This window comes from Durio zibethinus, chromosome 4 (assembly GCF_047325235.1).
Source record: "Durio zibethinus cultivar Kanyao isolate XHJ-2024 chromosome 4, ASM4732523v1, whole genome shotgun sequence".
NCBI lineage: Eukaryota > Viridiplantae > Streptophyta > Magnoliopsida > Malvales > Malvaceae > Durio > Durio zibethinus.
In genome coordinates, this window is record NC_143165.1 from 4,517,218 (window position 1) to 4,589,306 (window position 72,089).

The 72,089-nt window shown below is 31.3% G+C and overlaps 3 protein-coding genes across 5 annotated transcripts; 2 read left to right on the plus strand and 1 right to left on the minus strand.

Annotated features, from left to right (window-relative positions):
* Nucleotides 1-17,535: 17,535 nt before the first annotated feature.
* Nucleotides 17,536-26,305, plus strand: LOC111287932 (uncharacterized). Its single transcript, XM_022878629.2, has 9 exons — nucleotides 17,536-17,836; nucleotides 22,178-22,298; nucleotides 22,449-22,549; nucleotides 22,829-22,954; nucleotides 23,039-23,159; nucleotides 23,255-23,339; nucleotides 24,370-24,483; nucleotides 24,595-24,634; nucleotides 25,852-26,305. Exons 1-9 carry the CDS (start codon nucleotides 17,660-17,662, stop codon nucleotides 26,002-26,004), a joined length of 1,038 nt encoding a protein of 345 aa, XP_022734364.2. The 5' UTR covers nucleotides 17,536-17,659; the 3' UTR covers nucleotides 26,005-26,305.
* A 279-nt stretch (nucleotides 26,306-26,584) lies between these two features.
* On the minus strand, nucleotides 26,585-27,872 carry LOC111288120 (non-specific lipid transfer protein GPI-anchored 14-like). Its single transcript, XM_022878885.2, has 3 exons — nucleotides 27,450-27,872; nucleotides 27,181-27,261; nucleotides 26,585-26,878 (listed from the first exon to the last, which is right to left on the minus strand). The coding sequence occupies exons 1-3, from the start codon at nucleotides 27,784-27,786 to the stop codon at nucleotides 26,748-26,750; spliced, it is 549 nt and encodes a 182-aa protein (XP_022734620.2). The 5' UTR covers nucleotides 27,787-27,872; the 3' UTR covers nucleotides 26,585-26,747.
* A 16,744-nt stretch (nucleotides 27,873-44,616) lies between these two features.
* LOC111288690 (isoprenylcysteine alpha-carbonyl methylesterase ICME-like) lies at nucleotides 44,617-56,566 on the plus strand. 3 transcript variants are annotated; one of them, XM_022879673.2, is made up of 11 exons: nucleotides 44,617-45,049; nucleotides 46,711-46,787; nucleotides 52,313-52,382; nucleotides 52,482-52,562; nucleotides 52,726-52,800; nucleotides 53,070-53,171; nucleotides 53,255-53,392; nucleotides 54,538-54,603; nucleotides 54,697-54,840; nucleotides 55,314-55,404; nucleotides 56,086-56,566. In XM_022879673.2, the coding sequence occupies exons 1-11, from the start codon at nucleotides 44,799-44,801 to the stop codon at nucleotides 56,245-56,247; spliced, it is 1,257 nt and encodes a 418-aa protein (XP_022735408.2). In that variant the 5' UTR covers nucleotides 44,617-44,798; the 3' UTR covers nucleotides 56,248-56,566. The 3 variants fall into 3 exon arrangements, with proteins under 3 accessions (XP_022735408.2, XP_022735409.2, XP_089615282.1); XM_089759156.1 differs by having other exon boundaries at nucleotides 44,666-45,049; nucleotides 46,716-46,787; XM_022879674.2 differs by lacking the exon at nucleotides 53,255-53,392 and having other exon boundaries at nucleotides 44,620-45,049.
* The last annotated feature ends 15,523 nt before the right edge of the window (nucleotides 56,567-72,089 follow it).

The following is a 72,089-nucleotide window of genomic DNA, read 5'->3' on the forward strand; positions in this document are numbered from 1 at the left end:
CAACAAGTTGGATTGAAAATGCTTATTTATTGAAGCCAAATTTGATGCCATAGCTTCTTTTTTAAATTCAATCTTTCCATCATTGTGGGTTTTAAGTACTTCTCCAATGGATGACTAACCATGTGAAGATACTTACAATAGTTAGAGTCATTTACCATATCAGCTTTCTCGAGTTACGTTATTTTTGGTAACTAAATCAACTTGGACTTCAATAGTTCTTTTTCTTAAGAATGGGTAGATTTTGCTTTTTGAGACTTATTTGAATTAGAGGATATCTTATGAGATTGTTTGCTTTTTTCTTTAGTTTTAAAAGTTTTGCCCTCTTTATGAGTATTTTACTTTTGTTTGCCTTTATTTAGCTATTGCACTGAAGGTCATTGATTGCTAATAGCTATCACACTTAGCTTCATATCATGTGTGGGGTAGTTAGTTTTTCAAAAATCTTAAGCTTGATGCCTTAGAGAATATAGCATAATCCCCGATGCATGCCTCATATGCACATATCAAGATTAAAGGACTCAGGCAATCTCTTTTTGGAATTAAGGTTTAAGTTTCTCCATTTATGAATGTAATTGACCATAGGTTCATCTTTCTATTAAAGTGAACTTGCGAGCTTGATCATGCTGATTATGTGGTGAGTGTTATAAAATCAATTAAGAAATTCATGCTCAAGTTGTTTTCAACTATTAATTATGCCCAGCTCAAGATCAGTATACCAATCAAAGGCATTGCCTTTCAAAGATTGGGCAAATTGCTTCACTAGAAGATTTGCATTAGTTCTAGCATTATTGCAAGTTTTCACAAAATGGGCAATATGTTGGCATGGGTTTCCCTTGCCATTGATTGTTGAAATTTTGGAGGCTAATAATTCTCAAGCATTTTTAGACGATCAATCCTTTAAAAATATGGCTTAGCATATGTGTATAAAGGTTGAGTGACACTCTCAACTCGATCTTTAATTATTTTTTTGATAAGATCTTTAAGTTGACTAGCAGTGACAACTTCGTTAATTTTTTTTTTAAATCCTTGGCAATTTCCATGTTGGAATTCTTGTTATCTTATTGAAAGATTGAATGATGATTTTGGTTTGAAGTCGTTGGTTGCTTTCTGTGAGATTGCTAATTTTCTTCATCATTGTAGCAATCTATTTATCTTTTTCTTTAATGCTTGTTTCAAGATTTTTCACAGTTTTTGAAAGATGCATAGCTTATTCTTTTAGTAATGTGGTGCTAGTTGTTATAACACTCATTACTTCAAAATTTATTTTTGAATGAGATGATAAAGTTGAGCTTCTACTTGCACTTGATCTATAAAATGAAACAAGCTTCTCAATAAAAGATTCTTCTAATATTTGATTTGAAAAAGAAGTATCATAGAGTGAGTTTTGGTTAAGCATTGGAAAAGTTTAAGCATAGATTTCTTCAAGAGCTTTTATTTTGTTTCTAGTGTGATAAAGTCAGTAGTAACATTGCTAGCTAATAAACTATGAAAGATTGGACGATTTGCTCGAGCAAGCTTGAGAGTTTGCTTGTTGCTTAAGTTTTTTTTAGGGGCTATTATAGACACCTATTTTAGTCCAAGCCCAATTGAGCCCATTTCGGTCTGGACCCAATTAGGCACATTCTGGTCCGGACTCAATTGAGCACATTCTAGTCCAAGCCTAGTTGGACTTATTCGGGTCTAAACCTAACCAGGCCCATTTTGGTCCGGACCCAATTAAGCTCAATATGGTTAGGTCCGTCTTGGTTCAGGCCCATCCTGGCCCATTTTGGTTCAATTAAACGTTTTATTTTTATTTTCATTATTATTATTATTATTGTTATTATTATTATTATTATTATTATTATTGTTATTATTATTTATTTTATTTTTCCTTTTCTGGTCTCCTTCTTTTTTTCCTCTCTTTGTGCTTTTCTTTCCGAATCTAATTTACACGTGAGTGGAAATCAGAATCAGAATCTCATATGGTCAAAGTTTTGATGTGATTACTAAGATTTTGGATCTAGAATCTCGTTAGGACAGAATTTAATCTTAGGATTCAAGCCTAGGATTGATTCTGTCGATTTCCTAAAATTAATCTTAGAGATGCCTATAAATTGAACTATCTCTAACAAAAAAGAACATAGAAGACATATAGAAAAACAAAGTGAAAATTATTGAAAATAGGTTTGGCAAATTCTTAAGTAGAAAAGATTCTGGAATGTGGTCTTAAGATTTTGGAGTTAATTTGAGATTTTGGGTTCTAAGGTGATCCTAAAGTTGCAAGAGGTTCAGTGAGGATTTAAGACGATGTAGGAATTTTTTAAAATTTTTTTTGATTTTTTCTGGGTTTTTCCTAGGTTTAAGACGAATTTTTCAACAATGAATGAATTTTTCGATTAAATTTTCCAGCAAATATTGAAGTTTCTGACGAGATTTCAGTGAAATTTCTAGAATTCGACAGATTTTCCAAAAACTAGTGGATTTTTCAATTTTTGATTAAATTGTTTGGTGAAGTTTTTAGAAATCGATGGGTTTCCAATTTTCGATTGAACTTTTCAGTGGTTTTTCTAAAGAGAGGTCAAAGGTTTTGAGGTGTAGAGAGAGTGAGGCTCTGGAGTTCTGAGGAAAAAATGCTGAAGGGTACCTTATATACCACCTCTACATGACGTAGTTTTGGGCAAGCTAGGATCCGCGCGTCGACCCGAAGACCCACACATTGACCCGTGTCCTGACTCGACCCGATTGCAGGTTTTTTTATTTTTTATTTGATTTTATTTTTAACCCTTTTTTTCTTTATTTTATTATTTTTTGTTAAAAAAAAAACAAAAAAAAAATTACTTCTGCCACTAATATTTTTTTTGAAAAAATATACCTTAAAAAAATAATTTCAAAAATTTTTTTTCTTGAAGATAATGTTTTTAAAATAATAAATAAATGAACAAAAGTTTTGCAAGGGTTTATTATCTTAATAAAATTCATAAATTATCTGGTAAGTTATAAAAAATGAGCAAGGCTTGGATAATTCGAAATCAAACTGGTGCTATCCCTTAGAAGGGCATTTTGGGGGTGCTACAACCTTTTTCATGCGTAATCGACTTCCGAACCTAACCTTTGTTTTGTAGATCAGCTTTAATTAGGTGACTAATCACACTTAACTAAAAAAGATTGATGGTGACTCCTTTCATTCCAAGTCTAGCGGTAGGTTCACAGATCTATACGTTATGACAGTTTGACAACTCTACTGAAAAAATTATGGAAAGTCAAGCTAGCAAAAGATTTCTTATTATCTAGACCTTGTCTAGCAAATTTGAAATTACTTTTTTCCATTGTTTATATCTACTTTATTATTGTTTATTTGTCTGCCCTATTATTCAATATTTATATTTGCTTAAATAAATGTTTATTATATCTATCATTCACTTGCATGTGCATAACATAAGCTCTCCACCTGGGCTCTACCTTTAGGAAAAAGTAAAGTACCTATGCTTTCGTGAGATTTCATATCTCCGTATGGGCTTGTGAAATACTCTCATTCAGATTAAACCCTTTCTGCTTGAAGCTTATGATAAGTGAGGATTTAGGTGCCTTACTAGTCTATAATGAACCATGATGTAGGAAACAATTTGAGAACCTTTTAGAAATGGCCCAAACCATATATAGTTGACTTTAGAAACCCAATCATAGATAGAGCCTTATTTTCACACTCTCTATAGATAATCCAAAATTTTAGGTCATGCTATTATGTTTTCCCTATATTTTATTAAAATGACTAATTAATTTCTTTATCTTCTTTTATCTCTTTTTGCACACATTCATGAACATGTTCACAGATTGTATAGTATTCTTGCCCCAAAACTATTTTAACAAAAGTTCTTATGGATTCTACAGAACATCAAGTTTATGCCTTATTTATGCTATTCAAATGTGATTTTCCCATAGAGGTAAAGATTGAATCGAAAAAAAAATAGCTAGAAGAAGGAGATTGTTTACCATTTAGTCATGTCTCTACATTATCAAGAGAAGTCCACTTACTCCTCAAACACAATAACTTGAAAAGCCTATTAGACATATAGAATGGTATGAACCCTTCAAAGCAGGAGGCTTTTTGTGAAAAGTTTGAGCATATAATATATCTCTTATCAGTAAAGGTTAACTACTCACTCATCAGGGTAATGATATAGTTTTAGGATCCCTCATACTGGTGTTCTATCTTTAATGAGGTTGATCTAGTACCAATAATTAAGGAGTACTCAACTCTGATAGGTATGCATCTATTGTATCTAGATAGAACATACATGAAGAAACACAAATCAGGGAGTCACAAGAAGCTAAGTCAGATGCTAAGGGTAGGAAAGGAGAATGTAGATTCATACATTTGAGAGAAAGTGATCATAAAGTTATTCTATGAGGGGTCTTTCAAGATTTCATTATCAAGCATCTGAATGATGACCAGGGAATGAATGCATTTGCTCTAGCCATATATGGGTTGGTTATCTTCCCTAAGGTTTTAGGACATATTGAGATAAAAGTGATGGATATATTTGAGCAAATTGAAAAAGGTTGTAACACTTCACCAGTTATCTTGACAGAAACTATCAGATTTTTGAGTTTTTGTAGACAAATAGACAAAACACGTTTCATGGGTTGCATACATTTATTATATGTATGGATAAAAAGCCATTTTGAATGCAAGAAAAGTGCATTTACCAAACTTTATCTCCATACTCGGAGTCTAATTAGAGAATTCTATCAAAGCACTTGGCTAGAGACAAGAACTCAAAAAAAGTGAAAATATCTGCTATAAGGACTCATTGCTAGTCAGGTAAGATGGTTAGCTTCATGGATGGACAGAGAACTTATGCTATACCAATGTGAAGATGAGACGGAGGTTTCACTTCTTGGCTTATAGGGGTTAACAAGTTATGCCCAATTACTAGTAAGAAGGTAGCACGGAGCTGAACAATTTATTCCTATAACCCACAAGCTTGGTCAGTTCGACTACTTATATGAAGAGCCAAGAACCTTTCAAAAGATTGACAACATAATTAAAGCCTAGAAAAAGCCCAAGAGAGTAAGTCCATGACCATTCACTGATCGAGTTACTTAGGGGTATTTGGTTTGGAGAAATAAAAGAGGTCAGGATATTGTATCTGGGCTTCAGGATCATCATTTACCAATAGGTTAAGAGTCTAATAAATAACTTTTAAAATTAGAGCATGAGATGGAGAAAGAGAAACTGAGATAAGAGGTCTTGAAGCTACAAGAAGAAAAGGACCAATAACAAAATAAAGTAGAGAAACTAGAAGTCTAAGCCTATAAAATTTTCAAAGAATATAGCAAGGCTCAAAAAATTATTAGAGAACGAGATGACACCCTAAAAGAGCTAAATGAGTTACAATAAGAGCATAAGAGATTGCATATACAGGAATAAGCTAAAAAAAATAATACTGAGTTGGCTTGTGAAAATAAAGAGTTGAAAGAGGAGCACGACCACATAAAAAATGCTTTCAAAGAGGTTGAGTAGGAGAACTAATGGTTTTTAGACCACATTTTGACTCTGACATCAAAGTTGAGTGAACAGAAAAATCATGTCAGGTTCTTTATAGAAAGGCATAGAGAATTATCCCATCAAGTATGGTGTGGCAAAATAGAAGGGTTAGGAAGATAGAGATACATAAAACATCTCACTGCTCAGATAGACAAAGCTGTGATCCAATCAGGCGAGATGGTAAAAAAGGCTGAGACTTTAAGAGCTTTGATCACACCAGTAATGGAGCATGGACATAAGTTGTTGAATTTCATTAATAAAGCTAAAGACTACTATAACCAAGTTACACATTTTTATAGAGGAATAATATTAGGTTTGATGTAAAATCGACTTATCTGAAAAAAATGAAAGTTTTTTTTTGTTGGATTTTGTTCAAAGGGTAAATATTTTTCTTTTACTTTCTATTTTCTTTCATTTGCATCATATTCACTCATGCATTCATTATCATAACATTATCATTGAATCTTTAATTATGGTACTAAAATGCAAGAATAGCTACATATCAATACAATACTCGAGCTCAAGCTAGACAGATGAAACATGATAATACAAGTCACTTTGAAAGGATGAAGAAAGCCCAAGAAGTATTGAGGGAAAGCTGAGCCAAATTTAGAGGCCTTGAAAAAGATAAATAGAGGGAAATCAGTAAAAAAAGATACTTCATAGGAAGCCACTAATTTGGTATATCCTCTAAGCTTCGACCCACCATAAAATCAAACCATACCATTCTTTCATCCTTAACATGTAGCTTTTTTAAAGTACAACTACCTAGGAATAACCTATGCACCAAGTCATAAGAACGTCTAAAGTTATGATAATCTTGTCTTTGCTGAAAAAATAGCTGAGCCCATTCAACTCTCTCCTACAGATGAGGTAAAATAGAAGGAAAAGTCACAAGCAGCTATGCCCTTAGAAATTTTTAAAACTGATCAGGCTATGAACAAACTTAAAGAAATACTAATGGCTGTAGAAAAAATCGATTTCTATGGATCTATGGATACAGTGGGACTTTACCTAGTACTAGATGTAGTGATGCCACCAAAATTTAAATACCAGAGTTTGAAAAGTATGACTGTACCAATGTCTTATCATGCATATCACTATATATTATCGTAAAATGGCTGCTCATACTAGTAATGAAAAATTACTTATACATGTATTTTAAGATAGTTTGACTAAATTTATGGTTAGATGGTATGTCTAATTAGATGAGACTCGTATCAAGACATGAAAAGATCTAACCAGATCTTTTATTAACCAATACTGGCATATCATTAACATAGCTCTCGATCGTTTCTCCCTACAAGCAATGAAAAAGAAGGCATCTGAGTCTTTCAAACAATATGCTCAAAAGTAACGAGATGTGGTTGCCTAAGTACAATCCCTTTTAACAAAGAAAAAAACTATTGTACTATTTACAAACGTGGTGATTTCGAGAAAGATCATAAAAAATGCTATAAAAAATGGCAAACTTGAAGGAGGTGAGTTTTCTAAAAGAGCACCTAAAAAAAAATGAGACTTAGGTTATGAGTATTGAGAAATAGCAATTTAGAAGTTACTCTCAATCTACCTACCAAACATATCATCACACAGGAAATAATGCTTCTGCATCTCTATACCAATTAACTACTCAACCATCTTATCCATCTTCTCTAAGATCCCCTGTTTACTCAATCAGCACCATAAGTAATATCAGAGAATCATGAACTAAAGAAAGATCAACCTTTGACCCCATACCTATAAGCTACACGGAGCTATATCAAGAGCTCTATAAAAGCCATTTAATAGCCCCTATCCTTACAAAATAGCTTGAATTTCCTTACCCTAAATGGTATGATGCCAATACCCATTGGACTACCATTTCAGAGTAGCAAGATATTCTATTGAAAATTGCATTCCTTTCAAACATATGGTATAGAGTTTGATTAAAAAAGGGCTAAAAAACTTTAACACTAGTGAGAATCCTTTGCCTAATTATACAGTTAATGCTTTGGACACCATTGAAAAACATGTGAAGAAGAGGGTAGAAGAGCTTGAGATGCCATTTGACCAGCTATGTAAAGTCTTATATAAGGCTAAGATGATACAACCAGTAGCTTCATGCACTCATGGAGGAAAACACATCCTAAATCAAAGGTGTAAATATCATAATGGGACGTTTGGTCATTCAATTGACATTTATAAATGTTTCATCATGAAGTTTAAAAATTGATAGACTCTTATCAAATAGAGTTATATAAAGAGTTTAAAGTCTTAAAAGACATCAAAGTAGCTATGACAGATAGGTGGGTGCCAAAACCTATCATTATACATTGTAAAGAGAAGTCACCATCAGTTAGAAATAAGTTATTCCCAAACCAGTAGCCCTTAAGGTTCCACGCCTATTTTCTTATAAAGATAACAAAGTAGTGACCTGAAATTATGAATGTGGGATAACAATTCAAAGACAGTAAAAGAATGTGTTAAAAGTTGAAACTACCTATATAACATGAGTAGGGGACATAACTAGAAGTGAGAGATGTTACACTCTGAAAACTTTGAAAAAATAAAAAAAAAGAAGCAAACTGAACCAAAAATTTTAGCGAAGGATACATCAAAACCTGTGTCTAAAAAAGAAGCTTATGAGTTTTTGAAGCTAGTCAAACACAGTGAGTACTCTGTGGTAGAGCAATTAAATAAGATGTTGGCCATAATTTTTTTATTATCACTTCTCTTGAATTTTAAACCGTATCGTAATACCTTATTAAAGGTATTGAAGTAGGCTTATGTAGCCCATAATGTCTCCGTAAAGTATATGAATCATCTGGCATGTAATCTAGTAGTGCCACACCATATATTCTTTAGTGATGATAAGATTCCATTAGAAGGTAGAAGAAGCACTAAGGCATTACATATCACTGTTAAATGTAATGACCATATAGTAGCCGAGGTCCTTGTTGATAATGGCTTAGCCATTAATGTTATGCTCATGTTCATTTTGGTAAAGTTACCGTTTGATATGTCTTATATCCAAGACAGTCAAATGATAGTTCGAGCATTCGATAGGACTAGACGAGAAGTATTAAGAGATGTTAAGCTACCCATACAGATTGGTCCATGTGTTTTCAATATAAAATTTTAAGTTATGGATATTTTTTCATCATACAGCTACTTATTAGAGAGACCCTGGATCCATAAGACATGAGTTGTTCCCTCTTTATTACATCAAAAAATCAAATTTATGTAAAAGGGCAATTAGTGATTGTGGTCAAAGAGAAATATTTGCTGGTAACCCAACCTATAAATGCCTCATATGTAGAAGCAGCAAAAGAATCATTAGAGTGCTCATACAGATCCTTTAAACCTATTAATGCAATAGATGATGGGCTCAAATTTAGTCGAATCATGATTAATTAGATGGTTAACAAAGGTTGGAGTATTAGGTTTGGTCTGGGCAAAAATCTTCAAGGGATGAGAGAATTTCTAAAGTTTAAGGACAATAGTGCTAGAGTAAGATTGGGTTATGAGATGAGGAAAGTACCAAGCCTTGGTAGGAGGGCAAGGAATGAGTCGATAATTATTCTCTATTTAAATGAGACTTTCACTCATTAAGGATACATGCTTTCAAAAGCTAAAAGAGACACAAAAAAAAAAATCGAAGTGGGATAAAGCTTTCACCAAGCTATCCATTCATATGGTGGATGATAGAAGCCAAAATGAAAAAGCCATGGTTTACCCTTGCCCACTAGGATATGATTGCAGAATTGAAGGGTAATTCAAATGCCAATTATTTCTTATTTTTTTTAATGTAATCACATCTCTTTTATAGTTTATGCCCAAAAGCATTAGAATGAAATCTTATGTTTGGACCTTTTATTTTTCATTATTTTAATAAAAGTAAAAGCATGCATTTTGTTCATTTCTTTAATTTCATTCATTCTACCATCAAAATCTCTTGCCAATATTTCTTATTCTATTAACTTTCAGATCCCCAAATGAATATGAAGATAATCATAACAATGATCTGAGGTCTAACTTTGAAAATTCAATTAATACTAATGAATTCGATACTGAAAAAGATTTTAAAAAATATACTTTATCTTCAGATTTGATAAGACTAATTGAACAGGAAGATAAATCCATTGAGCCTCATCAAGAAGTGGTCGAATTGGTTAATTTGGGTGATCTTGAAAAAAAGAAAGAAGTCAAGATTGGCACTTCACTTTCTATTGTTGATCAATAGTGGTTAGAAGATTTACTTTGGAAATTTATGGATATCTTTGTTTGGTCCTACCAAGATATGCTCAAACTCAACATCAAAATAGTGGAGTATAAGTTACCACTGAAGGCAAAATGTAAACCGGTGCAGTAAAATGTAAATTGGTGTACCAAAAGCAAAGAAGAATGAAACCGAAAATGTTGTTAAAAATCAATGAAAAAGTTAAAAAGTAATTTTAATGCAGGTTTCTTGTAAGTGGCCAAATATCTTGAATGAGTGGCTAATATAGTACCTGTTCCCAAAAAGGATGGCAAGGTGTGGATGTGTGTAGACTATAAAAATTTGAGCCAAGCTAGCCCTAAGGATAAATTTTTTCTACTTCACATTGATGCCTCGATGGATAATACAGCTCGATACTTAGTATTCTCTTTCATGGATGGATTCTCTAGCTATAATCAAATAAAAATGGCCCCAAATGATATTGAAAAGATCACTTTTATCACCATGTGAGAAACTTTTTACTACAAAGTTTGCCCTTTGGGTTAAAAATACTATAACAACTTATCAAAAGGCTATAGTGATACTCTTCCATGATATGATGCATAAAGAGATTGAGATGTATGTGGATGACATGATTATCAAGTCTTGAAAAGGAGTAGATCATGTAGTCAACCTCATAAAGTTATTTGAAAAGTTAAAAAGGTTTCAACTCAAGCTGAATCTAGCTAAATGTACATTCAGAGCCAAGTTAAAAAAGTTACTGTGATTTATAATCAGCGAAAGAGGGATAGAAGTAGATCTAGAGAAAATCTAAGCTATTCAAAATTTATCTCCACCAAGTACATAAAAAAATGTTCACAATTTCTTGGGCAGATTGAATTATATTTTTTAGTTCATTTCTTAGCTCACTCTCAAATGTAAGCCTTTTTTCAAACTACTTCAAAAGAATAATCTAGAGAAATGGAATGAACAATACCAAGAAGCCTTCAATAAAATTAAGCAGTATTTATCGAATTCTTCAATACTAGCACCCCTGTTTTAGGAAAACTATTGATTCTATACTTAATGGTACATAAAGGCTCGATGGGATATATACGAGGCCAACAAGATGAATCCAATAAGAAAAAAAGTTATTTATTTTCTGAGCAAGAAATTCACAGAGTATAAGTGCAAGTATTCATCACTAGAAAAAATATATTGTGCTTTAGCTTGGACGACTAAAAGACTCAAGCAGTATATGCTATACCATACCAGTTTGCTCATAGCTAAATTGGATCCCATCAAATATATCTTTGAAAAGTTTTCATTATCAAGAAGAATTACAAGATGGCAAGTGATGCTTTTTAAATATGACACAGTATATGTAAGTTAAAAAATAATCAAAAGAAGTATCATTATTGAATTCTTGACAGACAAGACCGTTAAAAATTATGAGCCCATGAAGTTTGATTTCTTAGATGAGAAATTAATGGCCATTTTAGAATTAAAAAAAGATGATGATGATGAAGAAATATGGTGGATGTATTTCGATGGGGTCGCTAATGCCATAGGGCACAGGATTGGAGTAGTTTTGATATCTCCAATGAAGCACTACTATCCTGTTATAGCAAGATTAAATTTTAACTACACCAACAATGTCGCTGAGTATAAAGCTTGTGTAATGGGGCTGCACGCAGCTTTGGATAGAAAAATTGAAATATTAAAGGTGTTTGGGGACTCGACTCTAGTCATTTATCAATTGAAAGGTGAATTGGAGACAAAGGATTCAAAATTCATCCATTATAATAAATACATTTTAGAGTTGTGCAAACAGTTTAAAATAATTTGGTTTGAACACTTACCTCGAGAAGAAAATTAGATTGCAAATGCCTTGGCTACCTTGACTGCCATGGTACAAATTGGTGATACCACTGAAGTTCAACTTAACAAATTGGATATCAAAGATATGCCAATACATTGTGCCAATTTGAAAGAAGAGGAGAATGGCTGCTCCCTGGTATTATGATATTATGTAGTATTTAAAAAATCAATAATATCCAAATCAAGCAACAGAAAATGATAAAAGAGTCTTATAAAGATTGGCTATGGGATTATTTATAGATTGGGAAACTTTGTAAAAAAAGGTAAGGACCAAGTGTAACTCTGTATTTGAAGCCAAAAAAATTGTTGAAGAGGTGCACAATGGTGGATGTGAAGCACATGCAGATGGGCATATAATGGTGAGATAGGTCATGCGAGCTAGATATTACTGGTTGACAATAAAAAAAAATTGCATCGATTATGCTCGAAAGTGCCATAAATGCTAGATTTATGTTGACAAGACTCATGCTCCTCCCAATGCTTTACATGTCATAGCACCACTTTGACCATTCTCTATGTGGGGCATGGATGTCATTGGTCCTATCACACCAAAAGCTTCAAATATGAATAGATTTATTTTTGTGATGATTGAATACTTCACCAAATAGGTTGAGGTTACTTCTTTCACAGCAATGACTAGATCAGTGATCTATAAATTTATCAAAAGAGAAATAATTTATAGATATAAACTTTCAAAAAGAATCATATCTAACAATGTAAATAATCTTAATAGCAAGATGATGTAAGAAGTATGTACTCAGTTCAAGATCAAACACCATAATTCAGTCTCATATTGCCCAAAAATGAATGAGACAGTGGAAGTTACAAATAAGAATATCAAAAAAATCTAAAAAAGATGATTGAAATGTACAAAGATTGGCACGAAAAATTACTTTTCGCTTTATATATGTATCAAACTTTTATACGTACCTCTACTAAGGTAACTCTCTTTTCTTTAGTTTACGGGATGAAAGCTGTATTACCAATAGAAGTAGAAATCTCATCTCTAAAAGTTCTAAAATAAGTGAGATTAGAAGAAGCTGAATGAATTCAAGAGTGCTATGGGCAACTGAACTTTATCAATGAGAAGAGATTGACGACGTTGTGCTATGGCCAATTGTATCAAAGAAAAATAATGAGAGCTCATGATAAAAAGGTTAGAGCTCGATAGTTTTGAGAGGGAAAATTAGTGTTAAAAAAGATTCTTCCAAGTTATCATGATGATAAAGAAAAATTGACTCCAAATTGAGAGGAGTCTTATATGGTAAAAAGAGCTTTTTTCGGAAGAGCCTTGATCTTGTCAAAGATGGATGGAAATAAATTTTTTGGTATTGTAACTCTGATATAGTGAGAAAGTATTTTACTTAATCTCCAAAAAAAAAAGAGAAAAGTCAAATCGAAAACCCAAAAGGGTGATCTAAACCCAAAAAAATTAAAAAATTAAAAATCAAAAATAAAAAAAAATGTAAAAAAAAAAAAGTTGGGGAGAAGTTCAAGTAAAAAACTCGAAAGGGCGACTTGGAACCAAATGAAGGGTTGAAACTCTAAAAGGCAACTAGAATTGTCATTACTTGGCAAGGTATATCTGAGATAGTAAATTTTGAAGAGCTTTAAAGTATTAAGGCATCAAGTTTTAATTGAGTTTTTGAAGAAGATTTGATATTTGTTACATGGTTATCTAATCATTTATCCTAGGGTACTGCTACCCCAAATAGCCATTCTTGTGCATTCTTTTTCCTTTCCCGCCATCATTTGTAATTGATTATTCAAATAAATGAAAGCCATCTTTTCATTCTCTAAATCTTATACATTGCCTTTTTTCTTTATATTTTACCATGAATGGAAAAAATGCATAACTTGCATCCTCATGCTTTTAAATTGGGATAATGATTAATAATTGAATAAAATCATAAGAAATGTGTTATTTTAAAAGATTGAAAGAGATAAAGGCAAAAGATGACTCACTAAAAAAAAGAGGAAATTAACTTCCATGGCTCTCTTTGGGATAAATAAACAGGTGGTCGCAAAAGTTCTTTTGCTAAAATTACCTCTAAGATGATGAAAAATAATTTTTTTGCATACTTCCAAGGTGATGAAAGATGGTTTCTTTGTCAAAAATACACCTCCAGATTGATAAAAAATAGCTTCTTTGTCAAATGTGAAGAGGAATTTCTTTGTTAAAGTGCATAATGAAGGTAAACATGTAGGATAATATCCGATGGTTCTCTATTAAAGGTGTACATAAATGAGTATACAAAAGCCTTAGTACCACAATCAATGATTCATTTGCATCATAGATAAGGCGTACATTTGCATTATCTCGATCATTTGGTCTTGGTTCAATCCAGATTATTTCTTATAATTCCTGGTTCCATCCTGATCATTTATTCTCGACTTTGACTCGGTCCTAATCGTTTTATTTTGACTTGTGGTTTTGTCTGGATCACTTGGTCTTGACTCAGTCCAGATTATTTTTTATGATTCATGGTTTCGTCCCGATTATTTATTCTTGACTTTGACTCGATCCTGGTTCTTTTATTTCGACTTATGGTTTCGTCTCAGTCCCTTGATTTTGGCTCAGTCTAGATAATTTTTTATAATTCGTGGTTCTGTCCCAATCATGTATTCTCAATCCCGACTCGATCTTGGTCGCTTTATTTTGACTTATGGTTTCATCTCGATCACTTGGTCTTGGCTTAGTCCAGATTATTTCTTATGATTGTGGTTTTGTCTTGATTATTTATTCTCGACCTTAACTCGATCATGGTCGTTTTATTTTGACTTGTGGTTTTACCTCGGTCACTTGGTCTTGGATCAGTCTAGATCATTTTTTATGATTCATGGTTCCGTCTCAATCATTCATTTTCGATTTTGACTCGATCATGATCATTTTATTTGACTTGTGGTTTAATCCCGACTGTTCGATCTTGGCTCAGTCCAGGTCAATTTTCAAACTCATTATCAGAGTGGGTATCTAGGTCTTTGCAACATCCTTGTCTAACAAGGATGTACAAAGAAGGGTAGCTGTAGATACCCATTTTTGTTCGAACCCAATTAGGCTCATTTTGGTCTGGGCCTAATTTGGCCCATTTCGGTTCGGACCCAATTAGGCATGTTCTGGTCTGGACCCAATTAAGCACATTCTGGTCCAAGCGCAGTTGGACCTATTCAGGTCCGAACCCAACCGGGCCCATTTTTGTCTGGACCCAATTAAGTTCAATATGGTCAGGTCCGTCTTGGTTTAGGCTCATCCTAACCCATTTTGGTTCAATTAAACATTTTATTATTATTATTATTATTATTATTCTTTTTTTCCTCTCTTTTCTGCTTTCCTTTTCGAATCCAATTCACACGTGAGTGAAAATCAGAATCAGAATCCCACTTGTCAAAGTTTTGATGTGATTACTAAGATTTTGGACTTAAAATCTCTCTAGGACAGAATTCAATCCCAGGATTCAAGCTTGAGATTGATTTTGTCGATTTCTTAAAATCAATCCCAAAGATGCCTATAAATTGAACTGTCTCTAACAAACAAGAACACAAAAGACAGATAAAAAAACAGAGTGAAAATTACTGAAAGTAGGTTTAGGAAATTTTTGAATAGAAAGGGTTTTGGAATGTGGTTTTGAGATTTTGGAGTTAAATTGAGATTCTAGGTTTGATTATGGGTTCTAAGGTAATCCTAAAGTTGCAAGTGATTCAAAGAGGGTTTAGGACGACGTAGGAATTTTTTTGAATTCTTTCTAGGTTTTTTCTGGGTTTAAGATGAATTTTTTGACAAGGGATGAATTTTTCAACGAAGATTGAAGTTTTCGGTGAGATTTCGATAAATTTTCCAGAATCTGGCAGGTTTTCCAAAAATCGATGGATTTTTCAATTTTTAGTTAAATTTTTTGGTGAAGTTTTTAGAAACCGATGAGTTTCCAATTTTCGATTGAACTTTTTGGTGATTTTTCTATAGAGAGGTCAGAGGTTTTGGGGTGTAGAGAGAGAGAGATTCTAGAGTTCTGAGGAAAAAATGCTAAATGGTACCTTATATACCGCCTCTACACGACGTCGTTTTGGGCAAGCTAGTATTTGCAAGTCGACCCGTGTCCTAACCCGACTTGATCACATGTTTTCTTTTTTTTATTTTATTTTATTTTATTTCTAACCCATTTTAAAACAAAAGAAAAATAATTACTTCTGCCACTAATATCTTTTCTGAAAAAATATACCTCAAAAAAATTTCAAAAAAAAAATTTCTTGAAGATAATGTTTTTAAAATAATAAATAAATGAACAAAAGTTTTGTAAGGGTTTACTATCCTAATAAAATTCATAAATTATCTAGTAAATTATAAAAAAAAATGAGCAAGACTTGGATAATTTGAAATCAAACTAATACAATCCATTGGATGGGTGTTTTGGGGGTGCAATAACATTCTCTATGTGCAATCGACTTTCGAACTTAACCTTTGTTTTGCAGATCAGCTTCAATCAGGTGACCAATCACACTTAACCAAAAAAAATTATTGGCGACTCCTTTCATTTCAAGTCTAGCGATAAGTCCACAGGTCTATACGTTATGACAGCTATTGCAACTAAAAAGCTTGAACTTTAAAGAAAGAAAATAAGGCAGAGATGGTCCCACCGGGCATACCAAAAATTTGTACGCACAAAATTTGTGTAAAAAATATGACTTGAAAAATTAGAGACAAATAATAAATTTATTTATCAGACTTATGAAAATTATAATCTCTAAAAATTTTTATTGCATAGAAAATCTCTAGTTCTTTTCTTTAGCAAAAATCCCTTTCAAGGATCAGACAGACTATTCTTGAATGCTTCAAAGGTCGGTGAGACTTGTTCTTAAATGCTCCAAGATTTTTTTTTTAACTAGATCTTGAAGAAACGAAATTAATCTCCTTTATTTAAAAGGAATAAAATTAAAGAATAATTTCTTGACAATTCTTAAAATCTAAGTGCTTTGTTCTTCGGGTTCTTCAAAATTTCTTACATTCTTCAAAGCTTGTTTTTTGAAACTTTGTGAAGGCTTCGTGTTTTTAAAATTTCTCGTTGTCTTTAAACTGTGAATTATCTTTCAATGACTATGATGAGTTGTCTATTTGTAGTGTAGGTGATGTTAGGTGAGAGAGTTCCAAAACAATTTATCATCTTTGATTTATTTTTAAATAGCTGTAGCTTAATTGGAAATAAAAGTTAATGATCCAAATTTGATTGGATGATCCATAATTCTAAGAAATTTGATTAGTCAAAATTTATATTTATTTTTAAATTATTTTAATTTAATTAAAAAATAAATTAGATGACTCATAAATAAATTTTGATTGACCAAATCAAGTATTTTATATTCAATTGATAAGTGATATATTTAATTAATCATAAAATTAATTAATTAATTATATATTAAATTAAATAATATCATTAATCTATACTATGATAAATGATTTATCATTTAAAAATTGTTTAATTTATTAATTTTAAAAAATTTCATTTGACGCATGACACCTCGAAATTAGATAAAAATTTTCTCCTTGTGAGTGAAGTAGTAAATATTTATATATTATTTAAACAACCGTTGAAAGAGAAAAATGTATTACATATCTGAACATAAAAAAGTAAAAATAAATAAATATACTATATTTTGAAATAAAAAATCTATTCAATTGTCAATCTAAAAAAGAATTGATTTTAAATCATATCTAAAAACAATTACATAATTGTTTTTTTATTGAATTTTTTTGTTAAATTAATTTAAGATTTATGATTAACTTTTTGTTTAAATTATAAAATTAAAAAATTTAAATAAGATTTAATTTTGAATTTCAAAATTTTAAAATATATTTAAAAATTTTAATTCAATATAATAATGTTTTAAAAAACCAAAATCAAAATTGGATTAATTTTATAAAAAAATTAATAAGAGGCATTTATTTTGATACGGTCTTACCAAATTAAAAAAAAAAAAAAAAAAAAGGATTGGACGGGAAGAAGACTAGGAGTGGAACCCAAAGTGCAATTTCTTCTTTTGTCAACTGAACCGGAAAAGCAAAAGCAAGCAAAGAAAGAATGGGCGAAGAGAGAGAAGATCCGCAAAAACTGAAGAGAATAGCGGCGGCGGCCTACGATTACGAGAACGATCTGAGATGGGCAGATTATTGGTCCAATATCTTGATTCCTCCTCACATGGCCTCTCGTTCTGATGTTGTTGATCACTTCAAGCGCAAGTTCTACCAGCGCTATATCGTACGTTTCTTTGTCTTTCTTTCTTTCTTTTTTTAAAATAATTTTATCAAATTGTGCTTTGGGTATTTGAGATTTTCCATTTGTTTCTCTAGAAATTTGCAATCTGGGTTTTTCTCTTATGTGCTTTTACGCTGATTATGAGAGAAATTTGCAATCTCACGTTGACTTTTTCCTTGATTTTGTGATGTGTTGGGTATGTACAAGAATCTTGGAATTGACAATCGGAATTTTCCATCTGTTTTTTTATCTCTATTTTTTTTTAAACTTTTATTTGTGGGATTTGTGAATTTATATATGATTTTTTATTAGTTATGGTGTTTTCTTTAAGGGCCACTAGCTACTCCAGAAAACAGCAAGAGAAAAAAAAAGAAAAAACAAATGTGGAATTGTTTTTCTTCTAACCAAAATTTAATTTTGTTTGAATCCAGAGTTTAGCTTAGATTGTTCATGCAGTCACCCTTAAGAAATGACAGTTAGCGAGTCTGGGGTTCAAATTCAAGCATTTGCAACCCCTTCCTTATCCTCAGGCTGTAGCCTCCTTTGTATAAAAAATATATATATATAATTTTGTTTGCGCAGTTTTTAGTTCTAAGCTGATTTGTGCTCATATTTTGGAAGTCAAGGCCTCTAAAGCTGCAGCTAAATCTGCAGAAAAATGGTTGGGAATTTTCTTTGTTTTGATTACTCGCCCTTTTACTCTTAATCTCTTTCACTTCCTGAGCTTTGATGAATTCGCCAGCGGCTCTTTAGTCTGGAAAAACAGAAATATGAACAAGTATTCAGCTTCTTTCACCCTGACTATGGCTTTCAATGACCTGTTCAAATCATCCAGCAGTTGAAAAGCTATCTGAGTTTCTGATCTACTTTGGAATATTTCCTTCTTTTATGCATGCTGAAACCATTTACTTAAAGAAGTGACATTCTCTTTTCATCTTATAACAATGACACCTCCCAACCTCTTTCCATATGTTATTTTCCAGTGCACAGCAACATGAAGAATTTTGACTCTGTCTGCTAACCTGCTTTTGTTTTACTGACTGATTTCTGATTTTACAGTATATTTGCCTATTTCTTTTCAATGGCGGCATGATTTTATCCTACCCCCTGTTGACATGATGGAATTGCTTCAATGGTCTTTTCCCTCTTCATTGGAATCTATCCATTAATGGCAGACATATCCATACTTCTTGCTCCTTGTTAATTAGTTCTGCTAAATTTATAGCTGTTCCATGCTAGCTTGATCAGGTAAGTCTAACCTTTATAATTTCGTATCCATCTATCTTGCATAACTTTTATGTCTTCCTGATCCATCCCTTGCCAAAGTAACTTTATGCCTTCCCCATCCATCCCTTTCCAAAGTAGCCTCTCCTTTAAAACGTCTGTCCCTTTAGGAATGTTACTTGAAGCCCTAGATGCTTTTTCCCTGTTTGTTGCATCCATTAGAGATTTTTAGGAAAATAGTTTCCTTTCAACAATTGAACGCAAAGAATATTTGGATCCTATGACATCCTCCAGCATTGATTAGCCAATATGGCCTTTTTACAAAGAGCCATCTCTTTAAAGTCCGTAGCCCTTTTCTATTTGCCATTGTTAGATTCTGCCAGTTTTGCCTATAAAATCTTCCTTCGCCCTTTTTCTAACCCACCGGGATTTGGCCATTGCTGAATTAATCTTATCAAAGAGTTTCCTTGGTAACTTGAAACAAACCATCTATAGGTAGGGATGGCACAGGTCAGTGCTGTGATTAATACTTTACTTTCTCCTTGAGATAGTTTTTGCTATTTCAAGCTTTGAAGCTTAGCAATCTCTTTGTCCCGCGCAAAAAGCCATTGCTTCAAAATGATGTTTGCCTCAACATCACGATATGCCCAAGTACTAGTGTCACGGACCTAAGGGGGAGTCTTGAATCCCACATCGAACATAATAAGAAGGTCACTAGGGTATAAAAGGGTTCACACCATCTCCGCCTTGTGAGGCACCTTTTGTAGGACAAAACCGTGAGGCCAGGGGGGCCAGAGCGGACAATACCTCACAAGGGTGTGAATCGTGGCAAGAGGGCTGATCTGGGACCCCGGAAGGGTGAATGCTCGGGTCTCGGAGCCGCGCGGGTTCGGAGCTTAAGTCTCGACCTGTGACAAGTGGTATCAGAGCCAGCCCTAAACCGTTCGATCCACGCCAAGCACCTCGAGGGAGATAGGCAGGGTGACCAGCCTCCGTGACGAGGGCGTCACGAGGTTGGGTGCGGGAGAATGTCACGGACCTAAGGGGGAGTCCTGAATCCCACATCGAACATAATAGGAAGGTCACTGGGGTATAAAAGGGTTCACACCATCTTCGCCTTGTGAGGCGCCTTTTGTAGGACAAAACCGTGAGGCCAGGGGGGCCAGAGCGGACAATACCTCACAAGGGTGTGAACCGTGGCAAGAAGGCTGATCTGGGACGCCGGAATGGTGAATGCCCGGATCCCGGAGCCGCGCGGGTTCGGAGTTTAAGTCTCGACCCATGACAAGTGGTATCAGAGCCAGCCCTAAACCGTTCGATCCACGCCAAGCACCTTGAGGGAGATAGGCAGGGTGGCCAGCCTCCGTGACGAGGGCGTCACGAGGTTGGGTGCGGGAGAATGTCACGAACCCAAGGGGGAGTCTTGAATCCCACATCGAACATAATAGAAAGGTCACTGGGGTATAAAAGGGTTCACACCATCTCCGCCTTGTGAGGCGTCTTTTGTAGGACAAAACCGTGAGGCCAGGGGGGCCGGAGCGGATAATACCTCACAAGGGTGTGAACCGTGGCAAGAAGGTTGATCTGGGATGCCAGAAGGGTGAATGCTCGGGTCCCGGAGCCGCGCGGGTTCGGAGCTTAAGTCTCGACCTGTGACACTAGGATTTGGAACTATTTCAACTTATGACATCCTTTGCCTTAAAATCATGATATGCCCAAGTGCTAGGATTTGGAACTATTTCAACTTATGACATCCTTTGCCTTAAAATCATGATATGCCCAAGTGCTAGGATTTGGAACTATTTCAACTTATGACATCCTCTGGTAACTTTTTGAGCTTGAACCGGAGTATTGAAGCTGAAGACAATGTTTGACTTCTCCAAGTTCTACATCTACCCTGATGTCTGACAATAATTTTGAATAAATTGACAATTTAAAGTATTAGTGTTAATGATCGTTCACTAATCTTTATTCCACTAAGGTGACTCAGTGTTTTGTTTTTATTGTTTAACTTTAGTTCCTTTAATTGTATGTGTTTTGTTTTCAAACATATGGCTGTCTATTTCCACTTTTATCCCTGAGGCCTGACTATCACTGCCTGCATGGTACTAGAATCTGGATGTATAGGCTTTCATCTGGGTTTGGTGTAGTTTGCATTTTGTTTTCATCCCCTTTAGGCACTGTAGAATTCCAGTATGTAATTTTGCATTTTATGCCTGCTATTAAGTCAATTTAGTTGATATGAACTTAATCTTAGATGAATTTGCTTTTTTCTTCAGTTCAAGAAGCTCTAATAAGTTTAAAGTACTTTTGGGGTTTTTTTTTTTTCTTTCTTTCGCTACTTGCTTTTTGCCGTTTACTTTTATTCCTATAAAGTTGCTAAAAAACCAAAAGTAAATGGTAGAAAGCAAAACCATTATTTATTAAGAATAAATGCATGACTGTAATACAATACCAATTCTAAAATAATTATTATTCTATATTAAAGGTAAAACTATGCACTTTGTTCTGCAAATTACAATTGCAATTCTTCAATATATTATGTGTTTTTGCATCCAAATGGGCTTTGTTAAAATATGTTTCAAAAGAAAAAAAAAAGCTAAGAAGCAACAAATAAAGCAATGCCATTTTTTTTTAAAAAAAACCAATAAGAAAATAACTAAAAAGTACCACAAATTCAAACATAACAATTCCATCTAACTGTAACTCTTATGTTTTCTGTTATCCTTTTCTATGCTGTTATTACTATCTGGTACAAGAGGGAGCACAACCTCCCAAACCTAGGATCCCCATCCGAATCCTTTCTATTCTTTCCACTTGAGCTAAGTCTAAGTGGCTCAAGTTTTAATTCTTTATATTTATATACATTTGGTTTTTACATGAAAGCTCATTTTCTGCTTTTGGCTTTTCAAAACTAAAAGCAAGTGGTAAAAGCAACAATTGAATGTAGTCTTAATTCTTGAATGTTATAAAATAGTCTACATACTTGGAAAAAAAAAAAAAAAAGAATCATCAGGAATGTATATCACATTTTACTACATTCATATTTCAATAATTTTCTAGTATTGTTCCATTATGTACTTGGTATCTAATGATCTATGGGATATGTTTGATGAATAGGACCCTGATCTTGTGGTAGAGGCTATGTCGTCAAGCACACCATCACAATCAGCAAAACCATCTGCTTCATCATCAACCTCATCGGCAGCAGCAAATGACAGAGCTCGAGCACGCACTGCAGGTAAAAACTCATTGATTTTGCTTCTGAGGTTAGACAAAGAAACTAAAACTTGCAATAAATAACATAAAAATTGTAGAATTTTGTTTATTTGCTCTTTCTTATCAAGGAGTTGTTTCCATCGTTGAACTCAATCCTAAATTTGTGATCTAGGCTCAACCACTAGAAGTTCAGGGGCATCAGCAGCTGCAGGTTCTAATACAACTTCTGTGCGTTGGGATCGGAAAACAATACAATTTTCTGTCAACGCTTGGGTATACTACCCCTGCCCCCACCACCACCCCCTTTCTTTTTCCCATGTGTACATATTTGCATATTTGAAAGTGATAAGTAAGATGTGCATTTTATTTCCTGATTTATTCTTGCAATCTGCCAGAGAGGCCCACAGAGTTGATGAGCTGATTGACTTTTAATGACTAATTAACAATTATAATAAGTAATATTTAGCCAGTTGCTACATCAAGTAACTTGGTTCATCTTTCATTTACTGCCCATACTTCTGTTAAATTTTTTGCTTACATTTTTTCATGCAGGTTTTTATTGTGGCTGTGCTTGCCATCTTTCCACTTGTTCCTAGAAGTCTTTCAAATAGGGCTTATAGGCTGTCATTTATGGGCACTGCTTGTTCCTCTTTATACTCTTTGTATGCACTATATGGGGTAAACTTATTTCCACTAACATATCCTCCATTTGATTTAATATACCATGGTTCTTTTGTTGAATCTATTTTATATGTTATGCAGAGACCAAGGGCATGGAATTTGCAGGCTATTCAAGTGTATTTTCAGTCAATAATTGCAACCAAAGATTTTATCTACTTTATCTACTGCCTTACATTTATCACATCACATCTTTGCCTTAAATGTGAGCGTTCCACTCCCCTAAATATTTTTAAAATTTTTTCTACAGAATTCTCTTTATTATATAGTATGATGAATCGATATGGATCTTCACTGCAGTTGCTTTGATTCCCATTTTATGCCAAGCACTTGAACACATTGCGAAGTTCTTAAGGTGTAATTTCAATCGTTCTACTTTGTACAGGTAAACCTTTGCTCAGATATATAAACTGTCTGCTATATCACACTGCTGATTCAGTTTTAAATTTTCTTGATTAGCATGGCTTGACATCATTTTTCCTTTTATTTTTTTAATTAATTATGGGATCTGAGTATTAATATTCACTAAAAGAAGTTTGGTTAAATTTTCTGGATGATATTCTTTAAATGTAAAGGCTTAACTTTCAGATGCACAGAAATCGTGCTAGTTTTATTGTTGCTGCTATTGCCTCTGTTGTTTTATTTTCTTTTTACAAGTTATAATCACTATTGTTATCATTTCTTTTTCCCTTTTAATGTTATAAACATACCCTCCAATAGATGGGGTGGAGAGATTTGAACCTAGAACCTCCTTGGCTTCAGTGGTAAACCTGGCAATTCGTGTATTTATATTGTATTTGTGTTGTATCAAATGCATGTAAAATATGACAAATTGCAATGTCAAATTTGTGTCCACACCAAACAAAAACATATCTTTTGGTTTTTGCCAAACTCTTATAAAATTTTTGCTTTTGCTAAAATTTTATACTGTGCCACTTTCGTGTTTTCTTTTGTATCATTTTCGTATCGTGTCACCTTGCCATGTTTAAAATTGCAAGATCTGCACAGTGGCTAGTTACCCTTATTACTAAGTAGTACACATTTATTATAGTTTTATGCTGCCACTTGAATTCAAGGAAAGCAATGAATCCTAATGAAACATACCACTTGTGTAAGATAATGATGGGATGGTAGTGTTATGGCACAGTAAAGAGGATTTTACACTCAACTTTTACAGAAAGGAATGGTGCTAATAAACAAAATACTTTCTTCTTGAATGATAATGCTAAAAAGTAGGTAATAAACTGAATTTCTTATCCTGTTATTTACATTAGTTCAATTTGATTTACAACATTCTTTGATGTCACCTCAAACATGGGTGAAATGAAATTCTTCACAGTTATGGATGTGCATGTATGTGCTTGAAGGTCTATTTGTCCAGTCCTTTATTAGTATCGTCTCCTTTGTTTAAATAGGAAGTATTTGGAAGATCCTTGTGTCTGGGTTGAATCAAACACCACTACTCTGAGCATACTCTCTTCACATGCTGAGATTGGACTTGGCTTCCTTCTAATCATTTCCTTGTTATCGTGAGTTGCTAATAACTTTTTCTTTTTTGGTTTATTTTTCCCTCCAAGCCAATACATTCCACCTTCTCCAGCTTTTCTAGTTTGCTGAAATTTTGTGTTAAAATTTGGTAGGTGGCAACGCAATATCATACAAACTTTCATGTACTGGCAGGTTTGTAGTCCTTTGTTCTGTAACTATTTTTTTCTTTTTTTCATGTATTAGCTTTCTGTTTAGCGATTCTCTGGATGGTATGATAGGTAGTTATAGAACTCAGTGTACATGTACGAAAAACAAGTGTTGGAACATATGTTTTAACACTAAGATACTTATTGATCCTATGGTCTTCATATATATATATATATGACTCCTCTATGTATTGTATGATTTTTACATATTTTATGTGCATTATTATGGAAATCATATTTAACCATCTCTCTTATTTTCCTTTTAAAACAATCATTTGGAAGTCAAAATACAAGTTATCCTAGCTTTCTGTTTAGCAATTCTCTGGATGGTATGATAGGTAGTTATAGAACTCAGTTTACATGTACAAAAAACAAGTGTTGGAACATATGTCTTAACACTAAGATACTTATTGATTGCTATGGTCTTCATATATATATATATATGACTTCTCTTTGTATTGTATGATTTTTATGCATTTTATGTGCATTAGTATGGAAATCATATTTCATCATCTCTAATATTTTCTTTTTAAAACAATCATTTGGAAGTCAAAATACAAGTTATAAGTTCTTTCTTTTCCATTTTCATTTTTATATGATTTTGAATATAAATATCTTGGATTTATTTATTTATTATTTTAACTTGCATATAATGATTGATATTTTATTTTTCTTCTTTGATTGATCTTCAGAAATGTCCTTTCCCTTACTACTCCCTCTGTCCCCTGAGTTCTTTCTTTTCCATTTTACGTTTCTTTCTTTTTCTTTTTAATCTTTTTCTTTTTTGCGAAGAATGGACAATTAATAGCCTGTAGCTAAACTCAATTAGTTCATACAGTCGTCTTTATGAGGCGGCATTCAGTAGGTTTAGGGTTCGAATCGTAGCAGTTGCAACCCTTTCCCCTTTCTCTGGGTTACGATCTCTCTAGTAAAAAAAATGGACAAATAATATTTGTAATATAGAACATGGAGCTAATGTTCTTAATATCATTTGAAAAAAAAAAATATTAAATACGAAATGCTTGTGTATGCTAAAATCTTTCTGAACACTCAAATGCATCTAACGCAGTTTATATTGGTGCCACAAACACCCTATTTCCACTTCCAGGAAAGAGTATGGGGGTATTGCTTAGATTGATAATTTCTTAACAAATGAATGAATTAATGAGGCTAAATTCTGTCTTTGTTTTCCCTCTCTGGCAGCTACTGAAGCTTATGTACCACGCTCCGGTCGCTGCTGGTTACCACCAAAGTGTTTGGGCGAATATCGGGAGGACTGTCAATCCTCTTGTCCAGCGTTATGCACCATTTTTGAACACTCCGGTGTCTGCAATTCAGCGATGGTGGTTCAGATAGAAGTCAAAAATGGCTGATACAGTGATGAAGATGAAGAAAAAATGCAGTTTACTTTGCATCTCCTTGAAGAAGTAAAACTGATTTGTGATAAATGAAGTAGCCATCTTGACTTTTGATGGATACATTATTCAGCTAATTACAGCCTTCTCTCTCGTTCTTCACTTCTTTACCACCTTATTAGACTTGTTTTAATCATTAAAATTGTTTCGTCTTCTTTTTGATTTCATGTCCTTGAATTTAATAGCGGTTGACAAAAACTCTTGAAGTAATATACAATGGAATTTCAGTCTTTTTTGGTCTAGATTGCCTTCTTTAAACGTGTGCCATTTTCTTTGAAGATTTACTTGATCTTGAAGCTTTACTTCAAGGGCAATTGCTGTTTCAAAATTTGATGATACCGAATTTTGGTATGATCATAAATTTTGTTTGTGGGTAAATATCAAATCATGAAAAATTAATCATTCCAAATTAATATTTTATGGTAAATAAAATTAAGGTATGATTATAATTTTTTTTTTGGTAAATATCAAATCATGAAAAATGATATCACAGGGAGATCAATTTATAAATTAACCCAAAATTACTAATCAAAATCTGTCTATTATTTTGGGGAAAAAAGGTTACAAATACTGAATAACTATTTTGGTGATAAACCATTCAAATACTGAATTAATAGGAGCGGGGCTGACAGCATAATTAATCAAATAAACAGCTACTTGATGACAGTCCGAATAATATCCGGCTTATATGAAGAAAAAGAAACCCACGAAATGCCAAAGCACAGTCCATCCGGTAACAATCTCCAATCCTTTCCTCCCATCTCCCTTCTGTGGCATGTTTGCCCCCTGGCTATAACTTACGGGATTCCCTACCACTGACATAAACAACAAAATGTCGCTACCCTAAAATTTTGAATTGAATAAAGCGTCACTAGAAAAAATAATATATCTAATAATTTATATATTCGTATAATATAAAATATTAAAATTTATTTATTCATATTATATTTTAAATAAAAATTATATATTATAATTTATATCGATATAAAAACATAATTATTTTTTTATTTTATTAAATCTACATATAATTATTAAAATTTTACACCATATAATTTTTATTTCTTTTTTCATGCCGTATTTTAGATTATGAAATCTAAAAAATAGAATGAAATCTTACCACTGGCACTAGGAGCAGGGCTATGTGCACCACCGTAGAAAACTTGAGCTTCTGGGGAATTTGGGTCCATGTGTAAAAGCTCTGCATTCACATTTTCCAAAAGCAATCCTTCTATGAGAAAACAGTGATCCAAAAACCAATAGTAGATATAATTAATAGGTTAGATATAACAGTCTAATCTTATTTAAAATTTAGTATGCATGATATAAGAATATATATATAAAACAAACTAGTATTGGAACAATGTAAATCATATAACCTTCACATACCAGGACACTTGGAAACATTGGCAGGAGCATTGCAAACAGAAGGCAAAGCCAAAGCAAGTGTAACATTGATATTAAGACCTAGGTCAGGGTCATTTCTATCTTTAATTATAACGCACAAACACTTCTTGTTGCTCTTGAGAACTTTTTTGAGACCACTGCAGCAGTCCGGTGTTGGAGCTTTAGCTTCCCCCCCAACATAAGGCAGACATGTGGCCAGCCCTGCTAGTTGCTGTGTGCACTCCTCTTTGTCTTTAGCTGAATCTGCCATGGCTGAGTTAACCATGATTGTAGCTAGCAACAACCCAAATTTAAGTCCTAGTGCAACGTAGTGTAACATTCTGCTAAACTCAACTACACACAAATACCACTCCCTTGAATCCCAATGAGAAAGAGAGGGTCAAACCTAACTTATGCCTTGGTTGGTTGGTTATATATATATATATACATAAATGGAATGAGGTGGTTGAGTGTGGAAGAAAAGAGGACCATGTTGAGTGTAATCATTTTCAAATCTCCATGATTGTTGAGGTCACTAGTAATTAAAGTGGCTTTTCCACAGATCATTGTGACACATCTGCTGTTCAAATGTTAGGTTCCGACATTTACAAATCTTTTCTTCATTTCAAGCTGCGATCTAAATAAAATTGACATGTTCACACCTCTAGTGCCTTTGTCTTTTTACATAATTCTTTGACCTCAATATGAAGTTGAGGGTTGCACGCGAGGGAAAATGGTTGGTGAGCGGCTGAACCACTGAGGGATCGGTAATGGTGGACCCTATCTTGAAATGCCAAGCCGCGTAATGCAACAGTAGTAATATGTATGATTCTAATACTAAGCTAGTAGTTGATGGGTGTTTTTTTTTTTAATTAGTATTTCTTTTAATTTTGCTTTTGAAACTGCTTATTGAGTTGTCTCACATGTACAAAACATGTGATCAGAAATAACCGTGCATGCATGTATAGCTTCAGTAAATCTCTCTTCGTGGTAATAATGCACAAGTAAAATGTGTGGATTAATGAAACCTTACGCTTCAACACTCTTTCAAAGGAATAACAATAATAAACCAAATCTAAGAACATTGAGTTGTTCAATTAAAAAATATATAACAAAAAAAAAAAAAAGAATTCAAAGAATAGACGTTCACCAACATCATATCGTCATCTATTAATAAAATATTAAAATTTTAATTTTACTAATTAACAATTAATTTTTAACAATTTAAAGTAAAAAAAATACATTCAATCAATTTTTATAATGCAATTAAGTAATTAATTAAAACCATTAAATTTGCCGATTGCTTCACGAAATCTTCATTTCTATCGTCGCACTCTAGTGGCAAGCACATAGAATAACGAATAAAAGTAGAGGCATAAAGAAATAGAGTTTTGGATGGACCGTTTGTAAATATATTTGATTTATATTCATTTATATTTATTTATTACGCTTAATAAATAATTTTAAATAATATTTTTATATTTATTTATTAAACGAATCAAACATAAATAAAAATATGTTTGATTTCATTTATATTTTTGAATAAATTTGTTTAAAATTCGTTTAAAAACTATTTGTTTATTATTCGTTTATAATAATAATAACAAAATTATATTTTTATTATTTACTTTAATATTATTTTAAAATTTATTTATATTTGTTTGTTTGTTTAAATTTGTTTGATTATTATTTGTTTATTATTTATGAACATGTTTGTTGTACATATTTGTTTAATATTCTTAAATGAATTCGTATAACTTAATCGAATCGAATACAAAATGAATGTAAATATCCTATCATTTAAACAAATCGAATTTAAATGAATAAAGTAATTTTTTTATCAAATATAAATAAAGTACGAATACTTTTAAAAATAAACAAATAAACTATATTTATATTTTTTTTATTTATATTCGATTCATTTATAACCCTAATAAAAAGTATCAGTGAAATTTATTAAGGTGGGTTTTCTTGGTTTTTATATATTGAGTTGCATCACATATACAAGACAAAAGTTGTAAAGTTTCATATTTACCATTTCTAATCCAATCATAATAACAAATAAACTATTCTTAAAAATTATACAAATATTCAATTAGAGTTAATGATAGATTTGATATTTGAATTTTAAGAAAATATATAATTAATACTTAAATTAAAAAAATATATATATATATATATATATATACACATATGAACTTTCAAAATGTGTAATATTTTGACCCATCAACTAACTAATAATCCACTTGACACTTGATCAACAACATCACGTCATGTGTATGCCATATGCATCCATATGTAAATAAAAAATTTAAATAATTTTGAATTTCCACATAGATGCCACATGATAATATATGATTGATGATCAAAATATTAATTTTTTGGATCAAAATAAAGTATTAATAAAAATGAATTTTTTGAATTTCTTATTCAAAGCAAAAGAGCTGGCTCTAAAAATGGAAATTTTAAATAGTTTAAATTTAAGATATAGCTCAAAAAAATTTTCGAATAAAAATTTAATAATCATTTATGATTTATCATTTTAATTATTATAATAAATTAAACACTTAAATATATATTTTATCGATTGAACTTTTATTAAACAAAAATTGATTAACCGTCAATATTTATTTATGTTTAATCGAAGATTCAATTAGAGTAAAAATATATGTTTAAGGATTCAATTATGTGAAGATAGATGTTTAAATGTTTAACTAATTTATAATAAAAAAAATTAAGGCTTAATTAATTACAATAAAATATCATGTGTCTTTTGCTTTAAATTTATTATGTAAGAACCAAAATAAAAATTATGAAAAAAATTTGTTTTTAAATTAACAAGGACGATAGGATTTAAAGGGTTTTTTCTATATCAAAACCAGGCCTATAAAAACTATGAAAAGGATATAAAATAAATTGCAATGGCCAATAGGAGTAATCTCAAGTTGCGTTAGAAAACTTATATATATAAAGGTAATATAAAGTAATATTTGGCGAAAATAAATAATTTACTTGGCCGGAGAAGGGAGGGAGAGGATTGTAATTGGAGTACGCACCATGTTGTTAGTTTTTTTTTACTTCGAATCAATTTAAATTATTTTATTTTGTGATTTGATTTAAGCTAAATCATTTCAATTTTTTTTAGATTTTGATTTAATCTAAGTTATTTTTTGTTTTAGATATCAGTTCAATCCAAATCATTTTATTTTTTACCTTTGATTTAATCTAAATCATTTTATTTTTCAACTTCAATTCAATCAAATTCATTTTATTTTATAACTTTGATTTAATTTAAATCATTTTATTTTTCGACTTTAGTTCAACCCAAATATTTTTTAACTTTGATTTAATCCAAATCATTTTATTTGAACTTTGAATTGGTCCAAATTATTTAATTTTCAAATCCGAACGTAACAGATATTTATGTTTTTATATAATTCTTATTTCATAAAATTTGAGCAAAAAGGGATAATGTAGACACTCCATTTAACCCATAATTCTAAATTTTGGAATAAATTTTAATTGAATTTTATTTTCGATAGTGGCCTATTCAAATTCGAAATTTTTGGGTTTTGGGTATAACAATTTATACATAAATTAATTAATTAGGCTTGGTCCAGAATTTAAAATGTTTAAATTTTTTTATTTTTTAATTTATTTTTATTTTTATTTATCTATTTTGTTTACAAAGTTAATTATTTTTAGTCTTTTATTTATCTTATTAATTATTTATCTATGTATTTAAGGTAACTTATAGTTATCTTTCTTTTATTTTTTATTAGTTATTTATAATTTTTTTTATTTATCTTGTGTTTTTATTATCATCTTTATCATTGAAAAAGAAAGAAAAAAAAAGGAAAAAAGTCAAAAATTAAAAGATTGACTTGAACAGGTAAATCAAATAATTTTTTGAGAAAATCAATAATTTTGTGGGTGGAAATTGTATGGAGATTAAGTTGTTGAATATATTCTTTTGTATATCCATTTGAAGATAGAATTCAAGTCTAATCGAACCACTCCTAGAGTTGTTTTTTTTTATATGAAATTTCTAGCATGATCATAACTCTTACTATATATAAATTATGCAAATTAACACATAAAGGGGGTGGAAACATATGAAGGAAAAAGAGCATTAGATGTCAAAAGAAAAGTGTTAAAAAAATACTTTGGGGTTGCTTTCTGATAGTTTTTTTTTTTTTTTTTCAGGTGAAGTTTTTGGTTTTAGATTTGATTCAAGAGGAGTTCGAAGGATTTAGGTTTAAGGAACATGAAAGAAATCAAAACTCGAGCTCTGGGATTTTTTTTCTTTTTTTGAAAAAATTTGAAAATTTTTTAAATTTTATCGGTGTTTCCAATGACTTCCAAATGAAACTTTGGTGTTTTTGGCGGTTAATTGCAAAATCCAGCCAATGTTCAATGGGGAAAGGGAGAAATAGAAAGAGAAGAGAGAGAGAAAGAGAGAGGAGAAAAGTGTGATAAGAAAAAAAAAAAAAAGAAAACAAACCCCTTTTATTGCAACCCAAACACATCATTTTGTTAAATTAGTTAGGATCCGTGCATTGCCCTATAATCTCACTTAGCTTAATTGTGATTCCCCCAGCAACTCCCATCCCTACTGAAATTAAAATTGAGTTGTTTTTGCGTCTAAGCCAAGTCACCATTGTTGTTGGCAATTTTTTTTATGTGTTTACTTTATTATTTGATTTTATTTATTTATTTAAATTAATTAATTTTTTTAAACATAAATTTTTCAAAATTAAATTAATGAATTTTATCAACCTATTCGAAAATTTTTATAAGTTTAAAATTATTTTAAAATTATGAATTTTATCAAATTATTAAAGAATTTCATGAGAAATTTTTTTTTTTTTTTGAAATTAATCATACCAAATAATCAAAGAATTTAAATCTTAAATTAAATCCTATTGAACTATTGGAAAGTTTAATTATCTTCTTAAACTAAATTTTTAATATTAAATATTAAAATTAAATCTTACCAAACTATTAGAAGATTTAATTATTTTTTTCAAAAAAATTAAATTTATAAATTCTTTTTTAATCTTACCAAACTATTGAAAGGTCTAATTATTTTTTTTCAAGAAAATTAAATTTATAAATTCTTTTTTAATCTTACCAAAATATTGAAAGATTTAAATTTTAAAATTAAATTATATCAAACTATTGAAAAATTTAATGATTATTTAAAAAAAATAAAATTTACAAAAATTCAATCCTACTAAAACTATTGAAAGATTTAAATTTCAAAATAAGATATTATTAAACTATTGGAATGTTTTATTGATTTTTAAAATAAATTTTTTTTAAAGAAAATCTTATGAACCCGATGACAGAGCCTATTCAAAGAGTAGCAGTACTCTTTTTGGATACTCTTGAGTTGAAGAAATGTTCTTAAATTTTTACCAAACTAGTGGAGTAATGTTAAGAATAATTTTTAATATTAAATTATTAGATAAAATTTTTAATATGTTTTAAGATTTTGGATAACACAAAATCAATCGTAATTGTCTTTGGTTAGACGATGTAGAGGTGCTATAACTTTTTTTTACACATAACTATACTTTCAAATTTTATCTGATTTCATAAATTAGAATATACCATTTTAGGATCTCTCTTAAAAGGAGATAGATGCTATTAGATGGTCAATCGCATCCTAAAAAAAAAATTAATGGTGACTCCTCTTCTTGTATATAGAAATAAGTTTTCGGACTTATACGTTACAATTGTTTATCGACTTTGCTAAGGATAGCTGAGAGCCAATACAGTAATAAATTAATGTCATCCTAACTTAATAAATTTAAAGCGTTTTTCTTTCAAGATTTTTATATTTTAAAATTCTTTTCAAGCATTTAATATTTTGTTATTCATTTGTTCTATACTTGGGCTCCATCCCTTAGGAAGAGGTAGAGTACTTAAGCTTTTATGAAGTTTCATTCCTCTACATAGGTTAATGAAATACTCCGACTAAAACTAAACATTTTTTGCTTGTAACCTATAATGAGTAAGGAATAAGGTACCTTACTAGTCTATCAAAAATAATGATGTAAGGGATAATTTGAAAACCTTTAGATAAAAAAAAATATAAACCACATATAGTTAACCCTAAGGACCTAAACTAGGGTCGGCAAATTTACCCGAATCCGTTGGGTTCCGACCCGATAATTTAGGGTCGGATTTTTTTCTTAAAAAATGGGTTTCGGGTCGGGTCGGGTCGGATTTAATTTTTGAAATGTCGGTTTCGGGTCGGGGTCGGGTTTATATGAAACCCGACCCGACCCGAGATATTTACTAAAATACCCTTAATATATATATATATGTAATTTTTTTTTAGGGTTTCTGAGTTTCGATTGCTTTCAATGTTTTTGTTTTTCGTCCGTCCTATCCTTCTCATCTCTTTCGATTTGTTCAAAATTTCTCATCCACCTATCCAATTCCAGCCATCCCACCTGTTTTCATCCATTTAACTTCCATCTATTTAGCTTTCTTCCTTCGAATCTTTCCTTTATTTCAACAAAAAAAGCCATCAAGCTAGAAAGAGTAAAGTTAACAGGATAGAAAGACAGACGAGTCGCAACCATTTGTAATCTCCACAGTGCCAGGATACCAGTAGACAGCAGTTTTGAGGTAAGCCAAAATCATCTCCTTACCCTCTACTGTTAATGTTATGTCGAGCATGTTGAGTTTTTACAGAGACTTGGATAGTTTCAATTTCGATTTCAGACAAAGCTGAAACTCTGTTAACCGACTGTTCTGGTTCATGTTCTGTTGCAACTTGCAAACCATGTTTTGTTACAAACCATGTACTGTTTTCGAAACCATGTTCTGTTGCAAACCATGTGCTGTTTTCGAAACCATGTTCTGTTGCAAACCATGTGCTATTCGAAACCATGTTCTGTTGCAAACCATGTGCTTGCAAACCATGGGAGGGGTTTTGGATAAACTTTTTGCGTCTCTGAGGGAGTTGAAAAAGGCTATGTTTTAAAAATTGGTTTTGTAACTTTTCAAGAACAAAGTAATGCCCTGCAGAATCGGAAAACCTTAGCTACGATTGTAGGTTTTCCAGGAATCTTTTCAGGTTTTTTTTTCTTTAAGAACAAAAAAAATTTGAAAAATCCCTGCAGTGTAGACTTGTGGTGTATCTACCTACAACTTTTGTTTTTGTCAAATTGAAGGTGCTGGTCATGGACTAACGGATACGAATATGCACCCTCTATGACAACTGAAAAGTCCCTTCTTTCAGTTTCAATCTGAGATATGGAAATTAAGACGAATCAATCTTTGGTTAATTGGCTTTTGCTTATGTTAATTGGCAGCAAAAACAATGGCCTCTACTACTAATTTCCACCTTCCACAGATTAATTAAACATAGAAATTAAAATAAAAACATTGCTTTCAACTCCATGCATGAATATGAATGAAGTTAATCATACATACTTACATGTAGAAATATGTATGAAAATGACACAAATGTATGTGTTCATGAACAGGAGTTGTATAAATACAGCAATTGTGCAAAATATCTAATTTTTTTTTGTTTGCATATAGTCATCATTCCTTTCTAGGCATCCCAGTTGAAGTTTCTCTTTACAAATAAAACGTCAATTTCTACAAATGTTAACAAAAATTGATTGGAGGTTGTCTTCGAAAAGTTTTACAATTCATACCTTTTATATTATCCATCAGCACACATTCTTAGGACTCTTGCAACAGTCATTTATAACCTATTAATGCCAGTGCTAAATCCAAACTTAGTGAATATAGAGATCACTGAAAAGCAGAAAGTGTATGTTTTATTAATTGCAATTTAGCATTTTCACACCTAGTAATCCCTTTGCTCTTGCTTTTTTTCCCCATCTTTTCGAGGCTGAGCTTATATACCTAGTGTCATAACGTCTAGATCCGGGGATCTATCGCTAGACATTGACTTTTAGAGAGTCGCCACCAATCTTTTTTATCTAGGTGCGATTGGCCACCTAAAGAATCTGTCCTTCAAGGGAACACCTAAGTTTAAGGGTCCCTAAAAGAATAGGTTCAGGTCTACTAACCAGAACAAGGTTCGGGAGTTCGGTTACGTGTGAGGAAGGTTATAGCACCCTCACAACGCCCATCAAAAGATGGTACCAGCTTGAATTTGTGTTATCCAAAAGCCTTAAAATTTTACCAAGTAGTTAGTTGTTGAAAATTATTCTCAATTGACTCTAATACTTTTAGCAGAAAATTGAGAAAATTCCCTCACCTCAAGAGTATGCAAGAAAAACTACTGTTTCACTTGCAGAGGCTCCGTCGTCGGATTATTTAAAGAAAAAAACAAAATCAAAATTAAGATAGAAAGGAAGGAAAGAATGATTTTTTTTTGTAGGGAAAATTGATACTTTCAACTTTTCTCCAAAAATATTTTTTGAAAATTTTGATTTTCAAGAAAAATTGATACTTTCAACTTTTCCTCAAAAACCCTTTTTTTGAAAATTTATTTCTGAGGAAAATTGATACTTTCAACTTTTTCCCAAAAATATTTTTTGGAAATTTATTTCTAAGAAAAATTGATACTTTCAACTTTTCCCCAAAAACATTTTTTGGAAATTTATTTCTAAGGAAAATTGATACTTTCAACTTTTCCCTAAAAATATATTTTTTTGGAATTTTTTATTTTTATTTAAAGAAAATAAAATAATAAAAAAAATAAATAAAAAGAATATTACATAAACATAATCTAATAAATAAAAAATAAAATAAACAAATAAACAAAGAAAAGAAAAAAAAAAAAAAAAACCTGGAGCGGCTCGGATCGCGGCTCAGCTCGGCTCGGCTCAAGGAAGAGAAAATGGCTCGGGGGGAGCGGCTTGGCGGCTTGGCTCGGCTCGGCTCGGCTCGGAGGGGGCTGGCACGCGCGGGTCAGAAAGCGGGTCGACGCCCGGGTCGGGTCGGGTTCGGCAAAACGCGCGGATTCTCTGGGTTACTTAAGGAAAAAACGACGTCGTTTTGGGAGGGTATAAAAGGCAATCACCTTCGTTTTTTCGGCAGAACGCTCCTCCCTCTCTCTCTCTTCTTCTCTTTTCCTCTCCCTTCTCTCTAAAAATTGAAGAACACCGGTGCCGAATTCTGGAAAATTTCGTCGGAATCTGGAAATTTCGTCGGAAGTTGGCCGAAAGATCACCGGTTTCTGGGATTCTTTGCCGAAAACTGGGCTGGTCGCCGGAAACTTCAATGTTCACCGGAATTGTTGCCGGAAAATTCAAATTTCGCTGGAATTTTCGTCGGATTCTGGAAATTTCCCAGAAATTTCCAGAAAAATTTTTTCGCCAAAAATTTCTAAAAATTTTTTCTCACTCCCAGAACACTCCTAAACTTTTCCTAGCTTCCTATACGCCTCCTTTTCTCTCAAATCAGTAGCTTTGCTTACTGTTTTCTCTGTGTTTCATTCTGTTCCAGGAGGTGCTTTATATAGGGATTGATCAGGAGTTTCTGATCAATCCCAATTCCCCTTTGGATGGGAATTCAATCTTTGAATCCAGTCTGGACTCTTCTGATTGAATTTCCACTCCCAGTGGGATTCTTCAACTTTCAATCCTAGCCCTCCAAAATAAAAATCAAAATAATAAAAAAAAAACTAGATAATTAGAGAAGATAAATCAACAGATATTATAGGATAAATAAAATAATAATAATAAAAAAATCAGATATATAATTAGATAAGTAAAAATATAAAAATGAATAAAATAAAAAAGATAAAAAAGATATATATATACATAAATAATAAAATACACATAAATATTAACAAAAAAAAAATAAATAAATATATACATATATTAATACATAATAATAATAATAAATAATACAATACATAAAATACAAAAGAAGAAGAAAAGAAAAAAAAATACAAGATAAAATTGAATTGGGCTTACCCATTTGGGCCAGGCCCAATTGATCTGGGCCGGACCCAATTGGGTGTCTACACCTAGTGTAGGTTCTACACTAGTTTATGATAACATGTATCCACCTAGAAGGTAAGATAAAAGCTAACTAAATAAATCCTTAAGATAACATATACCTCTCAGAAGTTACAGATCAACATCATACCATAGCCATGACAGTTTACTAAGTGACATATTAACTTTTATAGGGAAAAGAAGTTACAGGCAAAGGCTAAAATTGTTCCAATAGCTTGAGACTTACATGTTTATGAAAAGAAGAGCATGTTTTTGTGCAACGATCGTTGTGTTCAATAAAGGCCACTTAAGCTTTGAAATTCATTCATTACATGCACATTTATCAATATACAATCCTAAACCATTTATGCCCTTTAGAAATATCTTGCTTGTAGAAATCTGATTCTCTTACATTAGTGAAGACAAATGAAGATATTTTAACTTGTTTTATATGTTAATTAGCCTCATTATTTGGCTAAAGTTGCATGTTAAGTGAACAACCTAAAGGTGCATGCTAAGTTGTACATGGTAGGATTATCTTTTACTTTATTTTTTATGAAATGAACTTTTCTAATTTTTTTGTTACTTGGATTCTAAGTTTGTTTTTTAATTATTTCAGTAGAATTAACTCTAATTTTTTTTTTTTTATGAATGAAGGTGAAATGTCTAATTTGGGAGATAATTCATGTTCCCCAACACCTCATACTTCTACCTTACATCAATCATCAATTCAGCAAGCTCTCATTCCAACATTTGATGAAAATACAACTCCATCACTAAGTGTGACTAACGATGGTACTGAAGTTGATGATAGTGGGTATAACTCAAGTAAGCTAAAATCAAAAGTATGGAAACATTTTAAAAAAGAGAAGATCAATAATGAATGGAAGGCAATATGCAATTATTGTAAGAAAAAACTTGGTGGTGCTTCTAAGAATGGAACAAGTCATTTGCGTGATCATTCAGAGAGGTGCAGCAAGCGATTTCAAATGGATATTCATCAACAAGTGCTGCTAGCAAATCAAAGAAAGGCAGATGGAAAAATAACATTAAAAAACTTTTCCTTTGATCAAAATGTCACAAGGAAGGAGCTTGCCAACATGATAATCATGCACGAATATCCCTTATCAATGGTTGATCATGTGCAATTTAGAAAGTTTTGTTACAGTCTCCAACCTTTGTTTGCTATGCCTTCTCGAAATACTATAAAAAATGATATTTTGAAGATTTTCAAAGAAGAAAATGCAAAAACAATATCCAAATTAGAAGCTAATGAAGGGAGATTTGCTATTACCACTGATATGTGGACTGCTGATCACCAAAAAAGAGGATACATGGCTGTCACTACTCATTACATCGATAATCAATGGAACTTACAAAAACGCATCATCAGGTATATTTTATTAAATTATCTTATTTTGATAGTATTTATTTTTTATCAAGTAATTATTACTGTTGAATTAATTATTAAATTAGTGTAAATGATTGATTATTTAATTAGGTTTGAATATGTGCCAACTCCACATACGAAAGAGGTCATTGCTTCAAGTTTGATGAAATGTTTCTTAGATTGGAATATTGATAGAAAACTTTCATCTATTACAGTGGATAATTGTAGTGTGAATGATGGTGTTATTGAGTTGTTAATTGATAGAATTGGTTGTGATGCACTTTTGCTTAATGGGAATTTTTTTCATATGCGTTGTTGTGCACACATCTTGCATTTAATTGTGAAAGACGGATTGAGTATGATTGGAGATGAAATTGAAAGAATTCATGATAGTGTCCTTTTTTGGGGTGCTACACCAAAGAGGTGGGAAAAATTTGAAGAGGCAGCACGTCAATTACGTATTCCAACTTTAAAAAAGTTGTGTGTTGATGTCAAAACACGATGGAACTCTACTTACTTGATGCTTCGAACAGCTTTATTTTATAAAGATGTTTTTCCTCGTTGTGTGCAATTACATGGTGATCCTTTATATAAATATTTGCCAACTGAAAATGATTGGATCATTGCAACTGAGGTTTGTGAGAAGTTGAAATTGTTTTATGATATCACTGAAGGGTTTTCTGGCACAAAATATGCTACTGCAAATCTCTATTTTCCTAATATTTGCAAAATCAGATTGGCATTGAATGAATGGATTATGCATTCCAATAGAATTATTTCATGTATAGCTGTGAGTATGTTAGGCAAATTTGAAAAATATTGGAATGATGTGCATGGTATAATGGGTGTTGCCACAATTTTAGATCCAAGGTACAAAACAGAGTTGTTGGAGTATTACTTTGAAAAGATTTATGGAGAAAATGCTGAATTTGAAATTGAAAGGATTATGCAAGTATGTCGGGATTTGCTTAAGGAGTATGAGGAGAAATTGGTTTTGGAAAAGGAAGGCGGACCTTCTATTTCAAGCTTTTCATCTTTAGATTGTGTTGGTGCTACTGAATTGGGAAATCTGGGAGACTATGATGATTTTGTTTCAAGGAAAAAAAAGAAGAAATCAAAAGTAAAATCAGAGTTAGATCGTTATTTGGATGAAGAAGTCATACCAAGAAAAGGAAATTTGATATATTGAATTGGTGGAAACTAACTGGACCTCAATTTTCGATCTTACAACTTATTGTTAGAGATATTTATGTCATACCAATTTTTACTGTTGCTTCAGAGTCTACTTTTAGTACTGGAGGGAGGTTGGTGAGTGCACAACGCAATAGACTTCATCCATCAACTATAGAAGCTTTAACATGTTGTCAAAATTGGTTATGGGCTGAAAAAGAAGGTACAGTAATGCATCTCATGCAATTTTATTTTTTATTTTAACATATTGTTAGTTATTATATTTTGTTGTTATATATTATTTGTTAATATTTTATTATTTCATTTGTAGGGTCAATTTCATTAGAAGAAAAGTCTTTCTATGAAGATATTGATGAGAGTGAGATTGAGGAAAAAATAACTAGTTTGGTAAATAATATTATCCTTTTTGACTAATTCATTTTTTATGTTATTATTTTTAAATATATTATTTTATGAGATTTATTTATTCATCTTATTGTTTTATTTTATAGGACTAGTGTGGTTAGAGAAGAATGATGATATGGAGCTTAGTGATGATGAAATGATTTATTGTGATTTGAAAAAAAGGTACATGACACTTCTATTGCTATTGGTCATGCCGATGAACTAGGTGAATATTGTATAGTGTATCACATCCAGCTTTACTGCCTTAGCCTTTTTCTCATTATTTATTGGTAATCTAAAAACTGATCATGCATTTCTGTTATTTAGTGGATAATAAATGGTGTGCATTCTCCTTTTGATAATGTTTAAAATGAGCTTCATTTATTTTCATATTTTTTAAGAATAATACAACATTTTTAATAATAATATTCTCAAAATGGTTAGTTTATTGCAGAGAAGGTTTTCTTTAGAAGATTGGATAGAAAAACTTTTATCAGATATTAATATTTCCAGAAGTGCCTTAGTGACAACATTTTTTGAGTTGAAAGCTGTTGTGATTGAGCTGGAAGCTGTTGTGTTTGAACTGAAAGCTGTTTTGTTTGAATTGAAAGCTGTTATGTTTGAACTGGAAGCTGTTGTTGTGTTTGAACTGGAAAACTGAAAGCTGTTATGTTTGAACTGGAAGCTGTTGTTGTGTTTGAACTGGAAAACTGGAAGCTATTGTTGTGTTTGAACTGGAAGCTATTGTGTTTGAACTGAAAGTTGTTGTGAGGTCTTGTAGGTTTTTACTTGATGCCTTTTGTAATTAGATGAATATATACTTGTATTTTTAACTGCAGTTATAGTTAGAATTTGACTATAAATTCATATTAAATTATGCTTTATGATCTAAATGTGTTTGTCTATTACAGCATTTGAAAATTTAAATTTAACTATTTTTATGGTTAGAATTTAACTTAAATCCACATTAAATTATGCTCTATGTTCTAAATATGTTTATCTGTTACAAATGATGTTTTCATTTGAAATTTTAAATTGGTAATAAACTGAATTCGGGTCGGGTTTTATTCGGGTAAATAATATTTGTAACGGGTCGGAGTCGGATTTTTCACTAAAACCTCCGAACGGGGACGGGTCGGGTATCGGGTAGAAGCACTAAGGCTTCGGGTCGGAGGCGAGGAAAGCAAAAATCCGACCCGCCCCGCCCCGCTGCCATCCCTAACCTAAACCTTTAGGTAAATTCATGTTGTCCTTACTTTTAGACTTAATATGAAGTTTAAGAATTATACTTTTTATTATATATGTTGTAATATAGTTTCTTTAGTTTCTTCTTTGTATTGTGCGTTGACTGGCCATTTTCTTTGCTTGTTTTCCTTTTCCTTCATGTCTAATATTAGAATTCATAAAATTGCATAAGAATATTTTCCTTGAAAACAATTTTGACCAAAAGCTCTCATGAAATCAACAAAACATTAGTTTGCTCAATGTTAACTCTATGTAAAATAAATTTCTTTGGAAAAAATGAAAGTTTTTTTTTTAGAAATGGTCAAAGGGAAAATATTTTACATTTTAATTCATTGCATTGCATTGCATTTATATAGCAAGCAAAAGCATAATATTTTTGTTAATTTTAAATTGTGGTATATAAGGTTCAAGGATAATTTGATCACTCAAAAATTTAATTCAACCTATTCGCTATTAGCATAACATTCAGGCTCAAGCAAAGATCATGGAGTAAAAGAAAGCCAACCATTTTGAAAAAAATGGAAAAGGGCATAGAATAAGCTATAAGAGGAATTAAAAATGATATTTGAAATATTAAACAAGATGAATGAAGGGAAAGTTATGGAAAAAGACCCTACCATACTAGATGATCCATTAAAAGATGTGGTGGATTCTTTATACCTACGTAGGTTTGGTCCATACCAAGTTTAATCCTCTCAAGGGGTTTAGCCATAACCATTCATTTTCCTTAGAGCATATACTTATCCAAGGACATCATCCGCATTTACTTAAGGACAGTTTAGAGTTATATTAATATTATTTTAGTAAAAAGCTCCAGAGTCGATTCAAGTCCCCAATCTAGATGATCCAAAAAAAGAAAAATTAAAGGCTATGAAAGCCTTGAAAGGCTAAAAGTTCGAGCACAAAATGAACTTGCTAGAGGAGAGGTTGCAAGTCGTAGAAGGAATGAATTTCTATAGCTCTATAGATGTAGTTGGACTCTGTTTGATACTAGATATGGTGATTTAGCTAAAATTTAGTTCTAGAGTTTAAGAAATATGATGATACTAAGTGCCCATTAACCCACGTCATTATGTACTACTGAAAGATGGTTGCTTATACTAACAATAAGAAATTGCTGATCCGTTTATTTTAAGATAAACTTATCAGCTCAGTTGCATATCTAGTTAGACAAGACCCGAATATGTTCTTAGATGATAATGGGTCGAGTTTTGGCATGTTTATGCTTATCCCAAGTTTGACATGTTTTTTAATAATTCAACTCAACTTCGATTTAGACTCGATATCGAGTTATTAGTTTTATAGTCAATCCCAACTTGACACTTAAATTTATAACTCACATATGACTTACATTAATCTATTTATTAAATGATTTAAATTTAGTATAATTTCATAAAAGAATTTAATGTAAATTATATCTTAATTATTTATAAAATATAGTATCCTTATTAAATTAAAGTATTAAATAATAATTTTATTAATATAATATATTTATATTTAAAAATATAATAAAATATATTTTTATATATACCTAGAGTGAGGTAAAATACCTTAAACCCTTCTTCGACTTGACTTTTATTTAAAAAAAAAAAAACTTGACATGATTCAAATATAAAAAATGCACCTATTGGATTGGAGAGAATTAAAATATATCAAATATGAATTATTTTATTATTTTTATTTTTATTGATTTTTTTATAAAATTTATCTAATTAAAAAAATAAAAAAATACAAAATGACAAAGAAGAAAAGAATAGGAAGCCAATTGGGGGTGTATGTGAATATCTCATTGACCTCATTTTTTAAAAATAACTTAATGTATAAATTTAAAAAATAAAAACTAAAAAAATTAAAAGATAAAAAAAACTAAAAGACAAATTTGAATACCAAATCAATACCTCTGTTGGTTTTTTTTTTTTTTTTTTATAAAATTATATAATTTAAAAAAGAAATGACCTGAAAAAATTTTTTTTCTAATAAAAAAATCCAATGCACCCTATACCAAAATTTAAAAATATAAAAAATAAAATTATTTGTTAAATACAAAAAGAAAATAAAAATACGAAAAAAGGAAAATATGAAAAGAAAATTCACCGAAATTGCCATATGACATCAAAATAAGTAAAACAAAAATTTTTTGTGTCCTATTTGGACATTTGATACGCAGGTAAAAAATTTATAGATAAAAATATATGGAGGTAAGATTAAGAAATTTTTTAAAATATAAAATAATTTACTAAATGTAAAAAAAAAAAAAAAAGATGATAGGTAGATCTTTTTGTGCCAGGTAACACGCAAATGAATAAAATTAATAACTATGAGGATGGTGTTAAAAAAAAAAATTGCTTCTATATCAGACTTACGTGATTCTTTTCTTATTATTTTAGCTTTTAAAAGAAGTAGGAAACGTTACATGATATCAAACTTGGCCCGCCAAAATATAGCAAAAAAATGTTGCTCGGCAGTTCTTTCTTGTTAGACGTGTAATTAATAGAGTATTAAATTTAAATTTAAGTTTAATTTAAAATTTAAGGTTTAAAATTTGATTTGAATTTGATCGAATTTTATTTTATTAATTTAAGTTTGATTTAAAATAAAATTTAATTATTTAAATTTATTCGATTAAATCGATTAATATATAAAAATAAATTTGATTATTATATTTATAAAAATTTGATTATTTTTATTATAACTCGAATTTAAAATATTTTATTAATTAACATAATAAAAATATATTTAAATATAAAAATTTAATTAAACTAATAAATTATTTAAATTAAATATAAAAATATTTAAATTTGATTTAATGGATAAATTACACTACTCAAATTTAAATTTAATTCTATAATAATTGAGTAAAATTTAAATTTTAATCCAATTAAATTTGAATAACTAATGAATAATAATTTATAATTTATATCTTTATTCTCAGCTAAGGTCTTTCATCATGGACCCCACTAGATCGCTGCTTTCCGCGTGGCTTAATATTACCGGTTAACCAGGTCGGCAATTAAATGTTACACATTACATGCACTCCAAAAAGGCAAAACAAAAGAATAAAAACCAATCACAAAAGAGAGAATAACAAAGGCTTGAACGAGGGGTGATGATAAACACAGACATAGATTGTCACGATTAAAACAAAAAAATCTATCTCGCAAATCTCAGATCGATTCTTTCGTTTTTCTTTGGCCGGCGATGACATCATGGTCACCGTCGGTGGATCACCTCCGTCAAGGTGAAAGGCATCTTGATTTCGATGTTAGGTGCTTGATTTGCAGATTCCTGGGGTCCTCCTTTGGGACTTTCGGCAACCACAAACAACAGCAGCGCTGCCGGAAACCGGCGAGGATGGAGGGGAAGCCGTCGTTTAGCCTAGAAATTGGGCACGCGGCCGCCGAAACTTATCTTATTACGCGGCTTAGCTTCACCCTCCTCCGATATCTCGGGTATAATATACATTCTTATGTATGCGTATTTATTTATTATTTTGACGTATTTAACTACGTATTTCAGTAGCTTTTTTAATCATACTTTTTATTAGAATTGAGTGTATTTCTATTGTATTTACTTTTTATTAATGAATATAGGCTGTGTTTGATTGCCTAGAAAGTTGAAGGAAAGAAGAGCAGCAAAGAGAATTACTATAATTTTCCTGAATGGTTGCTTAGGAGTCAGGATTGCATATGTTTTAATTCCTTTAAAAAAATCCAGAGATGAAAAAATTTCAAAAAATAAATTATTTTGTTCTTAAAAATTGCAGTGTTATTTTTTAATTTATTAAAAATATTATTTTCTTTTCATTTAAAAGCACTTCTTGGTTTTTACTTTCAGCCTTTCAGGAGCAAAAGGATTGTAGCAAAAGCAAATTAAAAGGGGCCTAATCATATTTTGAGATTATGTTTTTTAATTGAATGAGTTTCTCTATAATTTCTTAAGGGAGAATTAGCATGATTAACTGTTTCTGAATAGTTAGAAATTATTTGAAATCAAAGTTTGATCCCATGGCCTCCTCAAGTGTAATTTTGTGTCAAGAAGATTGAAGCAGGTGGTTTCTGGTTGTTGCTTATTGTCCATCATAGTAAAATGATATTGGCATTAATGAACTGGTGACTTTTCTGAGCTCCATATCAATCATTAATTGATTCAAAAACTAACGACTTAAGTTTTAAGATATTAATTGATTCCAATTAAGAGGTGACAATTGGGAGACACGGGTTTGGTTTCCAATAATTTCGACTCATTTGGGTTTAGGTTAATATAGGTTTGGGTCATTTTGGTTGAGTATTTTTTTGTTTTGTTTTGTTTACCGTCTGTTTGGGTCAATCTGGATCTGTTACGTCCGGTCCAAGTAGTTTTGTATTTAGGTCATTTTGCGTTCAAATTGAGTTGATAGGCACATGGACACACAGACACACACATGCACACCTGAATCAAATTAGTTTATTTGGTAATAATTTTTATTTATTTATTTATTTATTATCTCTAATCAAATTTAATTTCAAAATGATAAAAGAAAAAAATTTATCCTGAATGTAACTTTTGGTTATTTTGACCTCACTTGGGCTTGGGTCTATGGCACTTGTATTAGTATGAGTTGATTCAAGTTTTGGTTCCTCAGTTTTTTTGTTGTTCAAGTTAAGTAGTTGACCTGTATAAGTCAGAGTAGGTTAATTGGGTTGAGTTCCAAGGAAGCTTCTGCGAGTCTCTTAGGTTGGGTTAGTTTTTACCAGCTCTATGATTAATGGAAATGTTGTTATTATTATCAACGTCTTCTGCAATATTTTGAGCTTGTTCTTGTCAAATTTGCTTGCTGAATGTTTTTTTGTTGACAATTTGTTGGTATTTTTAGAGATAGAATTAATGAATGACAAAAATAATTTATTTTTTTAGCTCTTTATATATATCTAAACACACACATGTATATATTTATATATGTATGTATACATATATATTATTGTCCTTGTACTTTTTTTATGTTGCTTTTCCCTTCATTATACATATATATATGTATATATACATATATATATATTATTGTCCTTGAACTTATTTTATGTTGTTTTTCCCTTCATTATCATATATGTTGTTTTAATCATACATTTTCATTCAGGGTAGGTTACCGGTGGATCACAAGATTAGTTGCCCTTGCTTGTTATGCTTTGCTTCTTATGCCTGGTTTTCTTCAAGGTATTTTACTATTTTTGATTGATTATATCTTCTCTACGAATTTGCAAACCTGTTGTTAGGAATCATCTTCCTTTCTTTTTCTTTTAGATAAAAAAACAAGTAGGTTCTGGTTGAAGTGAAAGTTGAGCAAGAGATTGCCTCTTCTAAATCAGCTAAGAAGCCAAATTAATATATATATATATATATATATATATCAGAATGAGGAAAAAGAAAAAGTAAATGAAGAAGTTGGAAACTTTGAATAGTATACTTGTATAGTTTTCATAATCCATTACTGAATTATTTGCTGTTTCATAATCCTTTACCCGTTGACAAGAACACCAAGTAGGGTCCAATTTGTTATTTTACTGCAGAAAATGATCACAACCAATGAAGTTTTCTTTACGTTGGAGCTAGGATTTTCCTTGAGTGGGGTCAATAAACTAATATAATATTATCATTCACATTAGAAAAAAAAAACTAGAGTATGAAATTTCTTATACATAATTTTTAAACATAGTTATAATATCATTTCCAAAAATAAGAGACAAACAACAAAAGCAGAATGTTCGATATAAATTGACATATCACATTTTCTAATACTTCTTTATGGAAAATTTATGTGATTAACAAAGTCAGCTTTTACAAATATGCTCCTCATACTTTATTTTGGGCATTAGGATGATAATTTGAATTCTAGTATGGTGTCTTTGATCCATTGAAAGTAAAATTAATTTGAATACGACCTTGCTTTGAACATGGTTGAGTATTGCTGTAATGATTACTTTTCGTTTCTCCAAAATTGATATTCTTTTTTGGTATTTAGCCATTTACTCAATAAAAAGACATTTTTAATAAAAATTAAAAGCAATCTAATTGTAGTAAAACTTTATAAACTTTGAATAATTAAATAGGATAAGGTCCAAATTTATCACTCTAATTAAAGTAAAAGGAATATTTCCTGAAATTCCTTTTAATTTTAACTTTTGACTATTTATGAACCAAATTAAAAGTACATGTTAAAATTGCATGTATTTTAAGATGCATGGTAAATTTGGTTCATTTGCCAAAGTAAAGTGGTAAATTCAATCCTTATCTTTCATTAAAGTAGGGTCAATTGACCACCTAAATTTGCAAAATCTTTAGTAATATATATTATAATTTAGGAAAAGTTCCAAATTGATCCCATTGAGAAAGAAATGCAAGGAATTTTTATTAAGGATATAAAACTTGAGAGGAGCTTTGATAGTCTCAATTCTTAGTTGACAATTGGACCCATGACTGAACGTTGAACTTTGAACTTTGAAGTGAAACATGTTATTTTGTACTTTTGTTTAATAAGAAGTAGAGAATAAGACAAAAAGGTTTGTCTCGTTTGTTCTCTTCTAGAATTTAAAATACAAGAAATTAAAGAAAAAAGTAGTTCTCTTTTTTACCTCTTCTAGGCCCATAAGCTTATTGGAGAAGGTAAAAAAAAAAAAAAAAACCATAGTACAAATATAGAAGGAGCATTATCACAAGGAAGAGGGACAAGAAAAAATTTGCTATTATGGTACGTGAATCTTTATAAAATGGAAAATTTTCAACTAATAAGATGAAGAAGATTAAAGTGTAAAGAATTTTTTGGTATTTTTATGCGAAGTCAAACGAGGAGAGAGAGTTTGATAGATGAGGTGTGTACAAACTTTTGAAACCCTAATTTTAAGTTGAGAAATTTCATTTTCATATTAACTGATTGCTTTAGTAATAAGTAAGAAAGATTTTTTTTAGCATTATTTCTTGGATTTTGTTTGTGCTAAAATGATATTATTCGATACTTGATATTAAATGTTTAATGCTTGTTAGATTGGTTAGTTGAATTTAATGTTGATGGGTACGTTTTGAGATAAATTGGAATCAAATGTTGTTGAATTGTTTTTATATTAATAACTTATTAATTTATTAATTTAATTATTTTTTTCTAAAAGAATACTGGTTGTTGAAAAATGCTATAAATTATGCTTCTAGTGTTTCTAATTTGTAATTTAATTTTCAAAGTTCATAATTTTCTACTAAAGTTAGAATAATTCTAACTTTTTCCTTTACATGTCTTCTTTTTTGATTTGGTTACTAGATTGATACTAGAAAGAAGCTTTTTATCATGATATTACTCAACAATGTCTATAGCAAGCTTGTACTAACCTTGATTTAGAAAAAATCTTTTAGTGGACTCGAGACATTATATTGGAATTTTGATTTATCATCTTAATAATTGGGATGAAGTGGAGGGGGCATATTTTTAAAAGAGATCTAGTCAAGTACATAGCCATAATTTTTCATAAAGAAGTAAAAACAATGTGCTAAATCCATAATATTGAAAAATCATTTTTTGTTTCTTTGTATCTTACATTTGGTAATTGTTGTAATGATTTTAACTCTGGGAAGACTCGATCGCTAAACTTGAAGTAAATTATGGAGTCGCTATCAATCTTTTTTATATAAGTGTGATTAGTCACCTAAAAGGTTATCTTTCCCAAACAAAATGAGTTTATACAATAATGATATTATAGCTATATTTAAAAGATATATATACAAAAATTAATATTATTTAACTTTTGCATCATGAATGGCAATATTATATTAGATTGTTGACCTCACTCACAAAAATTTCTAGCCTAATCTCTAGTGATAATACAAATATATTTGCAACTATTTTTTAAGAACCTATACTTTCTTAGAAACAAAATAATTAAATGACTAAGATAGTAATACTAGATTTAATTTCACCTTACATTTGATTTTTCAATTTATATAAACAATACCCACCAACATTGATTCATCTAATAATCTAACATACATTCAACATTTAAAATCATCCAAGTAATAGTGGTACAAAAAATCTACCATTCTAACCTATTCCTAAAGCAATTATATTATGAAAATGAAATTTCTCAACTCAAAACTAGGGCCTGAAAAGTTTGTACACACACCTATGTGTTAAATTTTATCTCCTCTTTTGACTTTGCTTAAAAATGTCAAAAGAAAAAAAATCATCATACCTTATTCGTCTCATTATTAGTTGCACCTTTCTTTTTTATGAAAATTGAAGCACCAAAACAAATTTTCTCATGTTTCTCTCCTTTGTTTTATTGTTGCTTATTATTATTATTTTTATAAATTGATGAGTATATAAATGGCCAAAGGGAGTTTTATGCATAGCGGGGAGTTTTATGCATTGGGCTGCCCTTGTTTTTTTATGAAGGCCAAAGGGAACTATTTTCATCTTTGATTGTTTTTTTTAAATTTTAAATTATAAAAAGAAACAAAAGAGACAAATTTTGTTGTCTTGTTCTTTGCATATCCTTATTAACCAATAATAGAGGAAAAATATTTCACTACAAACTCCGAAGCTCATGTCATTGTGCCTATTATCTGCAAACTAATGAAATTATCAAAATTTCTTTCAAGCTTTAAGATTTATGTATATGACATGCACAATCTTTTATAAAATTTATTTGAATACTTTATATTGGCTGGCATATTCTTTTCAAGTGGGGTCATTTTAGAATATTTTCTTAACAATACTCGTTTTTAGAGCTTTTTCAATTTTCAGTGACTTGGTTGTAACTCTCCCCGTCTATCTTGATTCTCCCAATAATTGGATTCATGGGGGTGGCATACTTATGTACAAAGATTTAACTAGCATCCATATTGTGGTATAAAGGGTCGCTATTTAGTGGTAATGACAGCCTCCACCATTGTTACTCACTGCAATGAAGGTGTGAATCGTCATTCGAACATATAATGGTGCTTCTCTTCTGCAAATAACGGTGTAGCAAGAAAATTGCACTTTTAACGGTGTGCTAAAACCATTTTTATGCCTTTTTTTTTTTCAAATCAAAAAGCAAACTAGCAAATCGAGAAAAGTAGAGAAAAAAACCCATATAACTCCAAACAATTCAGTCAAAATTCAACGAAATCAACCCTTAATTAAAATAAATGACGTAAATGGTTCAAGGTAAGAAACAAATATTCATTTAAAATTACCTTTTCGTCTTCACATTTGTGTAAATTTGTGCATGGTGTGGAGAGAGAGAGAGAGAACTCTCTTAGAGCTACCATGGTTGATGGCCTCAAGTTGTGTGTCTTCTTCTCCAAACTTGACACTTGGGACTTGAGAGATAGATAAAAGTTTAGAGTTGAAAATCAATTGAGGGAGAGTGTGACGTTCTGAGTAAAGTCGGAGAGTGGTTGGTTGGGCTGAGTCATGGGTGGCTTTTTTGTGGGATGGGAAAGAAGAGTGACAAACCCAAATGAGAATTAGGGGAGAATCTGGTGGGGATTTTGAAAGGATACTGTCACGTGTGGCATCTACTCAAAATGGGAACTATAGAGATTCAATGAACAGTGTCACCCAAAAAAGCCAATGGAGTTGAACTGGAAAAAAAAAAGGTCTATTTCTTTGGGCCCTTCAAGAAGTTTGTGTTAAGCATATAGCTGGGCTCTCTTTCTTAGCCAAGATCAAACCCTTTTTTTTCTATGACTGGGCTTTCAATCATAACTTTTCTTTGTGAGTTGTTAATTAGTGGGTTTGTTTTTTAATGAGTTTTATGCATGGAACATTATTTAAAATAATTAATTTTGTTATATAATTTTGATATTACTAATATTATATTAATTATGTTATTATTAATTGTATTTTTGTGAGTTGAAAAAAATTAGATTGCTAACTATTAATTATTTTTTGTTTAATTAGTTATTTAAATGTTGCACTTAGATATTTGATCTAATGAGAAAGTATATGTATCCATGCTTAAAGGGTTCAGTTTTAATCATTTTTCCCCAATAATCATATATGTTATAAAAACATTTAAAATGTTATTTTCTAATTAAATTAATTTATGAGCTTATCTGCATATAAGAAATTTTGTCCATTGTATATATTCATAGCATTATGTCCTTAAAATTCAAGGATATGTTAATGAAAAATATTTTAAATGAGCATATTAATTCTGAGTTATAACTAAAATATGTGAAAAAATTATTTAGCCTATAAATTAAAGAACTAATATATTATAAATTACTTAAATATCATAAATAAGTATTATTACTATCAAAATTACTTTTTACTTCATTTTACGTTAAGTTGTGCAAAATTGAAAAAAAAAATCACGACAGTGATGAGTGTGACTACTGCTGTCTTATCCATTATGTTCACAATTGTAATAAACACGTCATGACTGAAACGTAGCTACAATCGTATTTTAAAGCCTTGGTCGTGTGTGATAGAAGTCGAGTTAAGTTTATGAAGATTGTGATCATGCACTCTTTGCCTGGGAGTAAATGACATCTGCTATATGTTTGCCTTCATACTTAGGCAGTTTCAAGATTGAATATGTGGTGTAATGAAAGCGAAACATAACTAATATGTGGTGGATTGAAACAGAAATGGAAGTTTAGCTGTGTTGTTCACCTGTGCCAGAAATAGTTGTCTTCTAGGTTGCTTTTAAATATCTTCAGGTTGATAGAATATAATTTGTGAAGCATAACTTGTTAAACTTCTACAGTTGCATATTGTTATTTTTTCTCGAGTCAAGTGCGGAGGAGTATTGTCTATGGAGATGAACCAAGGAATAGGTATGTGAATTTGTGGCACAAGGAGTTATATTTATGAACTTGCTTGTCACACATCATAAATTAGTTCTGTTGTTTTCTCTTTGGGTGATGATCTGACAGATTGGATCTATACTTGCCAACAAATAGTAATGGCCCAAAGCCAGTTGTGGTGTTTGTGACCGGTGGAGCCTGGATAATTGGGTGAGTGACATGAGATTGCTGCATCTGTATCAGTCACATTTTAATGTACAACTGTTAGATTTTGGATTTCTATTTAATTTGGTAATTTTCACCGGGCACCTGAAATTATATAACATCATTCAATTTTTTTATGTGAAGTTTCTGAACTTTTCTGTTGATTTAGGTACAAGGCTTGGGGTTCCCTTCTGGGGCTACAATTGGCAGAAAGAGATATCATGGTAGCATGTGTTGATTACAGGTATTAGTTTGGTTTATGCCATGACTTGGTGCTGTGTTTATGTTCGCTAGCAATGCCACTTGTGAGTGAAGTATTCTAAGGGTTAAAATAAGTACTTGTAACTTCATTAATGGAATGCCATATCCAATGAATGGTTTTGTCTCTATGCTTCATGCAATTTCCCTCCCCTGTTATTAACTGTCTCACATATTTTCATAGAATTTAATTATATCATGATGCCTGTCTGTTTTCTTCAACCACTAACAGTCTGGCTTGGTATTTCAATGCAGAAACTTTCCCCAGGGAACTATTAGTGATATGGTGAAAGATGTATCTCAAGGGATCTCATTTGTCTGCGGCATCATTGGGCAATATGGAGGTGATCCTAATAGGTGACTGACTGGTTTTTGAGTTTGCTTGACTCTCCTAGTTTCATATTATGTCAGTTGACTCTCTTTTGGTTATTTTTGAATAGAATCTATTTAATGGGGCAGTCAGCAGGGGCACATATTTCTTCTTGTGTTCTCTTGGAGCAAGCAATTAAAGAATCTAGAGGAGAAAACATCACCTGGAGTGTCTCCCAGATAAAAGCTTATTTTGGTTTATCTGGAGGGTAAAATTTTATGTGTTCTTTATCATTGAGTCTTTTATACGATATGTTGGATCCGGGAAAAGCTCCACTTACCTATTTTTGGGCATAATTAGTATATATTTCAGCAACAGGATTAATGAGCTGCAAGGATCTCTGTTATGAGACTACCAAATTCTTAATGTTATCTGAATTAAAAGCCTTTTTAATACCTTTTGTATGACAAAAAGTTCATACCCTATGCCTGAATACACAACAAGCTATCTTATCATTTCTTATGTGGAGTGCATGAGTGTCTCATGGAAATGGTTATGGAACATTAATGCTCCAGATAAGGTCTAGCTGAAAGACATTTAGCAATAAATTTTTGAAGCATAGTTTCAATGTTTGAAATAGATTTATCTTGAATTTTGGCTTTGTTTTGCTTTGTTGTGTCGTGAGTTCATGGTTTGCAAATCATTCTCCTCAGTTTCCGTGTGTTTTTTCGCTTAGATATTTGTTTTTTGGAGCATAATTTCGATGCTTTCTGAATTTCATAGAAGTTATCTTGCTAGAAGGTATCACTACTGTTGGAATTACTCAAATAGTGTAAAATGCAGTTTATTATGTTTACATCATGCTTTTTATCTTTCATTTCCCTTGCCAGTTTGCTTTTGGTATCTTATTTTACATAAAACATTTTATGTTGCATTGTACACTATTTCTTTTGTATCAGCTAGTAAGCAATCTGCTTCCTACTTGTCAACATGTTTGCCAATAAGAAGTTTGACCTTATTTACCACAGGCTAACTTTTGCCTTGTCAAAGAGAGACAACATCATTTGAAATTATTTAGATAGAATTTTGATATGATCCTTCATTTTGATTATTATTAAATTACAACAACTATGGCCAAAATATTTTATCTGACGCTATGCTGTGAGCATTTGTGACTGGAGCATTTTCCTTCACTACTTCTAGAATGTAAAGACTTTCTTGAAATGCTGAAGATATATGAGCTAGCTGCTAAAAGTGATAGGCCTTTCTTTACATTTTGTAGGGAATAAGTTAATCTTTTTCTGTTGATTGATAGTTGTACATTGTATGGTCTTATTTTCTATTTAATTTGTATAACCAGATTGATAGTTGTAGAAAATATGTGCTTTATTTCCTTTTAAATTGTGTAAATAGGTACAATTTATTCAATTTGGTCAACCATTTCCACAATCGAGGCCTTTATCGCTCCATCTTTTTAAGGTATTTTGCCTATAATCTTTTTCTGGTAACCATCTATATATACTTTTCATTTTCCTTTTATTGTGCCACTAAAGTTTTGTTATGATGTTACAGCATTATGGAAGGAGAAGAGTACTTTGAACAATTTTCTCCTGAAGTTAGAATAAAAGATCCAAGCATTAGAGGAGCTGCTTCTCTTCTGCCCCCTATTAAACTTTTCCATGGAACTGCAGATTATTCAATACCATCAGATGCCAGGTTAGAATGCCTGTTGGCATAGTGCTAACAACTAAGTTTTATTGGATATGGCTTCTATATGTTGATCATTTAATATCTTTGTTTGCTTTCAAACTACATATACTACTAAAAAAAAAGAATCTTTCACATCCAGGTGATGAGTGGGTACCTTCTATTATTTAATCCCAGAACTTTATTTTTTTGTTGTGGAATTATAATAGGTATTATTTAATAATGATTACAATTGGAATAATTCCACTGGATACTGTGCTCTGTACTAAATGCATGGCGATGAAGAACAGATATTATATTGCCAGTAATGCAACTGTTTCAAAATTTGCCATCCCTGTCAAATACAATTTTATAGAATTTCTAGATCATAAAGGTAAACATTAATAAAAGTTGTGAAAAGTCATCTACTGCTGCAGTGGGTTTATAGAAAGTTGTCACTAAAATTGCTGCATTATTTCCTGATATTGATATTTTCTGTGCAGCATAAACTTTGTAGATGCTCTTAAGGAGGTAGGGGCTGAGGCAGAGGTAATTTTATATGAAGGAAAATCTCATACCGATCTGTTTTTACAGGTTAGTGATCATTACTAGCTTTTTATTGTCATTATAGGTTTAATATACTTGTTTTACTGCATTCTGGTCGTGCGTCTACTTTTTTGATATATAACTAAATGTACCATTATCAAATTTTCACATACCACATCCATTGGTATGCCTGACTTGGGGTCCTTTTAATCTAAGTTTCAAGGTTTTGAGTTTGACTTGTCTTCATGAACTATATAAACATATTCTGACATTCCCTTCACCACAACTTCAGCTCTCATTGTCGTTATTGGGCTATCTTTCAACCCAAGGACCATGCTTCATCATTTTTTTGGGTTTTTATTAGAAGTCTAATTGAACCAAAATACACTTCTACTCGGAACTCTTTTTTTCATGATTTTTGACAATATTTAAGGATTGATCCTTTAAGGTTGGTTTATGAATTATAAGGGTAAGTAAAAGCTTGTTAAACAAATTTTTTTTTTTTTAATGTCTGAATCTAGCATATACTGTTTTACTGTTTAATGGAATTGTTTGAGAAAATGCATAGAATTCATCGAACATTGATCTCCGCAACTTAATTTTTTTTGTATGGCTTTTGAAGGTGTACCTCCTTTCTAGCTCCTTAAGCAATTAAAGTTATGACAATTTTATTGATATGACATTGAAAAACTTTTCTTTCCTCCCCTAAAATCGATTACTGCTATGCAGGACCCTTTAAGAGGAGGAAAGGACGACCTATTTGACCATGTGGTTGCTAATATACATGCCGGTGACGAGAAAGCTCTTATGAAGGATGCTTCAGCACCTCCAAGAAAACGCCTCGTGCCTGAGATTTTGTTAAGGTTGGCTCGTCAGATTAGCCCCTTCTAATTCCTTTTTCTATTTCACCATGTTTGATCAACAACAACTCTTTAAGGCCAATTTCTTGAATGATGTCTATGGTATATCTAGTTCCTCCATGATTTAATTTTATATATCTAGGAGGTATCATATTCCTCCTAGCATTCGTTGGGTTCTTAATTCCCGTTAGATTTATAGGAGAACGAACACTTTTCTAAAATGAACTCCTGGAGTAGAGCATCAGCCATAAAATAGTTTAATTCTATTGTTTGACATTGTTTTTGCAGTTCAAAATTGTAATGACTAAAATTTATGTTCAAAAGTTATGAAAAATTGTGGTTATATTTTAGTTGTTTGTTATTTCTGTGATAAATTATTCTTTTGTGGGATAAAAGGTTTTTTTTTTTTTTTTTTTTGTATGACAAGTTCTCCCAAGTTGAATCTTTTATGAAGCAGTTTCTCCACTGTACCAATACCTTGGTAATGTCCTGTTGCCTTTCTTTCCTACCTCCTCTCCATAATTGAATTGGTTCCTTGGCAATTATCCCATCTGCATCCAACATTATTTTTAAGCTGAGAAACATAAAACACAAGGTGAATCTTGGTTAGGTTAAAAAAAAACCAAGAAACCCAACTCAAAACCGTAATGTTAAGATTGGATTTCCTTTTTTTTTTTCTTAATTTGATTCAGATTAAATTTAAATATTAAATATATATTAGGTTCAAGTAAAAAATTTAAAAAAATTAAATTAAATTAAATTATATATTTTTATTAGTTCATATATATTTTGAATTTTTTTAAAGTAAAAATAATTATTTTATATTTAAATTTATTTGAATATATTACAAATTATATTAAAATAATATAAGAAAATAAAAAAAATTAATTTTTAAAATTTGATGAATCGATAAAATTTAATTTAAATCGAATTGGTTGAATTAGATTGATTTAAGAAAAATTTGATAAAATTTAATTTAAATTAGATTGTTTTAAAAAATATTTGGTTTTGAATTCAGATTAAATTTTAAAAGTTTATAATATTAATAAAATTAAATTCGAATTGAATTGATTTTAAAAAAATAATAATATTATGGATTAAGCGAATTTAATTCAAATCATTATCACGGCTAATCCTTGATCATTTCAGGCAATTCCAATATGTATGCCATCGTGCCATGCTTTTTAAGCACCTGCTAAGGCGAAAAAACCCTCTCAAGAGCTTTAAATTATATTAACATAGAAAATATGAACTAATAAAAATAATAAATTGTTTTTAACTGCAATAGATTTACGTCTTGATTCTTACTTTCACGTAGAACAAAAAGACATTTGCTTGTCTTTAAATTTTAATAAATAAAAAATAAAATCTATTTGTTTATTAAAAATAAATGATACTATATTATAAATAATGTTTAGGTTATAGTTCTTAAGAATTATAATTAGTTTTAGCTATATAAATATTGTTTCTATTAAAAAAAGTTATACGTTATTGGTTTTGTTTGTAATTTTATATATTAATTTATATCTTAATAAAAATTTTAAATTATTTCTAAATATTTGGTCCCACTAATTAAAAATTTTAAATACATATCTATTTATAGATTTGTCACGCTTATGAATTTGTCCCGACTCGAATTATATTTTAAATAAAATTTTTTTAATCTCAATTTTAATTTGATATAATTCAAAATATAATTTTATTAATAAAATTTTTTATTTAATATAATTCAAAAATATATAAAAAAATATTTTTTAATATAACAAAGCTAAATAAATATTAATAATTGAATTAGACCAGATGTTGGACAAAAACATTAATTGGGTTTAATTTAGTCCAATAACACTTCAAAGTACGTACGGATTGCTATTTCAAGCCAAACCAACAGCTTTCTTCGAATGGGAGATTTTTTAAACCAAAAGGAGAAGAATTTGAGAAGTATAAATCTAACTTGATTTTTTTCGAAATATGATTTTATTAATAAATTTTTTTATTTAGTATAATTAAAGATTATATAAAAATAATTTTTTAATATTATTTTCATAAAAGATGAGGCTAAACAAATACTAATAATTGAAATAGACCGGGACAAACTTTAAAAAACATCAAGTGGATTTAGTTTAATAAAGAGCACTTCTAAGTACATATGATAAAGGGCGTACGAATTGTCATTTCAAGCCATCTCACCAGCTTTCTAGGAGGAAGAGATCTTTAAAACCGAAAGGATAAGAATTGAGAATAATGTAAAGCAATTCAATTATTTCATCCTTTAGGTTTTAAATACGTTTTGCCTTTTTCTTATGTCTGTTGGTTTTAAAAACACGTTATGCACCCACATCATTACTTTCTCGTCGGATAGGTGGAATTATCCATGGAAATTGGATCCCAACCTTTGATTTTGAGAAGCTTTTAATGCTTTTCAATTCAGACTTCCAAAAAGTATCCCCACTGCATAAAGGCCTTCCTCATTGTCCGGAATCGTTTACTAATAACCTGTGTCTATTTTCTTTGGTCTCACACAAATAATAATGCCACGTTAGATCTAAACCTTTCACATGTTCCGTCACGACTTCTTTAAACCTGTTGCATGTTATGTTATTTCAACTTTGCTATGTGTTATGTAACATAAATTCTTAAACTTATCATGTATTTTGCTATGGCATCTCCAAATATGTTATGAGTTACACCATTTCAGTTCCGAGCAAAATGTCATCTATTGAACATGCTATGTGTTACATACTGTCAGCTTTTGAACCTATAATGTGTTATGCCACATCATCTTCTAAACCTGCCACATGTTCCATCACAATTTCTTTGAACTTGCTACGTGTTACACCACATTAGCTCCAAACTTACTGTATGTTACGTCATATTAGCTCCTGAATCTATCATGTGTTTTGCCATGTCATCTTTAGATCTGACATGTGTTATGTTACGTCAGCATCAAACTTGATTTGTGTCGGACCTTGTTAGCTTTGAATTTGCCATTTGATATGCCATGTCAGTTTTAAACCTATCATATCAATTATTACGTCAGCATTTTCAATCTCTTGACTTCATGTTTTTACTTTTATTTTTGTTAGTTTTATTTAAAAAATAAAAATAATTATAATTTGTGGGTTCAAGGTATCAAAAGCTTATTTAAAAGGCATAAACTCAGACACATTTTTTTTTATTGTTCTCAAAATTTAATTGACAAACTCAAGTTAGCATATACAATATTAGGTTAAGTTTGAGGGGATGTTAGTATAATATTTTGTAATTATGTAACTAAACATAATATTAGAGATTATGATATTATAATTAGAATAATATCTAGGATTACGAGCGATTATGATATCGTATGAGGTTTTTTTTTTAATTAATAAAAGTCCTAAATGTATAAATAGGACACATATGTATAATATTTACTAAGGCTAATTAATACAAATTTCTTATATTTTAATAATAGCCTTATTTACATGCAATAAAAGATCATGGGTTAATTCTATTTTTTACTAAAATTTGAAGGTATATTTGATATTAAGCCATATATATACATTATTAGGAAAGGAAAATATGGATTGCATATTTTGACCAAAAGTTAATTATACATACACAAGTGGGAGATGATTAGAAATTTAAATAAAAATTACAAAATTTTGAAGATTATAAATGTTAAAACTCTTAAAGTTAATACCAAACTTTAAAACTTAAGTATATGTGTTATACCTTCCCACTTAATCAAATTGGTCAATCCTCATGCTTGCCAAGTTAGTACTCACCACAAAGTAGGCTCATCTTTGCCTTCATCCTCGCCCAATGAGGACTTACACTTGCCTAACTACCTTTACTAACATCCTATCAGGGCATACCTCATGGTAAACTAACTATTTTTCAACTTGTTTGAAATCATTAAATGCAACCCACATTGGCTTAGGATCATTAAATGTATCCATACTCACTTACGTGACCTTTTCTCGAGCTTCACATGGACTTACCATCAATTGTCAACAACCATAGTCATAATTGTCATCCTTCTTTTAGTATATAAGGTAACAAGAAGGCCCGGGTAAGAACATTAGATCTTTCTCTCTTAAGCTAATTTAACACTATCTGTAATTCACCCTCTTCCTCTAAAAACCTTAAATATTTAACTGACTAGAGTGTTAGAACATATCCTAAAAAACCAATTTCGATGTCTTCTGACCATGCTTTTCTACTACAAGTGCAAGTCATCTCTCATATGACCTCTAAGCCATCCTTCACCCTATTAGCACCTAAAACACCCTTAGCAATTGGTATCATTTATTGGAAATGATAGCCTTGTCTTACATGCACTCTTTTGAAATAGCAACCCTAACCTTACCCCTGACTACTTAACTTGCAGTCGTTTTTTATGTCGTAACCATGTTCCCAATTCCCTCACAAATTCCATCATGAATCTCCCACCATAGACATCATGGTATGATACCATCATTTCATTTCCTAGTAACCTTATGTCGTTGAATGTTTGGACTTCACAGCCAATAAGCAATTACCAAAATTTAATGGGAGTTTGGTCTCTGAATATGACTTTGAGTCTTTCTTTGGTCTACACTACTCCTATTGGACCTTTAAACCTAACTTTATAGCCTCCACAACAAATACAATCTTCACAAATAATAAAAACAACTTACTAGTAAAACATTCCTCCTACTACGTCTATAATACAAGTTACACTTCTAGCCCCATAGATCTTAATGTATCAAACAAACTTGCAATAGCCTCTTTTAGAATTTTACCATGTATTAATGAGCTAGATCCAACTTTTAAATGGTTACCTTGCAAAGATTACTTTAACATTACTAGCAGGCCACCCAACAACCACTGAAGAAAAAACCCCATCCCATAAAAAGTTTTACCTCATTCTTTCACTACAAGCCCTTCCCTAGCATGTTGAAGGCTACCCTTATCCTCCCTAAGACAACATTTACCTTCCTAAACCAACAACAAAAAACCAAACCCTTAACAACCCTAACTCTAATAATGAACTCATAGTGTAGATTGTTGCTCTTCGTAATGAGTTGTCATACTTTAAAAAAGTAAATAATAAAAGCTTACAATGGTTCAAAAATGACTATAACCCTTTAGCCATCCTCATCATACTTACATCTTTTAAATTCTTTAAAGAAACCTATAATGGAACCATTGACCTTGAAGATCACTTGGACTAATTTAGATAGTTTATGGACCTCCAGAATGTCTTAAATATAGTCAATTATAGAGTCTTCCTCACAACACTATGGGCTAGAGCCTGCACATGGTTTTATTCGATAGCCTACAAGACCATCGATAGTTTTAATGCATTCAGTCGATAGTTTTTTGCCCATTTCCTCAGTAGTAGGGTCGCAGTGCGCTTCTTTGCAAGCTTATTGGCTATAAGGCAAAAACCTGATGAAAACCTATGATAGTATCTTAAAAGATTTAAAGTAGCAACCTTGATGATTAAAGACCTAAACATAGAGTGAGCTATTTAGGTATTCACCTATGGGGTAAGACATAATCATTTCAGGTACTTTTTCACCAAGAATAAGCCTAAGCAACTATATTTACTTTATGAGCAAGCTAAAAGTTTGCTAAGACTAAGAAACTTAAGGCTAGAGATAGAGTTGATAGGCATGAACAATGCCTTAAATGTCCACAAAGTGATGTAGGTGGATGGAGGCCCTAGTCAACGGTTCTATGACAACAACTAGTTCTAAAACCAGCCCTTAGAAGAAAAGAATGGCAATCTAATCACAATTGAAACCCTTAGCATCATCCCAACTACTAGAAAATGATAAATCAAGCCTTGAATTCCATCACCTAATGACCCAACTAAAGACCCAACCAAAGATCCACCTAAGTGGGGCTACCACCTAGAAAACCAAACAACCAACCACCTGCAAAGTGAAATTGTAACTATCACTCCACAGGGAGCATTCCATTGATGAGTGTGTAGACTTTTAAAAAAAGATTAAAAGGTGGAGGGCTTAATTAATAACCAACCCGATTCCCTTGTCGAGAGTTAACATAACCCACTTACTTGTCCGCCACGAGATATGTTTGCTTGCCAAAATGGTGAAAGTTCATCAGGATAAATGGAAGAGGCATATTAGGCAAAGGCAGTTGGCAAATGATTTCTCCAAAGGATAATCCATATCATCGTGGGTGTGATAGAAGATTGGGCAAATAACAAATCCAAGTGTAAACCACACTTGTGTAATGTTATGTTTATTAACATGGCCTTTAAAAAGTTAAAGACAAATGAGTGGCAGGTGACATTTTTCAAGGATGACACTAACATTTTGATGGATAATAGTAATGATCCCATTATGGTATCAATAACTATAGCCAACTTTTAAATGTAAAAGATCTTAGTCGATAGTGGGAGTACTGTGGACCTAATTTCATATCAGGCTTTTAAATAAATGGAGTCCTCGGATGATGATCTATGACCATTAGAACCCATATTCGACTTTATAAACCAACCTATTATGGTGAAAAAGTCTATTATCTATCAGTCACCATCGAAGATAATGCCCTTATAATGATGGTAGACTTTATTATTGTTGATTAACCTTTAGTATATAAAGTCATATGTGGTAGCCCATTGAGGAAGAAAACAAAGTTGTCACTACCATTTACTATGTTAAAGTAAAGTTTCCCATGCCCATGAAAATAAGGTTCATGCAAGCTAACCAGGTAACTGTCCATCAATGTCATCTATTATCCTTGCAGCTAACACAAAAGATAGAACTGGGTGAAGAAATAGTTCCAAAGTCCCTAATAGCCTTCAAAGAACAAATTGAGGGGCAACCCTTATCCTTTCCAACAATACATGTTATCAACGCTGCCATCGCTTAGACTTTTAACATCAATAGCTTGGACACTCGTGATGAGGCCAAGTCATGTAAGGCTTGCCTTGTCAAATAGATCGTACTAGTGTAGCTATAGCCTTCCAACCCTGAGCTAATCACCTAATATCTTAAAAGATTAACATGGCAACCCTTAGCTAATCACTCAGTTATAATGACTTATTTGACCATTTGGTTGTTGTGATATATGTCAGTGATGAATGAGCTCTTGTGAAGGATTATTCAGCACTTCCAAGAAATCATTTCATGCTTGAGATTTTGTTAAGGTTGGCTCATTAGATTAACCCTTTCTTAGTCCTTTTCTATTTCTCCATATTTGATCAACCCTAACTTTTTAAGGCTAATTTCTTGATGATGTCAATGGTATATCTAGTTTTTACACCATTTAATTTTATTCATCTAGTAGGTATCATAGTCCTTCTAACATTCATTGGGTTTTTCATTTTTGTTAGATTTATAGGAGAATGAACACTTTTTTAGAATGAGCTTCTACAATAGAACATTTGCCATAAAATGTTTAATTCTAATGTTTGACATTATTTTTACAGTTCAAAATTATAATGTGAGTAAAATATATGTTCAAAAGTTATGATGAAAAATTATGGTTATATTTTAGTTGTTTTTTTTATGATAACTTTTTTTTGTGAGATAAAATGTTTTTTTTACAAGTTTTCCTAAGTTGAGTCTTTTAAAAAGTAGTTTCTCCACTATACCAACTGTTATAACGTATAGATCCATGGACCTATGCTAGAAATGGATTTGAGTCACCACCAATCTTTTTTTGTTTAGGTGTGATTGGCCATCTGAAACAGATTTTAATCTACAAAGCCAAATTTTAGGTTCGAGAGTACGGTTACATGTGAGAAAAGTTATAGCACCCTCATAGCATCCATCCAAAGGATAGTACCAGTTTGATTTCGGATTGTCCATGCCTTGATCATATTTGTAATTTACCAAATTATTTAATATTGAAAATTAATCTTAAAATTTTCCTAATAATTTGGTAGCAATATAAGATAATTTTCTCACAATAGGAGTATTTATAGAGACTAGTGTCCCACTCTGAAGAGGCTCCGTCATCAGATTTATTAATTTACTTTATTTTAGAAAAATTAGTAAAGTCTCCCAATAATTGGGTAGGACTTAATTTGAAATGGATCTACGAATAATTTGGTGAGATTTTATTGTAAAAGGATTTATAAAAATTTTTCAAATTTCATGAAGTTTCCTAATAGTTTGGTATGACTTAATTTAAAAATAATCCTCTAATAGTTTAGAGGAAAAATTATTTTATTATTTTAAAAACCTAATTTATGAAATTTTTCAATAGTTTGGTGAATTTCATAAATTTATTTGAAAAAAATTTCTTTTTTAAACTTATTTGAAGAGATTTTTTTCTTATTCATTTCTCGTTTTTATTCTCCAAGAAGAAGAATCCCTTTTTTTTTTAATATTGTATTACTAAATAAGGTAAATAAATAAATTAGTAAAATAAAATATAATAAAAATGAAAATAAAACAAAGCTTAATATATGAAAATAAATAAAAATAAAAAAATAAAATGAAAATGGAAAAGAAAAACCTTGCGATCGAGTTGGGTTAGTACGTGGGTTGGCACACAAATTAGTAGGTCGTTTGTATATCTTAGGACCTTCAAAATGGTGTCGTACTGTGGTAATATAAAAGCTAAATCCACAGGATTTTCTTTAGAATTCTCCGAGCGACTCTCTCTCTAGTTTCCAAATCCTCTGCCTTCTATCTAATACCCCAAGAATAACACCGAAAAGTTTAACCAAAAACTAAAAAATTCACTAATTTCTGGGAAACTTGCCAAGACGTTTAACCAAAAACTGGAAAATCCATCGATTTTTGGAAAAGTTGCCAGAATCCCACCGAAAAATTCAATCTTCGTTAAAAAATTTCGTCGAAAAATTCAAATAAAAAAACTCAAAATTTTTTAGAATCCAAAAAAATTCCAAAAATTTGACCTTGATCCCAAAACTCCAAAACTCTAATCCTAACAACCTAAGACTAAAACTAGGAATGCAAACTTCCTAATTACCCAAAATCTCAAACCCGAAAACTTCTAGAACCAAAATCTTAGAAACCCTACTTTCCAAAAAATTTTCAGACCCTTTTTTTTAGAAATTCCTTTTTGTCCAGTTCCTCTGATTCTTGATTCAATTTATGAGCAGTCTTAGGAGGGTTTTCAGAAAATAAACAAAATTAATCCAGGCTTGAATCCTAGGATTGGTTCTATCCATGAGTGTTCTTGGGTCTCTGATTTGATCCCAGTTAATTTCAACATTTATGCCGATTTAACTTTGCATTAAAGATCTGTGACTATGAGATTCTGGTCAAATTCATACTTCCTTATTCATGAGCAGATTCGAATGAAAAGGAAAGAAAAAAAGAAAAAAAACATAAATAATAATAATAGTAATAGTAATAATAATAATAATAATAATAACAATATACTATAGTATAATAAATACATAATACTATAATAACATATAATATAAAGTACTATACTATATACTATACTATAATAATACTAATAATAATACATTATAATATACAATAGCATACTACTATAGTAAAAAGTGATAATAATAAAGAAAATTAACCCTAATTTATCTCGAACATTGATGGATATCTACAGTTGCCCCTCTTTGCACATCACTATTAGATAGAGATGATGAAAAGACCTAAATACCTACTACGTTTGAGTTAAATTAACGAGTAAAATTGATTGTGACTGAGCTAAAATTGAATGACTAAGACGATGTCACGAGTTTGAAAGTAATCAAGATCGAGCCAAGGTCGTAGATGAATGATCAAGACGTGTCGAGAGTTTGGGAACGACCAAGATCGAGTCGAAGTCAAATGACTGGGACGATGCCACAAGTCTAAAAATGATCTGGCCTAAGTCAAGATCGGATGATTGGGATGATACCGTGAGTCTAAGAGCAATAAAGACTGAGTCAAGGTCGAATGATAAGGACGATGCCACGAATCTGAAAATGATCTAGCTTGAGCCAAGATCTGATGATTGGGATGATGTCACAAGTCTAAAAATGATCAAGATCGTGTCAAGTTCATAAATACATGACTGGGACGATGTTGCTAATCTGAAAATGATTTGGCTTGAGCTGATATCAGATGACTGAGATGATGTCACGAGTCTGAAAGTGACCAAGACTAAGTTGAGGTTATAGATGAATGACTAAAACGATATCGCAAATCTGAAAATAATTTGGCCTAAGCCAAAATCGAATGATTGTGACAATGTTATGAGTCTAAAAATGACCAAGACCCAGTCAAGGTCATAGATGAATGACTAATATGATGTCATAAATCTGAAAATGATCTGACCTAAGCCGAGATTAGGCAATGATATAAATGTATGCTTTGTCTAGGATGCAAATGGAAGATCCATTGTGGTACTAAAGCTTCCATAGCTTTCATTTGCGTTCTCATTTTTGTATACTTCTGGCAAGGAAACCATCCTCTGTTACCTTGAATAAATATTTATCTCTTCCCTCAGGAAAACTTTTGAAATCAGTGATTCTCTATTATTTGGAGGAGTTTATCCTTGGTCTTTTTTTCTTTCCATTTTCTCAAAGTAACACACAATTTCTTATGCCTTTGTTCAATTATTAATTGTTATCTTAATTTCAAAACAGAAGATGTAATTTATCCACTTCTTTTATTCATGGCAAGGTGTAAAGAGAAAAGGTAAATAGATATTGAAAGTGGAAAAAAGATGAATATCATTTATTTGGATAAGTAACAAATTACAGATGATGGCATAGATTAAAATGAAAGTGTATAGGGATGGTTATTTGGGATAACAATGCCTTAAGATAATGATCAGATAATCATGACAACAAATCTTGGATTTCTTAGAAAACTCAACCAAATTTTCTTTTTTGGTTTTCGGCTTGAACTTTTTTTTTTGGTTCAAGCCACCCTTTCTGGTTTTCAACTTGAATTTTTTTTTTTTTTTGTTTTTTGATTTAAGCCTCCCTTTCGAGTTTTCAATTTTTAGGTAAAATCTCAACATCACTAAAAGAGATATGATGCAGCATCAAAAGGTTTTCCGCCAAGTGATTCACATACTCTACAGATACGTTGTGAGCTACATAAACCTGATTTAATACTTTTAGCAAGGCATTATGATGTAGTTTTGAGTTCAAGAAAAGTGATAACAATGAGATTTTGGCTGGCATCTTAGTCAATTGCTCCATCATAGAATATTTACTATGTTTTACTAACTTCAAAAACTCATAAGCCTCTTTTTCTAGCATAAAACTCAAGACATCTTTCTCTAGAATCTCTTTTGGTTCAATCTGTTTCTCTTTTTTTTTTCTTATTTTCTTTAAGGTTTTCAAAGTATAACATATCCCACTTTTAGTTATGCCCATACTCCTATTATATTGGCAAACTTAGACTTTGGCATAACTTTTTGTTGCCCTTAAGTTGTCACCTCGTAATCATATCTCCATATTACAACCTTTTCATCTTTATAGGAAAATGGACATGAGACTTTAAAAGCTATTACTTTGGGAACAAACTTATTCCCATCTGATTGTGACTTCTTATTATAGCGTATGGTGATAGGTTTTGGCACTCACTTATTTGTCATAGCCACCCCAATATCTTCTGAGGCTTCTGACTCCTCATATAACTCTATTTGGTATAAGTCTATTAGTTTTTACACTTTATTATAGAATTGTTTATAGATGTTAATAGAGTGCTTTGGAGCTCTATTGTGATCTTTACATCTTTGATTAGGGATGTATCTTTTTGTATAGGTGTGTAGGGTTACTGGATATATCAACCCAGCCTCACAAAAGGCATCATATATCTAGTTGAATGACATCTTAAGCTTTTTCACCCTTCTTTTGATATATTTTTTTATCTTTGTCTAAGGCATTGACTGTATGATTGGGTAAGGGATTCTCGCTAATATTGGGTGCTAAGTTTCCATTAGTATTGAAACTTATCAACCTTTCTTTAATTAGATTTTATACTTTTTACTTCAAAAAAAGGTAATTCCTAGTAGAATGATATGTTACTCCATAATGGTAGTCACAATGGGTGGTGGCATCATACCATTTGGAATATGAAAGTTCATATTATTTTGCAAAAATAAGGCAATAAGGTGGTTTTTGTAGAGATCTTGATATAACTCCATGTAGCTTATAGGTATAAGATTAAAGGTAGGTCTTTCTCTTATCCATGGTTCTTGAGCACTACTTATTATGTCGACTGAGTGAGTAGGTGATCATGGTAAGGATGGATAAGAAGGTTGTGTAATGGATTGGTAAGGGGAAGTGGAAGTATGATTCATAGTGTGATGATATGTGGGATAAGTTGGTCGAGAGTAATTTCTAAATTGCTACCTTTCAAGACTCATAACTTGAGTCTTATTCTCATTCTTCTTAGGTGCTTTTTTGAAAGACTTTTCTCTTTCAAGTTTACCATTTTTTATAACATTTTTTATGATTTCTCCTGAAATCATCATATTAACAAATTTCTTAGTCGTATTTCTTATCATTCTTTCATAGTATGGTGACTTTAGAGTGCTCACAAACAACACTATAATTTTTTTTCCATCAATGAAGGTTGTACCCGAGTAGTTACATCCCATCACCTTTGGGTATATTGCTTGAAGTATTCAGATGTTTTCTTTTCCATTCATTGCAAGGAAAGGTAATTAAGGGCCATATCAATGATGTGGTGGTACTGATTAATAAAAGACTAGGTAAGATTTTTCCTTGACTTTATGCAAGTTTCATATAACTTGACATATCACATTGCAGCAGACCTAGTCAAGTTATCTTGAAAGACATGCATGAGTAGCTTCTCATTACTAGCATGCATTGCTATCTTATGATAGTACATTATGATATATATGATAAGGCACTTAGTACCGTCATACTTATCAAATTTTGGTACTTTAAATTTGGGTGGCATCACCATGTTTGGTACTAAACAAAGCCTTACTGTATCCATAGATCCATAGAAATCAAATCTTTTAAAAACCCATAATCTTTTTTCGATCTTGTTCATAACTTGATCAATCTTAAAATTTTCTAAAGATGTAGCTACCTATAATTTTTCTTTCTCTTTTGTCTTATCCAAAGCAGGGAGTTGAATGGGTTCAACTACTCTTTTGATGAAAACAAGATTATTATAACTCTGGATGTTCTTATGACTAGGTATGTGAGTCATTCCTAGGTAGTTGTAATTTGGAATGGTTGGCTGTTGTGGTTGAAAAATTAAGGCAGTTTAAGTCTGATGAGGATCGAAACCTGGAGGATATGTTAATTCAATAGCTTCAGGTAGGGTATCTTCCTCTATTACCTTTTTTTTATTTTTTTTAGAGCTTCTAGAATTTTACTCAATTTTTCTTTAAGTATCTCTAAGCCTTTTCTTTTCTTTCAAGATGATTTGCATTGTCCTGCTCCATCTTCTTAGCTTTAGCCTTGGTATTATATGAATGTGTAGATATTCTTACACCTTAGTACCATAATTTAAAATTAGTGATCATGTTATGATAATGAATGAATGTGATGTAATGCATAAAAAAAATGAAAGAAAAGAAAAATGTTTGCCCTTTTAATAATTTCAATAAAAGTAAACTTTTATTTATTCCACAAGAGTCTGTTTTACATCAAATCTAATACTATCCCTTTATAAAAATGCCTAACTTGATCATACTGGTCTTTAGCCTCTTCAAAAAAGTTTAGTAATCTCTATCCATGCTCTCATGCGGCATGACTAAAGCTCTCAATGCTTCAGCCTCTTCTGCCATTTCACCTGCCTTGATAACTGCTTTACCTTCTGAGCTAAGAGATGCTCTATGTATCTTTGTCTTCCTAATCCTTCTCTTTTGTCAAACCATACCTGATAGGATAATTCTTTGTGCTTTTCGTAAGTGTTCTGACATGGTTTCTTTGGTCATTCAACTTTAATTTTAGGTTTAAAATGTAATTTAAGAGCATTTCATTTTCTTATTGAACTTTAACATAATCATCTTCTATTTATGCATATTTTTTTTTAACTCTTTATTCTCACGACCTAGATTAGTGTTGTTTATTTTTTTATCCTGCACCTGTATGCGCATTCTTTTGTGCTCTTGTTGCAGCTCTTTTAATTCTTTAAAGGCATCATCTCATTCTCAGATAACCTTTTACGTGTTGCTGTATTCCTTGAAAATCCTATGGACTTGGACTTTTAATTTTTTTACTTTGTTTTACCACTATTTCTTTTCTTTCTGAAGCTTTAAAAGTTCTTGTTTCAGTTTTTTTTTCTTTGCTTCATGGTCTTTCCTTGTAGATTTTGATTTTAAAGGCATGTCGTTTAACTCTTGGTCCACTAATTGGCAATGGTCTTTAGGCATAGGCACCACTTCTTAGCCCCTTTTGGTTATTCAAATAAGATGCCCTTGAGTGGCCTTATCAGTAAATGTTCCAAGGCTTACTCTATTAGGCTTTTTCCAAGCCTTGATCATACTATCAATCTTTTGAAAGGTTTTAGGCTCTCCATATGAACAATCAATCTGGCTGAGCTTACAAGTCATAGGAGTAAACTGTTTGGCTCCATGTTATCTTCTTACCATTAATGGTGCATAACTCGTTAACTCCTATAAGCCTAAAAGTGGAACCCCTGTCTCATTTTCACATTAATACAACATAGGTTTTTGGTTCATCTACGGAGCTAATTATTTTACCTATTTGGCTATGAGCTTTTGTAGCAGACATTTTCACCATTTTTTAGTCTTTGCTTTTGGCCAAATGCTCTAATAGAACTCTCTAATTGGGACTCGATTACAAAAATAAAGTTTGGAGAATGTGCTCTTTTTGCATTCAAAATGGCTTTTCATCCATATATATAGTAGTAGAGTGCAACTCATGAAGTGTGTTTTATCATTTTGTCTACAAAAGTTCAAAAATTTGATGGTTTCTGCTAAGATAGCTAGTAAAGGATTATACCCTTTTTCAATGTGCTCAAATATATCAACCACTTCTACCTCAATATGACCTAAGACCTTAGGGAAAATGACCATCCCATATATAGCTAGAGTGAATACATTCATTCCCTAATCGTTATCTAGATTTTTAATAATGAAATCTCGAAGAATTTCCCCATGGAATACCTTTGTGATATCTTTTTTCTCAAATGTATGAATCTATGATCTTTTTTCTCACTGCTAGAATCTAGCTCAGTTTTTTGTAATTTCTTGATTTGTGCTTCTTTACATATATTCTGTCTATATATAGTCGATGTATACCTACTAAAGTTGAATACTCATCTATTGTTGGCACCAAATCAAGCTCATTGAAGAGAAAGCAATGGTAAGAAGGATCCCAAAATTGTACCAACGCCTTAATGAATGAGTTATTAATATCCACTGATAAGAGATATGCAATATGCCCAAACTTATAACAAAAAGCTTCCTGCCTTGAAGGAGTCAAGCTATTCCATATGTCGAATAAGCTTTTCAAATCATTCTATTTTAGGAGTAAGCAAACTTCTTTTGATAGTGTAGAGATATGATTAGGTGGTAAATAATCTCCTTCTTTTTACTGCTTCTTCTCTGATTCTAGCTTCATATTTATAGGCGAGTCACATCTGAAAAGTATAGATGATGCACAAACCTAACATTCTATGGAATCCATAGGAGCTTTTGTTGAAATGACTTTTAGGGCAAGAATACTATGCAATCTATAAGTATGTTTATGAATATGCACAAGAGGAAAAGAAATAAAAAAAGAAAAGGAAATTAGTTAGTCACTTCAATAATAAAAAACATAGAATAAGCACCATATAGCAAGTAAGATAACAACATGACCTTGAATTTTAGATTGACTATAAAGGATGGAATGATAAGGCTCTACTTATGGTTGGGCTATTAAGGCTAACTATATGTGGTTTGGGTTAACTTTAAAAGGTTCTCAAATTATTCCTTACATCATTATTCATC

What these genes read in the sequence shown, in the direction of transcription:
- LOC111287932 (XM_022878629.2), top strand. Translation starts at nt 17,660, where the DNA reads ATGGGCGAAGAGAGAGAAGATCCGCAAAAACTGAAGAGAATAGCGGCG. An exon ending in AGCTCGAGCACGCACTGCAG is followed by an intron (nt 22,299 to 22,448) that starts GTAAAAACTCAT and finishes TTTGTGATCTAG; the next exon opens with GCTCAACCACTAGAAGTTCA. An exon ending in CTTTGTATGCACTATATGGG is followed by an intron (nt 22,955 to 23,038) that starts GTAAACTTATTT and finishes TATGTTATGCAG; the next exon opens with AGACCAAGGGCATGGAATTT.
- LOC111288120 (XM_022878885.2), bottom strand. Translation starts at nt 27,786, where the DNA reads ATGTTACACTACGTTGCACTAGGACTTAAATTTGGGTTGTTGCTAGCT. An exon ending in CAATGTTTCCAAGTGTCCTG is followed by an intron (nt 27,262 to 27,449) that starts GTATGTGAAGGT and finishes ATGTGAATGCAG; the next exon opens with AGCTTTTACACATGGACCCA. An exon ending in CCCTGCTCCTAGTGCCAGTG is followed by an intron (nt 26,879 to 27,180) that starts GTAAGATTTCAT and finishes TGTTTATGTCAG; the next exon opens with TGGTAGGGAATCCCGTAAGT.
- LOC111288690 (XM_022879673.2), top strand. Translation starts at nt 44,799, where the DNA reads ATGACATCATGGTCACCGTCGGTGGATCACCTCCGTCAAGGTGAAAGG. An exon ending in ACCCTCCTCCGATATCTCGG is followed by an intron (nt 45,050 to 46,710) that starts GTATAATATACA and finishes ATTTTCATTCAG; the next exon opens with GGTAGGTTACCGGTGGATCA. An exon ending in TATGCCTGGTTTTCTTCAAG is followed by an intron (nt 46,788 to 52,312) that starts GTATTTTACTAT and finishes AAACTTCTACAG; the next exon opens with TTGCATATTGTTATTTTTTC.